This window comes from Vanessa cardui, chromosome 30 (genome assembly GCF_905220365.1).
Source record: "Vanessa cardui chromosome 30, ilVanCard2.1, whole genome shotgun sequence".
Lineage (NCBI taxonomy): Eukaryota > Metazoa > Arthropoda > Insecta > Lepidoptera > Nymphalidae > Vanessa > Vanessa cardui.
Window position 1 is genome coordinate 3,040,053 of NC_061152.1, and position 63,644 is coordinate 3,103,696.

At 35.3% G+C, this 63,644-nt stretch overlaps 3 protein-coding genes across 3 annotated transcripts; 2 read left to right on the forward strand and 1 right to left on the reverse strand.

Annotated features, from left to right (window-relative positions):
• Positions 1 to 3,043: 3,043 nt before the first annotated feature.
• LOC124542115 lies at positions 3,044 to 9,448 on the reverse strand. The gene is made up of 5 exons (XM_047120047.1): positions 8,751 to 9,448; positions 6,491 to 6,682; positions 5,582 to 5,754; positions 4,049 to 4,262; positions 3,044 to 3,113 (listed from the first exon to the last, which is right to left on the reverse strand). Exons 1-5 carry the CDS (start codon positions 8,915 to 8,917, stop codon positions 3,044 to 3,046), a joined length of 816 nt encoding a protein of 271 aa, XP_046976003.1. The 5' UTR covers positions 8,918 to 9,448.
• Positions 9,449 to 9,878: 430 nt separating this feature from the next.
• On the forward strand, positions 9,879 to 19,408 carry LOC124542116. Its single transcript, XM_047120048.1, has 11 exons — positions 9,879 to 10,225; positions 11,962 to 12,063; positions 12,404 to 12,528; positions 13,346 to 13,497; positions 14,845 to 14,972; positions 15,275 to 15,381; positions 15,713 to 15,829; positions 16,070 to 16,203; positions 16,276 to 16,546; positions 17,524 to 17,638; positions 18,005 to 19,408. The coding sequence occupies exons 1-11, from the start codon at positions 10,070 to 10,072 to the stop codon at positions 18,872 to 18,874; spliced, it is 2,277 nt and encodes a 758-aa protein (XP_046976004.1). The 5' UTR covers positions 9,879 to 10,069; the 3' UTR covers positions 18,875 to 19,408.
• Positions 19,409 to 22,412: 3,004 nt separating this feature from the next.
• LOC124542297 (cyclin G) lies at positions 22,413 to 60,633 on the forward strand. Its single transcript, XM_047120261.1, has 11 exons — positions 22,413 to 22,562; positions 46,676 to 46,777; positions 52,514 to 52,703; positions 54,215 to 54,330; positions 55,435 to 55,562; positions 56,387 to 56,565; positions 57,651 to 57,753; positions 58,409 to 58,518; positions 58,973 to 59,098; positions 60,083 to 60,171; positions 60,253 to 60,633. Exons 3-11 carry the CDS (start codon positions 52,551 to 52,553, stop codon positions 60,332 to 60,334), a joined length of 1,086 nt encoding a protein of 361 aa, XP_046976217.1. The 5' UTR covers positions 22,413 to 22,562; positions 46,676 to 46,777; positions 52,514 to 52,550; the 3' UTR covers positions 60,335 to 60,633.
• The last annotated feature ends 3,011 nt before the right edge of the window (positions 60,634 to 63,644 follow it).

Below are 63,644 nucleotides of genomic sequence, written 5' to 3' on the forward strand. Positions count from 1 at the left end.
TATTGTTAAAAATTAAAAAAAAAATAACGCACCAAAAATGAATGTCAACACTCTCACGCATCCCTTAATAAACATTTTAAGACTTATAGAATAACATTAAAATACAGACACTATCTAAAAACAATATAAAAAAAATTAAAAATTAAAATCATTTTTTTTAATCATTGGCTGTAAAATGTTATTCCTTAGCCTATCACTTACGATATACTTTTTTTATTTACCTAACACTTAAAGATCTTCAGAAAACTTCAATTTTATCTAAGTAGATGTTTTAAAGAGACATTAAAACTATTAATATATAATATTACCGCCGACTACCTTAAAATTTTGTACTGAAATACGATCTCCACACCTTGCTCTATGCTCTATGCCACATGTTTACTTTGAAAATAAAATCACTAGACCCGAGATGGCCCAGTGGTTAGAACGCTTGCATCTTAACCGATGATTGCGGTTTCACACCCAAGCACCACTGAATAATCATTTACTTAATTTGTGTTTATATTTCATCTCGAGGAAAACATCGTGAGGAAACCTGCATGTGTCTAATTTCATAGTCTACCACATGTGTATTTCACCAACGCGCATTGGAACAGCGTGGGGGAATATGTTCCAAACCTTCTCCTCAAAAGGAGAGGAGCCTAACAGTGGGAAAATTACAGGTTGTTATAAAATTATTCGTATATATGACGAATACACGACAAAATATTTACCAAAAGTTTTTATTGTGACGTTTCGTAGACGGTTATTAAATGGACATACGAGGTTAATCCAGAAATGGTCCTCTGCGCCGGATATTTCTCTCCTCTCTTTCTAACACATCTGATTTTACATTGGTACGAAAAAGACGCAACTAATTTTACTAAGCACGCCTTATTATTTAATAAGAATCTTAATACATCAGAGAACTGTTATCTTAAAACACATTTTGAATTAATCTTTCAAAGTCTTTTTGGGGGCCCAATACAAAAATGAGGAAATAGACACAATATTTAAAACACAACAAATATTGATTGATTTTCAATCGCATCTAACCTTACTTGACCCTAATTTGACCATGTTCAATCTCGAGTCCTGTATAGGTTTAGAAACGACCCTATAAGTGAACATATGGCATAGCGCACAGGTTTTCGTAACCCTACGATCACATATGAAACCGATCACAGATTTTGACCCTGCCACATAATTATTGCTGTCATTATGGTGTTTCCCACGACCAACCGATGGTACCCATGTCTGTAATACCTTACTAACTGGGGGTAGATTTTTGACAGTAAATAAACAAGTTTTTTTTTATGTAATAGGTTTGCGGACAATGACGCTGTAAGAAATATCAACTATTCCTTACATCGACAATGTGCCACCAACCTTGGGAACTAAGGTGTTATGTCCCTTGTGCCTGTAGTTACACTGTCTCACCCTTAAAACAGGAACACAACAATACTGAGTACTGTTGTATGGCGGCTTGCACAAAGCCTTACCACCAAGAAAAAACTGATACTATGTCCATATATCATACACAAGAGTAATTTTATTAAAAGTTAGTGTAAAAAAGTAATTTTAGTATTTAAAATTACGGCAAGTACAAAGTCGACACCATAATGACATACAATAGTCACCCCCTTCCCCCCTCCGAAATTCCAAAACCCCGAATTATGCTATCTACTAATATCTAACTACACTTACTACATGGAAAAATGACACTATTCACGAGGGAATAGAGTCTAAAATCTTATGTATTAAGACGAGAAAACAAAAACAGTACGTCGCAATGGAATCAGTACATATATGAAACTATTTAAATATGTCGGATTTTAATAATAATATACGATTGTATTTAAACCTGCACCTTACATTACTAGGTGAATTTTTTTTTTTTTGCTGACGCTACTCAAATTTACAAGATACTCAAAAACAATGCTTTTTTATGAAGAAAAATAGAAATCGACTTCAACTTGTTGACTTCCAGGTCTCTGACTGACATGTCTTTGTATTATGAAGTGTTGAAATAGAGTAATTACTGAGTTTCTTGCCGGTTCTTCCCCGTATAATCTACTTTCCGAACCGGTAGCTTCACTTAATTGTAAAATGACGATTCAAAAGTGCTTGTAAAAGCCTACTTGAAAGTATATTTGAATTTTAATTTCGACTAAAACCATATTTAAAACCAAAAACAGTTTCTATTTTTATATATCTCCATGTACCAATTCCATCGAAACGAATCATTATTTTGGCAACGCTACCAAATTAAACGAAAAACGTTACGGAAGAAATATCAAACAAATCAATTTCCATCCAATTTACTTGGATAATACGTTTAAAAACATTCTTTAATACTGCTAAGATTTATTCGACAGGTCACACTCGATACGACTGTCTTTTATTTAAACTAGCAACACTGAATCGAATTCGAATACAACTATATAGTTTAGGACGAGAAGTATCTCAGTAACCCTAAAGTATGAATTTTAGATTAAATATCAGATATCGCCGTCCTTGTTTAACTTAACATTGTACAATATGTGAGAAAGAGATGAAACGCATATGATATCGATTTGACATTCGCTCCATCTCTTTCTCGCATATGTGTTACTGTAAAGTTAGAAAGAGACAGGGCGAATATATAATGAGCTTAATTTTATCGTACTTTGAATGCTTTGACGTATCAGAGCGATATTCGTAGTTGTTACTTTGTATTAAAATAATTCTATACTGTAAAAATATATGTAATACTTTTACAGTATAGCTTTATTTTGGTACAAATTTTAGCATTAATTTGGTATTAATGGAACGATGCAATTATTAAACTGGCTTTATAATTAACAAAAGATTCTTGAAGACATCTCATATTAGACTTCATAAGTCTAGCTGCAGCATTATCTCAATTTCATACATAGGGCCTGTTTTTTTACACGAAGATACTTCTCCCGACTCCGATAAAAATCCACACATGAAATGTCAGATTTGACGTAAAAAGTTTCAAACAAATGAGGTTTTATATTTTCGAATGTTTTTTTTTTTTAATTTTGACGTTTCAATTTACCTATTCGTCTTTCTTGTTGGACTTCTTTGCTTCGTCGGGATTTATTATGTGCGACATCGTCATGTGACGCCTGGAATAAGAAAAATAACAATAAAAAATATCTCAATCATTACATAAATACATATACAACAAAAACAGCCTGTAAATTTCCCACTGCTGGTCTAAGGCCTGCTCTCCCTTTTAAGGAGAAGGTATTGGAACATATTCCACCACGCTGTTCCAATGTTGGTTGGTGAAATGCACATGTGGCAGAATATCTATGAAATTAGAAACATGCCGGTTTCCTCATGATGTTTTCCTTCACCGCCCAGTGATATAATAAACACGAATTAAGCACATGAATCAGCGGTGCTTGCCTGGGTTTGAACCCGCAATCATCGGTTAAGATGCACGCGTTCTGACCACGCGGCGATCTCAGCGGCAAACAACAGTACTCAACACAAAAAACAACAGTATTGTTATGTTCCGGTTTGAAAGGTGAATGCCAGTGTAACTACATGCACAAGGGACATAACATCTTAGTTCTCAAGTTTGCCGCATTGACGATGTAAGGATTAATATTTCTAACTATGTCATTGCTTATGGGCGTTTGTGACCACTTACCAACAACTTGTGCATTCTCAAACTCAAACTCAAATATCTTTATTCAATGTAGAAGCATTACACTTTCTTATTGATGGTCAATTGAAACACTACCACAGGTCAGGGTATTTTCTTTTCCGAACCGGAAAAGAAAATACCCTGACCTGAGAAGAACCGGCGAAAGAAACTCAGCGGGTTTTCTTTTTTATTTTATTTTTTATTTGTCTCATATATTATTTAAACAATTTTATATGAGATGAAATAGCCAGGAGGCGATCGTTTCATTCCCAAGGTGTGCTATCGATCATAAACTCATTAATTGTATAGTAACCTTTTGCACACAAGCGTGCACAGTAGCATGAACTTAAATGTCTGACAAGTGGGCGGATTACTAATATGACAAAATATGTAAATAATTATCACCTCAGGCCCCTCTCGCCTCGAAAGGAGAGGCTGCAGATTGAGCAGTTCCATTCCACGGTCTTCCCTTTCTCAGCGACTGTCTTCTCGATGATTTCTTTTGTCTCATCCAACGGCTTGTCTATGGCAGACGGTGTAGTCTTCTCTTTGGATTCCTTTGAATCATTCTTCTTTATCGCTTTCTTCTCCGGCAATGGCAGCTTGAATTTCTTTAAATCTGTAATATGCAAATATATTCATTTTTATATAGACCCGATATGGCCAAATAGTTAGACTGCGGGTTCTAACCCAGGCAAGCACCGCTGAATATTCATGTGATTAATTTGTGTTTATAATTCATCTCATGTTCGGTGAAGGAAACCTGCATGTGTCTAATTTCATAGTCTACCTCATGTGTATTCCACGAACCCGCATTGAAACAGCGTTGAGGAATATGTTCCAAACCTTCTCCTCTAGGGGAGAGGACGCATCAGCCCAGCATTGGGAAATTTAGAGACTGTTGTTTGTTGTTGATACATAACGCTTATAAAAGCACTTTTGACATGGCACCATCTGGCGAACATCCTAACTGTCGTTTGATGTATATGGCACCGTAAGATTACAAGCATCGTTAGATAACAATCAATAGTACATAATTGCCGAAAAATATCATATTTAAAATTCCATATTTAAATAGCGCGCGAAAACGCTACTCGGACAATATGGCGCTGCAATGGGGTCGGTGACGTCACTTTGCTGTATTTTAATCTGTGGTACATATAGTAGAAAAGCAAGGTTTACAAGAAAGCGACTTCATCTTAAGCCCGGCCAATCAGGAGCGTTTTGTGTCACGTGACAAACGTTTGAAAAAATGCATTTTTATTTATTGATTTTTGAATGAATTAAGTATTATTTTCAACTTTCGTTAGTAAATAACCATTTTTAAACTCATAATATACACTGATTACCAGAGCCGGATTTAAAGGTCTGGAGGCCCCCGGGCCACAAAGCAGTGGGGGCCCTAGACAAACAGAAGCATGAACAACCTAATAATTATATTATCATGAATTAATTACTTTTTTATTTCAATCAGTAAGCTATGATTTGTTTGCTTGTATCGGTAACTTTTAAAATATTAAATAATAACATTATTATAATTTGACTATATCTCGGTATTTGTTAACTTGCGGAAAACTGTGGCCCCCACTAATGTGGAGGCCCCAGGGCAGTTGCCCCGGTTGCCCTCCCCTAAATACGGCCCTGCTGATTACAATAATTCCCAATTTATTTTTCGCACTGTCAAATAGCCTATTATATCATCATCACGGGTCTTCCAGCCTGGCCTTGGCTAGGCTTGGGTACGGGCCTCGAGGTTACCCTCCTTACCCGTGCTAGTCCTCCTCGGTAGCCTCGGCTACGGCGTCATTTGTTCTTGACCCGATGGGTCAGGGTCCGTGGACCCAGTGGTGTCTTCTTCTTATTGCAATGTAGTGCAATGGTGGTCCAATCCTTAGGTTGTCTCGTCCGTGGGGATCCGTGCCTATTATATCATCTTACCGATCGGTGTGATGACCACGTTGGGCACGCCCATGACGGCATGCGAGGGCGAGGGCGTGACGCGGCTCTCGCGGCCGAAGTCCAAGTCGGCCACCCGGCTGAGAGGCGCTTCGTCGCTGGACCCGTCCGAATCGCGCTGCGAACGCTGCTGTTTTTTGACGCGCTTGCGAAACCTTCGAAATACATAACGTATATATTATATCACACAAATTACCTTAAACCTTCGAACACACATAACATATATATTATATCGCACAAATTACCTTAATAAATGAAACTATGTATGTATTTATATGTTTAAAAATGATATATTGTTATTATACAGGGTTATTGGTAACTCGACGTATATCAGTTAAGAGGTGATAGGGGTGACTGTTTGCAATAATTTTAACCCCCATATGCATAATTTAAAAGTGAACCATTTATGGGTTATCAGGTTTTTTAGTTTTTTTTTCAAAATTTGTCAAAAATACAACATCAAAAATTTATTTTAAAAAAAAGTATCAATTAAAATCTATTTTTTTCTTTTACTTTATAAAACCGATGGAATACTAAAAGTAAGTAAAGTAACAGCCTGTACATTTCCCACTGCTGAGATAAGGCCTCCTCTCCCCTTGAGAAGGTTTGGAACATATCCACCACGCTGTTCCAATGCGGGTTAGTGGAATACACATGTGGCAGAATTTCGATGAAATTATACACATGCAAGTTTCCTCACGATGTTTTCCTTCATCCCTGAGCACGAGATGAATTATAAACACAAATTAAGCACATGAAACAGCGGTGTTATATAACCCGCAATCATCGGTTAAGATGCACGCGTTCTAACCACTGGGCCATCTCGACTGTTTTAGGAGTAGTCAAAATAAGCGTTTGTGTACTTGTGTTTATTTTGTTGTCCTGACATACCTTTTCCGAGGCCTCTTATACACTGTTGTCGGTTTCTTCTTCGTTTCCTCATTGTTGTTATTGTTGATAAACTTCTCGCACATAGCGCTGCCATGCTCCAGCGCTTCTAGCTCCGTACTGCTCGATATTGAACTCTTGTCGCAAGCGAACAGATCTGTTTCATTGCTGAGTTCATTGCTGTCTATTTGATCGCTGGAATTAAAAAACAATGCTTTTATTATTAAAAAAACAGTAAAGGAACAGCCTCTATATTTCCCACTGCTGGGATAAGGTCTCCTCTTCCATTAAGGAGATTGTGGAACATATTCCACCACGCTGTTCCAATGCGGGTCGATGAAATTAGACACATGCAGGTTTCCTCGCGATGTTTTCCTTCACCGAGCACGAGATGATTTAAAACACAAATTAAGCACATATATGTAACGGTGCTTGTTTGGGTTTGAAATCGAATTCATCTGTTAGGATGAATGCATTCTAACTACTGGACCATTTCAGCTCTTATCATTAAATAGTTGGCAAATTTTATTTACAACTCTTAACAAAATCAACAACTTATTAATAACCTATTGTTATGGAAATAGGAAAAAATATAAATATTTATCTTAAATTTATATATATGAGATTAGCTAATAACTCAGCTAAATCCTGCACTACTAATAGTTCATGATTAATATATCTCTATTTATAATACAACACTATTACACTTAACTACTATATACACTTTAATTTTACTTCCAAAATACCGATAACAGTTTCGTCAACATTTGAAATGCTATTATATGAAAATCTATAGAAAATATCATTGATAAATCAAGGTCTCAACCAATGACTTTTCATCAAATGTTGTTTATTTTGCTTTTCTCCTCTTGTGATTGGAATAGAGCATAGTTTACTTTAAAAATTTGATATGTTGAATGAAAAGAGTTCACAAACACGACCAAGAGTAATTTTATTCTGTCTGTCTGTAGTTTAGATCCTCGAAAATACATCCACTAATGTATGTACTAAAATGATGAGGCCAATTAAACTGGTTACTTAGTCCTATCATTGAATATTTTATTTTATTTTCCTTTTATTTCAACTAATATCATTTTATTCTTGAACAGGAAGGCGTACGTAAATTAGTCAGATTTATATATTAACCAAATCCATAATACTTGATGGAAAGTGAAAAAGGTTACGCCCTTAATTTTGATTGTTTGTTAATATGTGTTTAGTCCAATTTCTAAATTTCTATGTCAATACATTGAATGTAATAAAATTAATGTGTTAATAGTTTATTGATCGTTCTTATGGGTTTTGATAGCAATTATTTTTTATCTAATTATAATTATTGTATGTTTTTCGGTGACGTGTATTCATTCAATACATCTATTACTAGTATGCCTTTTGAAGTAAATTGAGCATGTAATCTTGACCATACTGATCAATCTGTATTAAATCTTCCTTTGCATGTCAATTTGACAAAATAATATGTACCTTTTCGGAACAAGAAAAAAAAAACCATTTCATTTTATTTAGTATCAACAATCTGAATGCAAAATATCATGATAATTGGTAGAAAAATGTTGTCCTAAGTGATTTAAGCAATACCAGCCGATCTCAATGAAGACAAGTGTTCTACACAGGGTATTATAGTATACAATGTATGTAAACAAAAGAATATTGTCGTAATCGTAACGATACAGAAATCTGTCATATATTATTTATATTATTTATCATAGAAGTGACACCATGGTCTTATCACTAAACAATTAAATTTAACATCTGATGCTAGTAAAATTTAATGTTATATATCTTCAAAGGTGTTAAAAACATTATAAATGAAAAGAACTCTTGTCAACCTGGCTTTACATGCTTTCTACAGACTCTGGCCGGTTACTAAGAATCTTTATTGATAACTTCTCTTTGGCCCAATCTGTGGTTTGAACGCAGGATCTCGTGATCTACCTTGTCTCAAGCCAGTACACCAACAAGACAGTGATATAAGTAATAAATCATTCCTAATCAACGCAATAAACAATACGAATTGTTATTCAAACATACAAATATTTTTTATAAAAAAAAATATTGGAAATGTCTCATCATTTCCTTCTTTAGTCCTTTGTTCAGAATTCAAATCAATTTTTGTATTTAAAAAAAAAAAAGTTTATTCTATTTTTGAATTTCTTTAAATCAATAGGTTAACTATTATAATATCATTATAATCTAATATATAAGATTATAATGATATTATAATAGTTATTTAAGTTATTATTACCTGTAATCAGATTCACTTTGCGTTCCTGTCTCCAGTTTCTTTATCTTAAATGTTATATCAATCCTTTTATATATTTCCTCGGTTATATTACGACATTTTTCATATTTCAAATCCGTGTTATCACTAGAAATATTCCAGAAGGATTGACTATCCTGTAGAGTTGACATATTTTCTTCTTATTGGAATCTTTTTAGACTCTACGGATGGCGTATTACATCAGCACTGGTATTTTTCCCGCTTAAGTTGAACAATTGTTCCATTTTTAAAAACGTTACAGCTTAAATTATGTTACGAAACAATCAAAAAATCACTTGCAGTATTATGGCGGGATTTCTTAAAAGAAAGGAAATTTCAATAAATATCACATTCGAGACGTGTAATAATCATAACGCGAATGTTTTCCAAACTATTTCGCTGTACAACTCTTGTTTAAAGCACCAAAAATCACTATTTTCACAACAAAGAATCATCCATCAAGATTTTTATGGCACATTAGCGAACGTCAAGGACCTCAGTTTGCCCGCAAACTAAAATAGGTATGTTTAAGACTAGATAAAATAATAGTTGGTACACTTTTAAAGATACTATCAACAATAATAAAACACAAATAAGTTTATAAACTAAATTAAAAACTACAACTGTTGCCTTTCGGCTTTTTTTTTGGATTTTTTTGACGTTTATTTAAGTGTTGCTTGACACTAATTGCTCATAATTTTTAATGAAAAATCATTTTTACCATAGACAAAGCACCTTTTACTTCCTTGTTCGAAACAATAACCTTGAATGTGTTTTCGAGTATAACGCTTGGTTTCTAAGAATCTCTGATCTTTAGATATTGTAGGATACAGTTAGACACTGAAAAAAATATCTGACGCTCAAGTTTAGTTAAAAGCTACGTCAAAACTATATATATTTTCTTCATATCATAGACAAAATGTAGCACGTTCTTAAAGCCATAAAATAATTACCGTAATTCGCTATCAAAGAATTAAGTTCTTAAAATCATGACAATATTTTATATTTTTTTAATAATATCAATTTGTGAAAATTATTATTTGCAAAAATGAAGTGAACACAAATAATAAAAGCAAAAATCACATCAATATGTTTCTGAACGAAAACGAAATTTGCCGCCAAACGGTAATCTTTTACTGTTCAATTTGTTGTGACATACAAAATGTTTTACTTTTGGCTTAAACATGGTTACTTAATAGTTTAATCTAAAAAATATAATTAATTAATATCAGTTGTAATTCTCTGATTGCTTTAATGTAGCCAAAGTGCTATTTTTTGTTTGTTTACTAGTGTTTCTTTTAATCATGGCCTCTACGAAAACTATAAAAGCAAGTAGATTTCTTGCTTCCTTAGCTGATAAACAAGCACCGTGTGCATTTTGCCAGCGAATGGTCGATGAAGAAACAACCTATGGTAAATTGTACAGGATAGGTGATATTTATTGTCATTACTTTTGCGTGGTAAGTTTACAAATAATTTGCTATAAATATTTTTCATGCTATTAATGTTTTGTGAGTGATGGCGATACTTTTAATATCTTGATCTGCCATTAAATTGTTTTCGGTTAAATCATAGTATTGTAGGCACACTAGAATCGACAATATACGACAAATGTTAAAATCTGTTACTGTTTAAATTAACTTCCTGTGATCACATTTTCATGAGATATTAACCGTAACGATCATTACACTGCTTTGGAATAATAATAATGAACGAAATCTCAATTAGAGTTATTACAAGTTCCCAAATCACAATACATACATAAACATAGTTTCTACATTAATTTGAAAGTACTAGCATTACCAAGCTAAATTTTTGTTCATTTTAATTCTATCATCTCTATGACAATTAATTTATTTGCTATAACATGTATATTCAAACACATTATTAATTCATGTGAGCTTTTGTACTTTGATCACAAAATAAAAATGGAGTGTCTGTTTGCACCATTAATATAGCCCTTTTTTACTCAATGCATATGTATCTATACACAGTACATATACCAAAGTAATTTTTTTTATAATTTTTGTCTGTCTGTTTGTTCCGGCTAATCTCTGGAACGGCAGGACCGATTTGAAAATATAATTTTCTAGAAATCCATAATATAATAAAAAGGGGTATGTCACTATACCACCCTGCAATAAATTTATAATCTGAAGTTGAATCTTCTGAAACAACTCTTATCTTGATATATAATCTAATATCAAAAGCCGGTAAAATGACATTTACTTATATTTTGGGGTTGAGCATCAACTCATTATCAGAAATTATGATAATCAAAATATATGTCTAGCCATTCACATTCATAATATCTTTGTTTGATATATCAATTATGATGCTTTTTGGCTGTTAAGTGTTATTCTACATCATACTGACTTTGCCAGCATTTATTTATTAATTCTTTATTGTATATATATACGCAAACTTAAACGTAAAACAAGAAATTACACTTCTGTTATACAAAGTTGCATGAGGTGCAACAAACGGCCTTATCACTAAGAAGCTATCTCTTCCAGGCAATGTTCGGTCAGATCATAATATTTACATATACGGGAAGGGTACAGTAATATTAAGTAGCTTTACTTATAGTATGAATTCATAATATAATATAATTAAACATATATTCTTTAATAAATAGATATATAAATAAATATCTATAATAAAAATAGGAGATATTAACAAAACAAATAATGTAACAACGACAATGACTGCTTAGTATTACAAATGTGACAAGTAAAAGCAATTACTATATAAAATAAATAATTTCTAATTAAATTGAATAGGGCTTTGTGCAAGCCCGTCTGGGTAGGTATCACCCACTCACCAGTTATTCTACTGCCAAATAACAGCACTCAGTATTGTTGTGTTCCGGTCTGAAGGGTGAGTCAGTATAACTACAGGCACAAGGGACATGACATCTTAATTCCCAAGGTTGGTGGCGCATTGACGATTTTTAGGAATAGGTAATATTTCTTCATCATTGTCTATGAGTGACAGTGACTACTTACCATCAGGTGGCCCATATGCTCATCCACCAATCTATACCATAAAAAAAAACTTTTTAATGCTTATATATGTCTGTATCTAGATCCAAAATGACCCATACAAAACATCCCTTATTCATAGTATTCAAATGATCCTTTTACAAGATATATCTTGATTACGCTACTAAGCTATGTTTATTTATATGTTACAGTTGCTATCTTGCTGTCTTATACAGAAGGGTAGGGATGAAGATGGCCTTTTTGGATTCCTGTATCCAGATATATTGGCTGAAATTGAAAGGAGTAAGAAACATGTAAGTGTACATTTACAACAACAACAGATGGCCCAGTGGTTAGAACGCTGGCATCTTAACCGATGCTTGCGGGTTCAAACCCAGGCAAGCACCGCTGATTCATGTGCTTAATTTGTCTTTATAATTCATCTCGTGCTCAGCGGTGGAGGAAAACATCGCGAGGAAACCTACATGTGACTAATTTAATCGAAAATCGAAATTCCAATCCGCATTGGAACAGCGTGGAGGAATATGTTCCAAACCCTGTCCTTAATTGTAGAGGAGGCCTTATCCCAGCAGTGGGAAATTTACAGGCTGTTACTTTACTTTAATTTTTATATTTTTATAATAATTATTCCAGAAATGTTCGTACTGCAGTCGTGAGGGCGCTACGTTGGGTTGCAGCGTCACTCAGTGTAGAAAACAGTTTCACTTGCCGTGTGGAAGGGAAAAGCAAGCGGTTTCATTGTTTTATGGGAATTATAAGTTAGTATATTTAAATTGACATTTTAAGATGGGAAGATGATTTTTGAAATTCTTAAACAAAGATTGGATGAGAATAGTTCAAGATAGAAAAAAATTCAGTGAGATGGAGGAGGCCTATACTCTTGAGTTGAAATTAGAAAAAAGCCGAGACGGCTCAGTGGTTAGAACGCGTGCATCTTAATCGATGATTACGGATTCACATCCAGGCAACACATCACTGAATTTTCATGTGCTTAATTTGAGTTTGTAATTCATCTCGTGGTGAAGGGTATAATTGTGAAAAAACCTGCATGTAACTAATTTCAATTGCATTGGAACAGCATGATGGAATATGTTCCAAACCTTCTCCTCAAAGGGAGAGAAAGCCTTAGCTCAACAGTAGGAAATTTATAGTTTGTTTATGTGAAATGTGAAGCACAATAATGTTCTAACCATTATACTAGCCTATATATTATTAAAAAAAAAAAAAAAACATTTGTTAATTATGTATAGTACAACACAACAACTCAGATGTAGCATCGGCAAACTCAATAAAACCGATTACTGCCGATTCACAACCAACAGAAACAGCTCCCTATCGCGCCATTCGACGCTATTCGTCGCTATAGATTCCCGCGTCAGTTCGACCCGAGACAGCGAGTGCGTGTAAACGCGTCGGATTGACGAATATATTAGGTCGTATGATATTACAAGTTATTACGTTTGTGTAAAGATCATATTCGCATGATAACGTACTCAATTCGGATGTAAACGGTTTTACGAATTTTGCCGATGCTACATCTAAGTTGTGTCGTAATATGCTTTAAAATATTTCCAGATCGTTCTGCAAGGATCACGCCCCGAAGCAAAAGATAGCGGATGGAGTTATGGCGAAGGCGAGAGTCCGTATGTCGTTCCATAACAAACTAAATCGAGAGAAACGGAATCAAAAGTCAAAGAAAATTGATAAGAAAATCTTCAGCGAGACTGGTAAGGCTTAATTTAGTACACACTAGTGACCGGCGACCTTGTACGCGTTTGAATTTAACAAAAGAAAAATATTATTGTAGCCTGAGTTACTCCTTATTATGTAACTTGGTGGTAGGGCTTTGTGCAAGCCCGTCTGGGCAGGTACCACCCACTCATCAGATATTACACCGCCAAATAACAGTACTCATTATTGTTGTGTTCCGGTTTGAAGGATGAGTGAGCGGTAGCTACAGGCACAAGACATAACATCTTAGTTCCCAATGTTGGTGGCGCATTGATGTAAGGAATGGTTAATATTTCTTAGAGCGTCATTGTATATGGGTGATGGTGATCACTTACCATCAGGTGCCCCATATGCTCGTCCGCCAACCTATTCCATAAAAAAAAAAATATATCTGCCAATGAAAGTCCCATCAAAATCGGTCCAGCCGTATCAGAGATTAGTCGGAACAAACACAGACAAAAATTGTAAAAAATGTAATTTTGGTATATGTACCGTGTATACATACATATGCATTGAGTCAAAAATGGCAATTTTAATATTACAAACAGACACTCCAATTTTATTATATGTATAGATTTAATCTAAGAACCTCCTAAGTTTGCTTCATATTAAGTTTCATCAAATTCGGTGCAGCCATTTGTCTATGAAAGATCAACAGACAGACTTTAAATATGCATATAAATCTAAGAAATATTAAGGTAATTAACATGTTGGTAATGCTTTGTGCAAACTCAACTGAGTATTCACCACCCATTTAAAACATTCTATCAAGCATCAATGCTTAGTACGATTGTTGTCTATTTTGAAAGGTGAGTGAGCCAGTGTAACTAATCAGGGACATAACATCTTAGTTCTCAAGGTTATTAGCGTATTGTCAATGTAAGCCCGCCTGCCTGTAACATAATAGGCTATTTGACTGGTTTTTAAAATGCATTTTATATTATTTAGTAGAAGTTAAGGAACCTAGTAATAGTTGTGTTTTTTATTTCTCTTACATATTTGCCGAAAAATATAATATTAAAAATTCCATATTTAAATAGCGCGCGAAAACGCTACTTGACAATATGGCGCTGCAATGGGGTCGGTGACGTCACTTTCTTGTAGTTTAATCTGTGGTACAGTACAGTGACTTCATCATAAGCCCGGCCAATCAGAAGCGTTCTGTGTCATGTGACAAACGTTTGAAAAAATGCATTTTTGAATAAATTAAGTATTATTTTTAACTTTCTTTAGTAAATAACCATTTTTAAACTCATAATATACACTGATTACAATAATTCACAATTTATTTTTCGCATTGTCAAATAGCCTATTGTAATATACTTTTGTTGTATCAATTTCAGAGATTCAAGAAGTTTTGGAATCTGTCTGTGTGATATGCTACGAGCCCGTGGATGGGTTCCCGACTAACCAGACATTCTGGCCCCCGTGCTGTGGGAGGGATGCGTGGTTTCATAGAAGTTGCTTAGAGGTATTATAGACTTAACTTTATTAATTAACTAGCAACCCGAACCGGCTTCTTACAAGTTCAATGCGGATATAAAATATTGTAGAGAATGTCTAAATTTCTTTACTATATTGTTGATGTATTATATACAAAAACCTTCCTCTCGAATCACTCTATCTATTAAAAGCAACCATTAAAATCCGTTAGCATAGGATCTGAGCTTATATAGGGACAGACATACATAAGTATTAGTTATTTAGTATATTTATATAGTATTTTTATGTTACCATTTCAACACTAATCATATGTTTATATATCATTTCCAGCGTATGGCTCTGAGCGCTGGCGTCCATTATTTGAAATGTCCACTGTGCAACAATAAAGATCGCTTCTACAAAGCGGTACTGGACCAAGGATACTACATACCGGATAGGTGAGAAAGAAAACAATATATCAATATTGAGTCTAAATATATATCCTGTAATGTTGTATATTATGACAACCTCCATGGTTGAGTAAATGCCAAGATGGCCCAGTTCCAACCCAGGTAAGCACTGCTGAATAATTCATCTCGAGTTCAGTGATGGAAAACATAGTGAGGAAACCTTTATGTGACTAATGTCAACTAAATCCTGCTTCATGTAAAACTACCAATCTGCAATGCAGCAGCATAGAATATGCTCCTAATCGTCTCCTCAAAGGGAGCCCTAACGCAGCAGTGGGAATTTAACAGGCTGTTAATGTATAAAAAATGCTAATTTCAGGGACGCGGCTTGGGAGCTGGAACAGAACGCCTTCTCGGATATATACGAGCGCACTCTCTCGTGCACCGTCGAGGACTGCAAGTGCCCCCTGGGCAGGGACCACAACGCTGACTCCGGGTATGTACAATACGCATCTATAACATAGAAAAAAAAGACCTGAATCCCCGATTCCCTTCGAGTAACATATAATAATAATAATAAAGAAGTTTATTCGCCAAGCATAGAGGATGTTAACAAATTTCTTACTACTAAATAAAAAAAAAAAACACATTAATCTATGCTGGTAAAAAGGTCGTAGACTCGGCTTAAAGCTGCTTTTCAGTCTGCACCTACAATATAATAACGTAACGCTTACAGCGCGTGGGCCGTCACGCCGTGCGTGCTGTGCGGCAGCGAGGGCGCGCACGCGCACTGCGGGCCCGGCGTGCGCGCGTGCGCCGCCTGCGCGCCCGCGCGGCCGCCGCCCCGCGCGCTGCTGGCGCTCGCCCGCGGTACGCGCGCCGCCGTCGCCGCCGTCGCCGCCCCGCGCCGCCCGCAGTGCGCATAACGCTCGTGTGTTGCAGCGCCGCTGCCGGCGCCGCGCGGGGGCGCGCCGCCGCGCCGCGCGGGCCCGCGCATGCCGAGCCGCATGTCGCTGCGCCGCACCAAGGCGGGCGCCGCGCCTGCTGCGGGGAGCGTCGACAACGAGCTGCTCTCCCCCTTGAAGCTGCTGAGCAGAGAGCTGTTCGCCAAGCTGGACGAGAGCCGGCTCGTGCTGGACCGGAGCCTTCTGGAAGAGGTGCGCCGCAGCTGCCGGCGCCCCGGGCCTCTGGTCGCCAAGAGGAAGGTCGTCAAGTGAGTGACATCTCGATTAATATTATAAATGTGAAACTAACTCAGACAAAAGTCTGTCGCTCTTTCACGACCAAACCTATATAAAACAACGGAAAAATAAGTGATATTTTATTACCATTTATTAAAAAAATAATTTTATTATTTTAATATTTTATATTTATTGTAGAGAACTGAGAAAATTTCATTTAAAAAAGGTTTCATCAAACATGTCATATGTATTGAACTGTCTAGAAAATCTGTTGATCTGATACACGGTGAAATCGATCAGGCTGATCATCAGGGGCGACTCTTTTGGGTTAATTTTATAATAGGCTATTTGACAATGCAAAAAATAAATTGTGAATCATACTAACGAAAGTTGAAAATAATATTTAATCTATTCAAAAATCCATAAATAAAATTGTATTTTTTCAAAGGTCACGTGACACAAAACGCTCCTGATTGGCCGGGCTTATGATGAAGTCACTTTCTTATTAACCTTGCTTTTCAACTATACGTACCTCAGATTAAAATACAGGAAAGTGACGTCACCGACCACATTGCAGCGCCAAGTAGCGTTTTCGCGCGCTATTTAAATATGTAATTTTGGATATGATATTTTTCGGTAAATATGTACTAGAAATTAAAAAATCAACTTTTACCTCTACTAAATAATTTAAAATGGATTTTAAAAACCAGTCAAATAGCCTATTACTTACGACTTTGAATTTAACAAAAAAGTAGTTATTGTAGCCTAAGTTACTTGTTACATCAGCTGTCTGCTGGTGAAAGTCCCGTCACACTTGGTCCAACCATTGCAGAGATTACCTAGAACAAATAAACAAACAGACAAAAATTGTAAAAAAATATTATTTTGGTATATGTAGCATGTATTAAAGGCATATGTATTTAGTAAAAACTGGTTATTTTAATATTACAAGCAGACGCTCGTATTTTCTTACATGTATAGATTGATGTTATTATTGCATCTGTTACAGCGAGATCCTGGAACGCTTCATCAGTAACATCTCGAAGGAAACCGCTAAAACCAAGGAGCTGGTGCGGGAGTGGCACTCCCCGAAGAAGTTACTCGATGCAGAACGCGCTTTGCAGGTCGGAGATGCCCTAAGAGTCGAATCACATCGACATATCCTTTATTCGAGGAGGCTTTTAAGAGCAATAACATCGCGTCTATTTGCTGTCAAGTGTTGGTAAGTGGTCACCATCACCCATAGACAATGACGCTGTAAGATATATTAACTATTCCTTACATCGTCAATGCGCCACCAACCTTGGGAACTAAGATGTTACGTCCCTTGTGCCTGTAGTTACACTGGTACTGTTGTTTGGCGGTAGAATAACTGATGAGTGGGTGGTACCTACCCAGACGGGCTTGCACAAAGCCCTACCACCAAGGATGTTGATGTTGCCGTTCTCTTATGGTTGAAATTAGTATACAAGTAAATTGTTATGTTGCAGGAAAATATACCAGAGCTATCGAAAGCTGAAGATGCAGAACCGGTTCTAACCGGTTCGGAGATAAAAGTCGAATCGCCCAAAGAGGCGCCCGAGAGCACGTTCCCACTGCCCGCCGAGTGCGCAGCGGACTGCGACAGCGACCAGAGCCCGCCGGCGGGCGACACGCCGAGGACACTGAGGAGAATCGATATCGAAAACGACTCCATCGAGATATCGGAGAGCGACCGGACCGTAAACATCGACTCGACCAAGGCGGAGAGCGACGAGAGCCCTAAGAGCGCGGCGGCCGAGACGAGTGAGAAGTGCGCGTTCGAGTTCAGCGCCTTCGCCGAAGAGCTGCAGAGCGGCCGGGACATCGACATCGAGGCGTTCAAGAGTCAGTACTTGAGCGAAGTCGACAGGCAGGGCGAGGGCCCCGGGAGACCCGGCGGACGCCATCCGTGCGACGGCGAGTCGCATTCGAAGGAGCCGCGGAAACGCCAACGCCCGACGACCGGTGTCGCCAGCAAGCGACGCAAAGCTACCGGAATGGTAGAAAATATAGAATCTGACAAGAAAGTCGATAAGAAACAGCGTGAATCGAAGACGCACGTATCGATTCGCAATCGAAACATAAATTTGAAGATTCGTTTCAAGAACGAAAAGCTGAAATTGAAAATATCGAAACGCAAGAAGAGAAACAAGAAATCGACGAAGGATTCGCCGAAAGTGCTGAAGCAATACGTGCTGAGCCGCGCGGACAGCGCGCTGAGCCGGCCCGACGGCGCCGGGGCGCCCTTGAGGGAGCGCCCGCTCGGAGCCGACAGGGCTGCGGGCCGCTTGAAGCAGACGTCGTTGGAGCGGTTCTTCAAGATCAAGCTGCAGACTTGATTGTCACGCGATCAGATCCAACAAACGTCAGGCAGTCACTCGGTGGGCCTTCGAACGTATCAAATCCATTTCATTCAAGTAAACTTCACAGTGAAGCGTTTCTGAACCGTCGATAATCAAACACTATATATATTACTATATATACGTTGCTCTTTTCATATAAACAGATTTACAACGCTGTTATTTACAGTAATTAGTGTCCTATGATGGAGCCCGAGACAAACTCCAGGCGTTTCTTTCTATAAAGTACTCCTTTAATGAATAACATTTTTTAATTTATTTTGATAATGGTAAATTGATATCTTATATATGCGAGCCACTAATCACATACTCAGAAGGGTGAGTGAGCCGGTGTAACTAACCTGAGGTCGCTAAGGTAAGGAATGCTCGTTGTCCCTTATTATCAACTCGTCCACTATCCCTGCTGCTAACGTTTCTATATCTTTATATTATAAATATATCATATATCTACTAGTATTCCACGACTTTGCTTATGTATTAGTTCGGTTATTTGAAATTTTGCATGTGTTTAGATAATAGACAATGATGTTCTAGTGAAGTGAAGACTAGAAAACGTCCTAATTGAGACGTTTGCCTTCAGTCGTTTTACGTAGTAATACGTTACAATACATCATAATTACGTAGTAATACGTTTTGCGTAATTAAAACATCTAGTTATCCCTTTTACTCATTGTTTTTATCAAGCTGTCCTTTTTGCTTTTAACGAAATGTAAAAATAAACTAAAATAAACGGTGTTTAGTATAGATATAACATATCTGTTTATTAGAATATCATTGATAATAGATAATTGGTTCAGCGGACATATTTTTATTTCAGTTTCCTGAATATACATTTGTTTCATAGTTTAATCCTAATTTGTTATATGTTAATAACAGCAATACACTATGTTATCACAATGATTATACTTAAATATATATAAGTATGTTTGTAATAACTTTTAATACTGCTAAAGGAATGTATTTAAATGAATATGATAGCGTTGATACGGTTTTAATTTTAATGTTTTTATTCAAATCGTGGTTAATTAATAAACAAGTTACGTGTATATCTCGTCTTTTCATTTACTTAGGGCTTCGCACGGCAGTGCTGACACTAAATATACTACATAATATCTTTATATTCAATGTTCACACTTTTTTCAGTCAGTTCAGGGATATATTGATATATATTAAATTCACAATGTATTTTGAGGCACTTAATTGGATGAGGATTATTGTATCGCTTGAAGTCGCTTCGTAAATAAGATATTGTTTCTCGTAAAAAGTAAAGGATGAAAAACCACTGCGGACATTTTCATAGATCAATTTCAGGTGTACAATGCTGTAGTACATTATTTTGATCTATCTCGTAGGGTTCAGCCAGCGTTTGCAATGTAAGTTCAAAATTTTTTTTTTATTAACGACATCACATTCGAAAAATCTTTATATACTTTTAAAGATCTTAGCATACAGACAGACATTCTACGAGAAGCGACTTTGTTTTATACTATGTAATGATACACAGAAGTGGTGAAGTATCTAGTCCTTGTGGCGCCCTCTAGTAGGAGCGGAGCCAAATCGTGATCTCTAAGTAAAGCCGCCACGCATACATATGTATATATATAGACGACAAATAATCTTTAATATCTTTTTTAATATATTTCTGAATAGGCTATTTAAAAATAATGTAAATGGACTTTCAAAACCAATCGTTTTGAAAGTCCATTTACATTATTTTTTAAAATACATTATTTTTTAGAGGTTAAGGAACCCATTAAAAGTTGATTTTAATTCTAGTACATATTTTCCGTAAAATATCATATTAAAAATTTCATATTTAAATAGCGCCAATACTTGTTAAATATGGCGCTGCAGTGGGTTCGGTAACCTCACTGGCCTGTATTTTAATCTGTGGTACATATAGTAGGCAAGCAAGGTTACCAAGCAAGTGACTTCATCATAAGCTCTGCCAATCAGAAGCGTTTTGGTAAAAAAATGCATTTTTATTTATGGTTTTTTGAATAAAGTAAGTATGATTTTCAACTTTCGTTAATAAATAACCATTTAAATAAAACTAGTTATAACGGATTTTAATCGCGTATATTAATTATTTTGGACTACCCGACGTTTCGAGCACTTTACAGCTTTCGTGGTCACGGGTAGACTAAGGTGGCATTTGTCTATTTGAAGAACAAAAGAAAATATTATTTGTAACTACCGCCAACGATTTCTCAATTGGTATCATGAGTAACGTTCCGGTTGCACGCAGAAGGCACTGACTGTATCTTTAAATAACCATTTTTAAAGTGATAATGTGTACTGATTAAAATTATTGTCACTTTATTTTTCTCATTGTTAAATAGCCTATTCTGTAACTTGGCAAGCTTTTTTAAAACATTATGCTGAGATATCGCGTTAAATATCTTGTTAAGAGAAGAAACTCTTATGAATAGCTTTCTTCTGGTTCCATCAATTGTCACAATAAGATATTACACTATTATTTTCTTCTTAATGCTTTAATCATTTAACTGACCAATCGACGCGGAATTATCCCTAGATAAATAGGTTTATTTTTTGAATTCACAAGTCGCTCTAAATATATTTCGAACACTATGTTATTTTACTATATTAATTTAAAACAAATGTAATAACAACATATAATTTCATGCTGTCTTAGTAATTTTAGATGTAATCATATTATTAATTATTTTAAAAAGTTAATTCTTCATATCAAACCAACAAGACGTCTTTAAAAAAATAATAATAATAAAACAATACGTAAAAGTAATAAATATGGGAAACATATTATAAATAATATATTTTAATAAAAATATAAATAATTCTACTAAATTTTAAAATCATTTTAGTAGAATTTTTATGTCCATGTATTTTCATAGGGCAACATCGTTTCACTTTTTGTTTACTAGTTTGGTAGGCTTCGCTTCATCAAAACAAGTTCAAATATACTAGTCAGTTACAGTAGTTGTCTCGATAAAAAAGTATTTGTGTACTTATTTTACAATTATATCTTAACTAACTAATAGCTTATCAATTATACTTCCATTTTAAAAGGCTGTTAACATTGAAATGTTACATTAATATTTTATAAGTACAGAATATCAAAGTCTCTTTGTTCGTTTTGTGAGAAGATTGCGACGTTGCCGCTCTTATCAAGTGAAACTTTACGTCAATAGAAAAGTTTAATTTCATTTGATTTTTTCTATTATAATCATATACGTGAACATTTTATAAGGATATAAACAATAAGTTATGTACAAGTTGTTTGAAATGTGTGATTGTGAACAATATTCATTGTCTGACGCAATAACGGTTTGGCAACAGCGCGCGGAATTGGACTGAACTCGATCGTCCAAATGTATTAGAAAACAAATCAGAGTTTCTCAACTTCACATCTCTTATCCTTTTATGAGGTAAGTCATAACGAGGAATACTAAAGTATTTTTCCATTTCTTTTCTGTTAAAAATGTTATACGCTAAAAATTAATTACGTGTAGGAGTAATTTGATTTTCCCGCGTAATGACGTAATTTTTGGGTGGTCGGCCATCTTTTTCCTGAATATGACAGTCATACGATTAGTGATCAAGGTTTTATTTGTGCAAGGTGTAAAATAAAATTTCTCAAGCTATAAGGAGTTTTCAACCCCAAAACTACCACGGAAGCATCCGGGTAAGTTGATTTCCGATACACGTAATTATTTTTAACGTATAACTGTATTCTTGCGAAAATTGTATAAAATATGTTTCGAATTTAACATAACCTACATTAAGTAACTCGGCATCCCGTTTTTTGGGTCAACTGATGTCTTTATCGTCAAATAACAGTTTAGTTTCGACATTATTTGCATAATCCTATTCGAAAACCATACATAAATGACACAAATACACTTTAAATATTTAAACACTTGTGACGTTTCCAATATGAACTTATAAGAAAAAAAATCTTATCTTGGAATTTCGAATTTTATACGAAGTCTTATAAATAAAACTACGCATGAAATATGTATTTTTTCTCATATGTAGTATTATTTTTTATTGTACGATATAACTATAGTTTCTAGAAAGTTCTATAAAGTTCACTAACTAACTTGTCGGAACTTGCGAAGTTACACAATGGATATTTATAGAATAAACGTGGTATTTAAAAAATTCGACGTTTTATGTCACGAAACGCTTTTCTTTTATTTTAAAATCTCGAAATACCTTCATTTATTTTTTATTAATACATATTATCGAAAAATTTACATTTCATAAGCCATGCTTTATTGGAACTTTTTCATCGTTATATACCAATTATGTAAAAATTTCGTTAATAAAAAGAATAAATATTGAAATATTTTTTTGTAATAAAAGTACTATTGAATTGTCATATTATAGTGTTAAATTAAAAGTTAAGCTACTTCTGGTTGAGATATCAGATTCAATCGACAACCAGTAAGGAATTCAATAAAGTAGTATTCAAACTGTACTGAACAACTATTATCAATGAAATATATATAATTTAAAGTACAGATACATTAAACTGAATTATATCTATCATTATATTCTATTTCCTAGATTCAGACCGATAAATAGATATCTTGAAAACTAAATTATGTAATAATATAGGGTAATTGTGACAATTTGACTATGATCCAGACAATAATATTGGTGTCGTACATCTTATATGTTTCTAAAAATAAATTTAGACTATCACATTTAAGTTAACCTCTCCATCGTAAATTGTCATTCATTTGTGCAAACTAAGAATTTGTTTCGTTCATCATTTAATGTATTTATAAAATGTTAAGATCGTAAACTAAAAGATTGTGCAACGTCCACACAATTGAAATGTTAACCCTGTCTGTAAAGGTTATGTGCCTCTTACTGTTAGAGATTTTAATGGTTATAATGTTGAGTGTTGTGCAACGACACAGATATAACATCTTAGTTCCCAAGGTTAAACGTAAGCAGTATGGTAAGGATTTCTTATTTCGCTTCTCTCTAAGTTGGCGGTGACGACTTGTAAGGTAGCTTATTTGCAGAGATCAGTGACCCATACGATCATAATGATTATAAAATATCGTATTCTAAATGACTATTAAATATGGTTCAGCGGATATCTTAATTTGATAAGTAAATATCAGTGATACAGGTATGCGTGCTGCGCACATGTTCAAACTATTTCAAAGATTAGAATGTCTCGTTCCATTCATGAGAAATGTTTCAATTTTATAAACCAGTGATAAAAATAAAAGTTACGTATTTAGATTCAAAAGAGAATAAATTATTGTAATTTTTTTTATTTAAACAGTGTTGCCATGAGTATAAAGTTGGTTTTCTCTTTTAAATATTAATATATATATTTAAAGCAGGTGGCACATAGAAATAGTATAGATATAGTTAATAGTAGTATTACACTCTTTATTAAGCCTAAATTTAATAATAAATAATTAGATAAACATAAATCATTGTGAAGTTTGACGCAAGACAATAATATATCTGATAAGAAACCTTTGTCTAGAACTAAAATTACATTTTACTTGTGGTAACACTCAATCATAGACGCATAAATTTTAGTCTCGGCAGTAGGATGGCATAGTCATTACCCCTTCAACTGATATATGATATCAATATGGCTTTTATGTACAGTCTGCCTACTATCATCTCAACTTGTTCCATTTAGGGCATTTTTATCTATCTGGGTTATATAGCATATTGCTAAATAGTCGGTACGTATAAATCTATATTTTTTTTTTATTATCTAAAGATTGATAAAAGCAGGCTTAAGTATTAGGAAAATATTGATAGCAAAGTTATCCTGTTTTTATTTATTTAAGACTAGTTTTTGTACACGTTATGGGGGGGGATAGGTAGTAAATATGAGTAGTTAAGTGGAATCTTGTTGTATTTATGATAATATTATAAAGAGGTATGTCTGTATGTATGTAGGGGTAAATATAGTATATTTAAGTGCAATTAATTTTGTCTATTTTCTCACGGTTTTACGGCTGAATCGATTTCGATGAAATTTGATGTACTGTAGAGATAGAGAATTATACATCCTCAACTATTGAGTACTGTGATTGGACATGGGCTTTATTTAATTCCACCTCGATCGGGTAAAATGCATATAGGCAAAGGTTTTCTACATTCCGCGCTGGTAGTAACACATTTTCAACAAAATCATTCCTGACAGGTATAAATAATATATGATATTATTTTCTTTAAGCGATAAATATATTAAGTAATACTGTTGGTAGTCAAAAATATATCAGACCAATTAGCAAGTCCCGAATACGTAAAGTGATCACTGATGTCATTTATTTATTTCCCTATTCTAAGTCACGTGGGTATAGTACGACACAACTCAGACGTAGCATCGGTAAATTCAATAACCAAAAGAAACAGCTCCCTATCGCGCCATTCGACGCTATTCGTCGCTATGGATTCCCGCGTCAGTTCGACCCGAGACAGCGAGTGCATGTAAATCGACGCGTCAATTTGACGAATATATTAGGTCGTGTGATATTACAAGTTATTACGTTTGTGTAAAGATCATATTCATATGAGAAATTAATGTTGATAATTTGGGATGGCGTACTCAATTCGGATGTGATCGGTTTTATGAGTTTTGCCGATGTTACATCTAAGTTGTGTCGCACTATACATAGCAGCCTTATCAAGTCGCTTGCAAAACTTATTTGAACAGCTGTTTGCGAAATATGTGCGCAATTGTCGTTTAGAGGTCGTGTTTAACGCGTAGTAGGAAATGATTATTAATAATATAAATTATTGCATTGTTAATATTTCGTGACTTCCGTTTTGTATATAAAATATTTTTTAATAATCCGGTTTATTAATAATGTTCGATGAAGTAGTTCATAGTAAAACAAGCTGTCAATTTGAATGTCAAATCAACGATTATGTAATGAGAAAAACATTTATAACAATGCTTTTGATAATTAATAATATCAAAATTAAATTTTGATAAGATATTATTGGTGTAAGAAATAATAACGATTCCTCACACCCCCATACGTCACCAATCTTGAAAACAAAGATATATCCTATGTGATATCTTAGACTTGTTGCCAGTGTAGAATTGGCTCACTTAGTGGGTGGGTGGAATGATGAGTCTTGCCAGTGTAGATTTGGCTCACTTAATGGGTGGTGAATGATGAGTGCGATGTACCTACACGGTCTCCCCCACTAAGTGGAAGGGATTATAAAATTTTGAGCTACATTAAATTCCCAAAGACAAAACTAAGTAAACATTTAACATCAAATTAACGCGATATGATTGGTCGAAAGAATAATCTATGATATTCTCTATGGTTTTGGGAAATAAATACTTTTTAAATATCGTTATTGTTATCGGAACTTGAAAGTAAAGTGGTTGTAAGTTAAATATAATAGTGTTGTATTATAAATAAAGATATATTACAGCTTGGCCTCTGAACTACTTTAGATTGTTTCCGATACGTTGTTGATGCCCATTATGATGAATTTATTTAAATTGTGCTCAACATGTGTTGCACATTACGGCACAGTTTTAACAAGCTCGATAAAGTAAAGTAGCGGTCCTAATCGGACTTGAAATAAATTACCTACTCATACTAAATATATTTTTTGAGAATTTTTTTTTTTCAAGAGGCATATCATAGCACATACTGGGCACATTTCAGAACATTTTTTTTTTTAAAATAGAAATTCAAAAATTGCGATTTCATCATAATTGTCATTCGAAATACCACTTGTGTTGTACATCGTACAGTATAATACGTCCCGCGAAAATGTCCCTAATCTGTCAAATATGGCGGTCGCGTCGCGCTTGAAATGTGTCACTAGGTCAACGTATTATATCTCCGAGTGAGGAATGGTCTGTTTTAACAAGTCACACCCTAAAAACAGTGTTATGTCGACTCAAATTTGAAGGCATATTAGAAATAGACTCTTTATTGACCCAAAACATAAAACAACCCAATCTATATCTATTACATATACATATAATATAATTGGAGTGTCTTTTTGTAATATTAAAATAGCCCTTTTTTACTCAATGCATATGTATACACGGTACGTATACCAAAATAACATTTTTACAAATTTTGTCAGTCTGTCTGTTTGTTCCGGCGAATATCTGGAACGGTTGGACCGATTTTGACGGGACTTTCACTGGCAGATAACTGATATAATAGGGAGTAACTTGGCTACAATAACTTTTTTTTCGTTATATTTGAATTCGTTGAAGGTCGCGGGCACAGCTAGTTATATATAAAAAAAGATAAACAAAAATTATTGCAGAGTTTGAGGCAAGAATGTATATGAGATAAGGAACGTTGGTCCAGAACTAGACCGTTATATTCTGTGTGTGTGTGTGTGTGTGTGTTTGTTTTCAACTCACTCACTGGCACACAGAGTTCAATCAATCAAATCAAAATCAATTTTATTCAAGTAAACTTCACAATGAAGCGTTTCCGAATCGTCAGTATTTAAATACTACCACCGTTTCGGAAAGCAGCTTCTAGCGAGAAGAAACGGCAAGAAACTCGCATAGTTGCTCTTTACAAATAAACAGATTTACAATGCTGTTATTTACAGTAATTAGTGTCCTATGATGGAACCCGAGCCTAACTCGTTGCCTAAGGCGTTTAGGTGGTAACTAGTAATGATTATTTGTCTCCGCGTTGGTACATAACTATATACGATAGATAGATAGAGTCAGTTCAAAAGAGTTGGAGTGTTATGGACCATATTCCTTCTGAAATGTTCCATGACGATCGTTTGAGTTATACGTGATAATTTTAGAAATGTTACATTGTCATTGATATTATTGTTGTTGGTTGTCTGTGGTCATCACGATTCTGACCTTGAAATGTCATAGTAAAAAAATCTGTTAACGTATGCCAAATATTGTGTTAAATTTAACGCTCTAGTGTTGAAACTAAAATAATAAATAGTAAACACAATGTTGAGCGTTTAAGAGTTTCTTTATATTTATATTTGTATATTAAAACAACAAACTAGTCTATGTCTAGGTAGGTAGGTCTAGGTTACCGGTCATCTGTTCTACCGCCAAGCTGCCAAGGTAGATTATCTCATCTTACGATACATCTTACTCTGATCTGGCATTTATAAAATATCCTTAATCCTTATTCTCGAAAAGCAATAGTTTTTATATACTGAGTAAGCTTAATCGTAAATATGTTTTTCGAAATTCCTTGTTTAAAACATTAATATCAAAGGAATCGCTTTTTTGAAAAAAAAAAATGTTTAACAGAATTTTTCATAGACAAATAGGTACGTAATCTATAATAATTATTTTAATAGATTATATAGAGCATTGTTAATTTTTTTTAATTTTTCGTTCGTAATAATATACCGAAGGTATACTATATACAGCTCTACTATTTTTTTTACTCTATCACGACCGAACCTCATGTATTCGCAAATAACTATTGTGACGTCATAATGAATCGTTATTACAAAATTCGACTTTATTTCAAAGCAATAAAGGCGATAAGAATATTATATTAAAATATAGTAACGTCTAAATTTATCATTTGTAAAATGGACTCTACGTCAATGGTTTTAAGGCTAAGATTATAATGTAAGTAAATAGTTCACGACGTGCCCACGTGTTATCTATATAATGATAATTAAGAACGCGTTTGGACGACAGAAAAATACTAAAATCGTTGTTGACATTTTGCGATGTATTTTTGTATATTACTACCGACCCGCTCCGGTTTCGCATGGGTGCAATACTGATACTAAATATACTACAGAATTTGTTTATTTAAACTTCTAAAATTATCAGTGTTTCTTTACTATATTGTCCATGTCTTGTATACAAAAACCGCATCAAAATCCGTTGCGTAGTTTTAAAGATATATGCATACATAGAAAGCGACTTTGTTTTATACTATGTAATGAAGCTTTTATTTGTCTCAGTAATATAACCGTCTCTTTCTAACAGCATGCGTTAGACAGAGATATAATTATTAGTTTAAATAGTTTGAAAATTGTTATGTAATGTTTAATTTTATATACTTTTACTACATATTGTAGAACAGTGTGGCATCTGTCTGTATAACGGTTGAATTAAGTAACGGATTTTTATACTGTTTTCATAAGTAGACGAAAGGATTCTTTAAGAAGCTTACCAGAATAATTTATGTTTAGTTTTTGTTTGATAATCTATAGAGATATCATATACGTTTTATATAGTTGTCTCTTTCTTTCGCATATAAACATAGTTGACCGTCTCGCTCACACGAGTACAATTACGGTCTTTATACAATTTTTAGATCGAAAAGAAACTTGAATATATATTTTTAATATCCAGCTAGGAAAGTTGTTAGTCAGAATAAGAAGACGAATGTTTTCTTACTCTGACTGTACAACGAGAAAATCTTTATCATTATTTAATTAAACGCGTTTAATTACTTTGTAATTAATTAACCACGTGACCGTATTTAGTAAGATTTATTGACGTTTATGACCATCTGACCTGTGAGGTCGTGGTTTGGTGTTATATATCACATGACCTACCTTAATGAACATATAATGTAACTAAATAATATATATATAAGATGTCATTGAAATGATTGAATATATATAATAATACAAAGACACTTCTTGATTAACTGATGTAGGGCTTTGGGCAAATCCCTCTGGCTAGGTACCATTCACGCACCATATTATAACGACAAAATAGTCAGTACCCTTGTGTTCTGGTTTCTTAAATGAGCCAGTATAATTACATACACAATGGACATATTATCTTAGGGCACTGGTGTGTATGGAATGGCTTATAAACATGTGGCAGAATTTCTATGAAATTGGACACATGCAGTTTTCCATCACCGCCGAGCACGAGATGAATTATAAACACACACAAGCACATGAGTATTTACCGATGCTTGTCTATATTTGAACCTGCAATCACTTAACAGCATGTGATCGATGATAGTAATTATGTCCTGATCGATTTTGGCCTAAATGGTCATTCTTAAAAAAGTCAAGACAACTGCGTTTTATATACTTTAATACAGCTGTGTTTGCGCAAACAGGTCGATGGCCGAGGTGATGGTGAATACAATACAGTCAGGACACAGTTCTACTGAAAAACTTCTTTATTTATTTATGTATGCTTTATGGCACCAACACCTAATGTCACATTACACCTAAGGATTAACATTTATAAGATGTGTGAATGCAACAGGCAGTCTTATCGCTATAACAGCGATCTCTTCCAGGCAATCTTTGGTTAGAGGAATGAATATTATATAGTTCAACTAAGATTATTAGTTATCACTTCTTGTAATACGTATTTTAACACCCAAAATAATTTTGACCTCGTTAACTTCAGTATGCATTAGGATTTTCTTTTATTTACACCTTACTAGCGAACCCACAAAAGAGTTACTGACTCTATGCAGTCGAGTAACTGGAGTAATGTTTTATTTGTATTGTAATTGTATTTATTCCTTCACCAATGTTATGAGAATCACATTTTCTCATAAAATCATTAATATTTGTCCGTACATACAAAACATTATATTGAGAAGCAACAGTTAATATCTTGATTCAAAAGATTGACATTGAAGATTCGGATCCCAATTAAAATGTATGTAATATAATTTCGTCTACATGATTTTCGAGAGTCGATTTCAAGGGCGCCAAGTTACTTGCCTTGAAGTATTCGCGCGTGCGAGAGGCCGCGTTTTATAAAGTGTAAAAACAAAACACTATCTATGGATTATATTGAGCCTCGTAGGAGATCGCTGATAGGATTTTTAAGGTTGAAGTTGAAAGAAATAATCATCCTCCTGGCCATATTTTATGTCCCAATTTTATTTGGCGTTGACGCAGTATATCTTCTGCTTTCATACTTCTATGTAAGACACATCACAAGTAATATTCTTTCTAACTATATCGTCTTTCACACAATCCATCCATCGTTTCCTTGGTCGTTCCATTCACATCCATGCTCAAGGCCTTCCTCACAATATGTTCCTCATTCCTCCGCATTACATGCTCATACCATGATAGCGGCCTTCCACATAACTTCTCGAAAAGTTGAAAAAATATTGTGTAAGGATAGTTAACGATGGTAGGGAGATGACCCAGTGTTTAGAACGCGAGCATCACTGAATGTTCATGTGCTTAATTCGTGTCTATAATTCATCTCGTGCTCGGCAGTGAATGAAAACATCGTGAGGAAGCCTGAATGTGTCTACCTACATAGAAATTCTGCCACATGTGTATTCCATCCGTATTGGAACAGCGTGGTGGGATATGTTCCAAAACTTCTCCTTAAAAAGGACAGGAGCTTAGCTCAGTAGTGGGAAATTTACAAGCTGTTGTCTTGTATTCTACCGTTGAATAGTAATACTTGGTAATGTAGTGTTTCGGTTTGAAGGATACCTACATGTGCAAGGGACATAACATCTTAGCTCTCAAATCTATCTAATCTAGCTCTCTGGTGGTAATTAATGGCTGTTACTTGTGTCTACAGGCAGTTGTGACCGATTACCATCAGGAGGCCTTTTAGCTCGTCGACCTACATATATGTCATAAAAAAATTAACGTGACCATGAATTAATGAGGGGAAATAAACGGCCTCTATTTATGCTTATCAGATTATATGTATAATTACTCGTTCTAAGTTACAACAAATTGTATAATTTAATTTATTTTTATATTTCCTTTGTGGCTTTTATTTGTACCCAAAAGGCACAGATTATTTCGCCAATGTTACGTGCGATGACGACGCGATAGAGATTGATCGGTACGGTCGAGATTACATGCTCAAATTAATTTTGAAGGCATAATAGTAGTAGACGAATTGGGAACCCATAACCTAAAACAACACAATAATAATAATGAGATAAAAAAAGAAGAAGTTGTCTATTTCAAACGACTCGAGTCTTGACAGTAAATAGGCGGCTCAGTATGCAACTTCATAATGTAGATTTAATGTCAGTAAATAGCCCACTGCTGGGCAAATGCCTCCACTTCCTTTGAGAAGACGGTCAGGGTAAATTAAGCACATCACAATTCAATGGTGCTTGTCTGGATTTGAACCCGCATTCATCGGCTAAGATCTACACGTTCTAACCACTGGTCCATCTCGGTTCGTAACAATAAACGTGTTATAATTATGAATCATTTGTAAACAACGGTATCATCGACTTGATCGTCAAAAATATGTCCCCGCTTACGTGACATAAGGCGCGTTGTGCGCATGCGCCGATGAACGTACACCAAGCGAAAGTTATGAAGCCCACGGACCGTAAATATACAGAAGCACGTTTACGGTCTCTGTGCGAAACGACGCTGTGTAATCGTTAGTTGATGTTAATTTTAAACGTTAATTACCTTTTCGTAAAACAGGAAAGTGCCGCTGAGTTATCAATGGGGTCAGTCAGTCTGCCTCCGTTAAATATTCACTTATAGAGTCGCTAAAACTATTGACTCAATAAAATTAGAATTTTAAATATGAGTTTTATTTTGTAACGTAAAACTTCATGAAAGTAGGTTTTATTGGAAATTATTAACTTTTTGGAGGAATTGTTAGTCGATTTGGAGAGGTGATCTTAGTTCACGGCTTATCTATTTTGCTGATCGTCATGAAATTTAACACAAATATACAGAGGATACAATAGAACAATAGATAGCTAACAATCTCCGCAGTCACATGTGGACTATGTCCAGCAGTGGACATCAGTAGGCTGATGATGATGATGATGATGATGAAGAACCTCCTCCCCAATCGCCCGGTTGGAAACTAACACTAATAAAAGCCATAGTCTTCTAGTCAGTGCTCTCAAATAACTGTATAGTTAATTTAAATTCTACTGTCTCCAATGAATCTTAATTGGAGGTCGTATAGCCGACCTCGCTATGGCATTATATTATTTATATCGGGTACAAACGTGTCGTTAGGCCTTCTATAAGGATAATTGTTAATTAAACGACTTCTAGGCTCTATGTTGCTCTCACAAGCTTCACTTGATATAGTTGTTAAATGACGATTCAAAAGTGCTTTTAAAAGCCTACTCGAATAAAGTATATTTTGATGAAACAACGGCTAAGTCAGCAGCAAGTCTATAGATGTTCATTTTATAAGTGGAGTAGAAAGTATGAAACATTCACGAAATAATTTGTATGACAGTCTTATCAAAAGCACGAAAATTTGATCGTTTTTAATTCAGGCGTTTAAAACTTGTGTTGGAGTTGATAAGGTCCTAAAAATAATACCCTCTTCGTTTATGTTATATTGGCGTTTTAACTGTTATGGTGATCTCTATAATCTCAAAAAGTCTTAATCAATTAAGAGTTTTTGTGAAAACTCGAATATTTTAACGTGAAAACATTTTTAGCCAAAAATTTAGGTCTTTTTCTTTTTAAGAAAACGATGACGTGATGGACACCTCGTAACGTCATAACTTGAACCAATGGCATTAATTAACGATAAAAATTTGAACGATTTGAATTAAATGAGAATTTTAATCGCGATAAATTGTTTAAGATTTTGATAAATGTCCAAATTATTTGTGATATTTCAAAGTCAAGTTTGTCGTTCTTAAAGCAAGGTGACGTTTGTTGGGTAACATTTTCATTCATGACACATCTGGTCATGGTTACGTCGTTACCTTCAGGAAAAAGTTTATTTTACATTTAAGATTTCTTTATTAATATTTACGTATTAGTTTTAGAAATGGATTCAAGTTATTCTATATATTATTACAACACATTGGGTGATGAGGCTTTGTGCAAGTCTGTCTGGGTACCACCCACTCATCAGTTATTCTACCGCGAAACAACAGTGCCCAGTATTGTTGTGTTCCGGTTTAAAGGGTGAGACAGTGTAACTACAGGCACAAGAGACATATCTTAGTGCCCAAGCTTAGTGGCGCATTGACGATTTAAGGAATAGTTAATATTTCTTACAGCGTCATTGTCTATGGGTAATGGTGACCACTTACCATCAGGTGGCCCATATGCTCGTCCGCCAACCTATACCATAAAGAAGAAAACCACTCAACTCATATTCTATGTGCTATCCTAATTTATGCCGTTAGTTGTCCGGATGAGGTTGCTATGCAGCGAATGAGGTCGCAAAAGTGTACGCATTTTTTATTAAGGCAGATTTTTTTTTTGTCTTAATTTTCTATTTGGTGTACAACAATGAATAAAGTAAGCGTTTATTTGTTAGTTAGAAGTTGAAAATTATTTGAATTTTTGGAGAAAAATTAATGAATACAAAAAAACAAAATTCAATCTGTGTTGTTTAGTATCTTAGCCTGGACTCAATCTAGGGTCTAGAATTGTTCTTGTTCAATATTTGACTACATTTTTCAAAACGTGACCAATATTTCGAATTTCATCGTAATCATAATAAGTGGTACAAATTAAACTTGAACTATTTGCAAATCAAATAGAACCTTGTGTGTGCAGATGTTTAAAGGATACACGACCCAAACGAGTGATAACGGACCTTGGAACTGCTATCAGCCGAGCGAGATGGCATGTCGTGTCGTCTCTTTCGTTAAACGATCGAGAAATCCACAATACGACCGCCATATTTGGCGTACGATATGCCTACTTATCAAATTATATATTCGATTTTTTATATATGTCTCTGTAACGGATCTGTATGTATGATTGTGTTATGGAAAGATTTATTGCTTGAAATGTCCCTGAATTTGATAATGGCTGGACAGATTTTGATGTAATTTTTTTTGCGTTGTTTGATTGATCAGTTTGATCCGGTAGGTTGCGTTGTAATATATTTAGAAATGTCAGTTTTTATATATTTTCCAAGGAAATGACGAATAATTCACGCAAACACAGGATAAGTAGTCTTATATGTTTATGGAAATAGTTTTTGACATTTCATTGGTGTGATATCATTTTTAGAGAGGTTTTCTAATATTATAAACGTAGTAACTATATCTATTTGTCTCGCTTACACGCCCGAACTAACACACAAACAGTCTAGAGCAAGAGAATAGGCATAGGCTCCACTTTTAAATTGTTCAAAATGACTTACACCAACGTTTAGTTCGTTCGTTTTATTAAGAGAGAATTCGTTGGTGTAAGACATTTTGAACAATTTAAAAGTGGAGCCTTTGTCTATTCTCTTGCTCTAGACTGTTTGTGCGTTAGTTCGGGCGTGTAAGCGAGACAAATAGATATAGTTACTACTTTAAAATAATTCTATTGGAGCAAAGCCGCGGGTAACAGCTAGTGTTTTATAATGATTCTCATCATTGATTCTTGAAAAAATGTTGTATTGTAGTAAAATTTAACCAGATTACTATATCACTTAAAATGATGAACAAGGAAGACCCCAAGGAAGTTTTCCTTGAGGAATACGAGGCGAGTTAATACCCAGCTATACGGATTAGCACAAAGTCCTAAGGCATCACACAACGTGTGAGTGAGCCAGTGTAACAACATGTACAAGATACAACATCATATTTACCAAAGTTGCTGGCACATTTGTGACGTAAAAAATGGTCGCTATTGTCTATGGCTGGTGGTCAAAATACTTACCATTAGGTAGTCAATTTACTCCGCCTACTGTTATAATAAAATGTAACGGTAAATGTAATGTGACTGATTTCATAGAAATTCTGCCACATGTGCATTCCAAGCCCTCTCTTAATGGGAGAGGAGACCATTAGCCCAGCAGTGGAAAATTTACAGGCTGTTACTTTGCTTTACTTTACGGTAAATCTTCTAGATGGTTCGTAAAGTTTTAACAGTGAAATCATCCCACCAACCGGGCCAAGGTTTTGATATTATTTACGAAACAAGTCACACTGTGATCTTGAATCGTTCGAGGTAAATCGAGCGGGGAGCGAGATTACGTCACGTTGGTCGCGTTGAATAAAAAAAGCTAAAGTTTAAAGTTATATTGCATTAGCCTAATTGTCTATTATTGTATTTCTAGTAATTGTTATTACATATTTGTATCGATTGTTTTCCTAACTCGATAAATAACCCCACGTGATGGTAATTTGGGGGGGGGGTACTCCCCGGTTTCCTGGTCGCCGATTGCGCCCAGTTCCACCGGTTTTCCCACTAAGAAACCATCGGTACCCTCACCATCTCTTGACGGGTGCCACGGGATCGCTTACGCATGCTACCGTGACGCCCTGACGGTCGACCAATATGCGAGTCTCCTACACCTAGGGGGTATTCTCGGGTAACTCGATAAATAACTTACCCTATTCCAATGTAAGTGGGAATAAATTTAAACAAACCTTTAATGAACGTATTTCGTGCGATTTGTTTATGAATCAGCTATATTGTATATTGCTAAGAGTTTATGATTGATATATTTTTATTTATAATACAACACTGTTACACTTAACTACTTATATGCACTTTAATTTTACTTCCAAATTACCGATAACTGTTTTGTCGACGTTGAAAAGTCTAGTATATTTTAGCCAATCCGCAGTGAATATCACAGATTAATCAAGCTTTCGACCAATGACGTTTCGTCAATTAGCCGTCAAATTAATGTTGTTTACTTGACATTTCTCGTATGGTCGGTATAGAGGACTCAGCATCCTATAGTTATTTGTTGCTAGTGACCAGTGTGATTGCAGGCATAGTGGATATAACATTATGGCTACCAAGGTTGGTGACGAATTGTTGTAATGTAAGGAATGGCATTCATACATATTATATATGTAGATAGTGAATTATTGGGAGTTAGTTAAAGGTTATAGAATGTCAAGTAATTATTTAAGAATATTTCTTTCGAGATCAAAGTGTATGGGCGATAGGTTCCTTAATAACAAAAAATCTATAGACATCTATTATAGATTCTATTGATTTGAAATTAAAAATGTTTTTCTAAGTAAGAATTTGTTTTCGGAAAAATGATCTTGATAAGGATTTTACGCGTATTTACAATACTGAGAGGTAGATACAAACATACAAAAAATATTTTATATAACATACAAAAAGCTAATAACCTCTTAGGCAATATGTAAGTACGTAATACTTTTTTTTTATAACTGCGAATAACAATTTGGCTGTATGCCATACATATTAAAAAAATAGCCGTAATCGATTTTTAAAATCTAAACGTAGCAACAAAGCCAAGTAGACAATGCGTGGGTGTGTCGCAAAAAGTTACCTCAAAAGGAGTTCGTAATACTCTAAGGCTTTCCTGGCTGCATAGAAACCAGTCGTTCTACTTTCGCGCGAAAAACGCCAGAAATAACGACTCGTTCGAAATTGGAACAGCGAGGCGACGCATCGCTGACGTTTGAAACGGAATTCCATTTTTAAAAATCAATTCTCGGTTCGCCGTCTGCTAAAATGGGCACAGATTCAAAAACAGCCTACAGCGTATAAATTAAACATTTGCATACATTGTTATGTCCTAAATAATATTGTGAATGCGAAAGTGAGTCTGTTTGTTTGTTACGTATTCACGGCTTAACTATACGGCGTGAAATTTTGCACTCGCCCTGTTAGGTGTATAGGGTATCTAATACGTAACACACCCCCCCCAACCCTCCTACATTGGTGAAAGCGGAACCTAAAACTACTATTTGTATAAGTTTTTTGTACCTTTTATTATTTTTCAAATTTGATTTCATGAGGTCTTATATGCAAAGAATACCTTGTAATTTATATCTAAAATCACAAACATATTTTCCCTTCACATATTACAGCTGTTGTCGGCAGGTGTTAATCGTATGAGACTCAAATGTTTTGCACATATATCGTATAAATAACTTTTTATATGTTTATCATTTAAAAGTAGGTATACAAGTTTTGGACGACTCATCGAAAATCAAAAACAACTTTATCAAAGTAGGCTTTTATAAAGCACTTTTACATATCAGATGAAGCTACCAGTTCGAAATTTAGATTCTACCATATCATATATTAATTTTTACTAGCTGTTAGCTAAAGCCTACGCCTTCGAGTGCATTTCGATTTAGCAAAAAAGTGCTCGTTGTAGGCTAAGTAACTCCTAATTAAATCATCTATCTGTCAGTGAAAGTTCCATCAAAATCGGTCCAGCCATTCCAGAGACCGTGTGTTACATACATATGCATTTAGTTAAATATGGTACAAAAACTTGGTAGCAAAAATTTTATTATATGTATAGAAAAGCATGCACAATATTGTCTGGTAAGAGTTGGTCTTCGCTGGAGTTTTAAATATTAACTCGATGGTAATGATTAAATAATCATATTTCAAAAATAATGTTTTTAAAAAAAAAAAAAAAAATCTAACGACATGTAAACCGGCCTTTATGCTATTCTCAATAACAAGACAATTATTGAAATGTACCTACATATTCACAAATGTTTTTGTTAATCAAGTTTTTTTTGTAATACCGTCTATTTATTTGCGCACTCTGTATATTAATTGTAACTAATTTGTTAAGTTTATTTATTTCTCCTCGAAGTGATTGTAATCTTGAGAAATAAAGTGATTTTAAACCGTAAACCGTATATGTATACGGGTTCCGCGACAGCCGACAGCTGTTCTTTGAAAACATCTGCCTGCGTTACACGTCGGAGAGTTTTTGGTAGTTATTTTGGCAGGGGATATGCTTATCGTCATAACATGACGTTTGTCAAATACTAGCGACCCGCCCCGGCTTCGCACAGGTGCTGATACTAAATATACTACAGAATTTGTTTATTTACGATATCACATTAGAAACTTTAAAAATGATCAGTGTTTCTTTAATATATTGTCCGTGTATTCTATGTATTTAAAAAAACCGTATCAAAATCCGTTGTGTAATAATAAAGATCTAAGTATACATAGTTTCAGACAGCGGTAAGCGACTTTATTTTATACTATGTAATGATTTATTGAAACTATTTTTAATTCTATATTAATAACACTAACAGTATTTTAGTTCGATGACCTTTAACCGACTTCTAAAAAAGGAGGTTAAGAATTTCATTATATTTGAATATAGTAATCAATTCGGGTTTCCAAGCACGTGTGCTTAATTTCGTTAGAGTGTGTTTGTTTGTATGTATGTCGACAAATTAATCGAAAAATAAAGGTCGTAGGCCTATGTCCTTCCTTAATTCAAGCTAGCTTATTATAAAGTTGTATCAGAATCGGTTCAGTCGTTTTGTTATTAAACAGCAGCAGAGAGATACTTTCGCATTTATAATATTAGTATAGCTCGTTAGTATGAATTCATAAAACAATTTCTACTGCGTATCGCCTGAGTGAAAGTCGTTAAATAGACGAAACAAAAGGCGGTCTGTCTCGGAACTCACGCTTTCGAGATTGTTCTTCTTCTAGAACATTCGTTTCGTTTTTTGAATTAATAAAATTCAACAGATATTTTTAAGTTTGCCGTTTCGTAATTTTTCAATTGCTAATAAGGTGTATTAATGGAGTGTACATGTGGCAGAATTTCGATGGAATTATACACATGTAGGTTTCCTCACGGTGTGTTCCTTTACCGAGCACGAGATGAATTATAAACACGAATTAAGCACATACATATAGTGGTGCTTGCCTGGGTTTGAACCGGAAATCATCGGTTAACATGAACGCGTTGTAACCACTGGGCCATCTCAGCGAATACATAATATTATAGTTATGTTTATGGTACAGAAATAGATCTGTTGAAATGGTATATTGATTTGTTTTACTACTTGCCGTTATGGCCTACTTATTCACGACTCTGATTGCGGTTTCCAACTCGATAAATACAGAATTTGATTGATTTGGCACTTTTATGGGCGGTTGGACTCGGTAGATGGCGCTGTTATCAACATATATTTTAGTTAAAAGGAGGTTATCAGTTCGACGCGTACGTATGTAGCATTGTCAGATTTATCGAATATATTATTTTTATGGTATACTTGCCAACTGATGGTAAATGGTCACCACCATCCATAGACAATGACGCTGTAAGAAATATTAACTATTCCTTACATTGTCAATGCGCCACCAACCTTGGGAACTAAGATGTTATGTCCCTTGTGCCTGTAGTTACACTGGCTCACTCACCCTTCAAACCGGAACACAACAATACTGAGTACTGTTATTTGGCGGTAGAATAACTGATGAGTGGGTACCTACCCAGACGGGCTTGCACAAAACCCTACCACCAAGTATATATTATTGTCCTCGAATTTCTTGAAAACTGAAAGTCGTATTGTGATGATCGTTTTCAATCTAATTAAAGTACAATTCAACTTGGGAACAGTGAAAGTTTCATTAAAGTCGGTCTAGTAGTTTCGTAGGTATATTTTCACGAGGTGTTTCTTATTTTGAATTATGGTTTATTTATTTATTTAAATTTTATTAATTAAGATAAGAATTAACAACATTAAATGCCTAAATATATATATATACAAATATGAACTAAAACTAGTTACTGTATAAATCTTGACCGCGTGGAATGGTGGCAAGAATGCTAGCAGCATTTCCCCGTTGAATCGCAATTCCGATCCTCTGGGCAAAAAACGAACCAGCTCTCCTGTCACCAGTGGAGGCAATGAGGCGAGGTGTTATACTATTGATGAAGCTTTTTGCACCACTACTTCAAATTTAATTATAAATTGTTTATTCCTTTAATGATTAATTTATTTAATCTGAAGATCTATCTTTTTGATTACTTTTTTTGGTTTCTATCAAATTCTATCTGAATTTAGCTGAACTATTATTATATGATTCGTAATATATCTATAAATAAAATAGATAATAGTTTAATTCCCAAATAAACCTCACATGTGGTAGTTTCGCTACCCACTCGAAGTTTTTATGGCTTTTTTTTTTATGATTCATTTAAATTTTGACACATTTTATCAAAATACGTCATGTATATTAATATAGTAAGGCGATTTTTGTCTTGTGATTATGGGACGATAGGACGTAGATCGTTTAATTTCAGTAGTTCGGGATGGCCAAAATAATATTATCGTTTTACAATGATGCTCCAATCTCTCTACCCTTTGTTAGAATGCCACGCCATCATCCAATTGTTTTCTAATGACAGCTCAATTATATTTAAAATAAGAAATAGTGTTACATACCAGTATTAAATGCTATGATATTATTGATCAATTAATTACAATAATAATTGTATATAATAAAATAAATTGAATAACTGCTATATTCATAATATGCAATATGCAATAATAGTGCGATATAAATTATGATATAGAATCAAATGTCATAACACCGTATTATTGATGGCTTTTTTCTTTGCTAAAAAAAACCATTACGCACTTCTCCCACGTGATGGGAAGTGGGCAGGGGGGGGGGTGTTGGGGTATTAAGTTATCTTAGTAGCTCTTATACAGCCACATTACTGAACCGATTTTGATGAGATTTTGTATGTTCCGGAGAAGTGATATAAAAGAGCCATTTGTGTTATTTTCGTGGTTTATCAACGGTTTTGGTTGATAATTTAATTTTTAAATTGTAGTCTTACATTTATATTTCATAACTGTTAGTGACTCTTTTCATACCTATATTATCCTACTTAGTTTGAAATCCATGAAAGACAGGTTTACTAAAACCGTCTGCGATAACTATTTTTTTGGTTCATGTTAGCGTATTGGCAAACGTTCCACCTGGTAATTTGCCAAAGTTAATAGTTTTCTTTTTTTTTTTCAAATGTTTGGATATACCGTTGTTATTATTTCGTCAAATTTTATTTTTAATTTGCAACGAATAAAGTCCAATACCAAAGATACCGTTAAGTGCAGGACGATAGCGATCGTGGCGTGATGCGTTCGTGCCCCCCCCCCTTCCCCTCTATTCTCCCCTCTTATCACTTGACCGATAAGACCGCGTTCGTGACGTCAGCGCGTGTTATTGTATCACAGTCAAAACAAGAGGCGTCGAACAATACAATAGGAAAATGACCCCACCATTATATGGATGATTTTAAGTTTCATGACGTCTTCTGGGTTATCCTTTTTATTCTTCTTAAGCATTATACAATAATGTACTAATAGTGGCCTTTAGTGTGTTGGTTGTCACGTGTCAGGCAAGAAAGTAGCCCATGTCCTTTCATGGACTTCAAGTTTATTTCACACAAAATTCATTATCATAGAAACACTGATAGTTTTAGAAGTTTCTAATGTGATGTTGTAAATAAACAAATTCTGTAGAATATTTAGTATCAGTATTGCACTCGTGCGAAGCCAGGTCGGGTTGTTAGTTCTGTTATAAATCAAGGAGTACAGATCAAAGATTAACTGTTATATTATTGATTAGTTTAATGTACTTTTAATGTATTAAATATCTGTTACATAATATGTTACGTAGATGGAAGTAATCAATGTATGATTGATAACAGAAATAATTACTAAGTATATTATATTCCAATAGAATTAGGAATAGATAAAAAATCCTTGGATTTACGTATTTCAAGGCATTCGCTTATAACTCAGCTACATCGTGCCCTACTAAGAGTTTACGATTACTATATCTCTTTTTATAATACAACACTATTACACTTAACTACTTATATACAACAAACAACAACAGCCTGTAAATTCCCACTTCTGGGCTAAAGGCCTCTTCTCCCTTTGAGGAGTAGGCTTGGAACATATTCCACCACGCTGCTCCAATGCGGGTTGGTTGAATGCACATGTGGCAGAATTTCTATGAAATTAGACATATGCAGGTTTCCTCACGATGTTTTCCTTCGCCGCTGAGCTCGAGATGAATTATAAAGACATGAATGACAAATTAAGCACATGAATCAGCGGTGCTTGCCTGGGTTTGAACCCGCAATCATCGGTTAAGATGCACGCGATCTAACCACTGGGCCATCTAGTAGTAGTTACTCTTTTCCAATATAGTTTAGATTGATTTGGTAAAACGATGTCTCCTTCAAATGTCAAAACCGTTCAAGCTAGTGATAACATTATTAAAAAGACCGTAAATAATTCCGATATTCTGATTAATCTATCACGCCATTGGTCAACGGTGGTTGTTAGCGTGATAGACGACCAATCAGCGTTAAGATTCCATCCGCACTGGTCTGACGTTAACGTACTTTACAGTAATCAGCTGTTCATGTATTACAGATTACGGTTTGACGGTTTATATAATCGTTTAGATTTTGATCACAATTATCTCAGCTAATATTATAAATGTGAAAGTAACTCTTCACTGCTAAACTGCTGAACGGAATTTGATGTAATTTGGTCTATAGCAAATTTGAAGTCCTATAAAAAACAACAAACAACAACAGCCTGTAAATTCCCAGTGCTGGGCTAAAGGCCTCCTCTCCCTTTGAAGAGAAGGTTTGGAACATATTCCACCACGCTGTTCCAATGCGGGTTGGTTGAATGCACATGTGGCAGAATTTCTATGAAATTTGTCACATGCAGGTTTCCTCACGATGTTTTCCTTCACCGCTGAGTACGAGATGAATTATAAAGACAAATTAAGCACATGAATCAGCGGTGCGCCTGGGTTTGAACCCGCAATCATCGGTTAAGATGCACGCGTTCTAACCACTGGGCCATTTAGTAGTAGTTACTCTCTTCCAATATAGTTTAGAAGTTGATTTGGTAAAACGATGTCTCCTTCAAATGTCAAAACCGTTCAAGCTAGTGATAACATTATTAAAAGACCGTAAATAATTTCGATATGCTGATTAATCTATCACGCCATTGGTCAGCGGTGGTTGTTAGCGTGATAAACGACCAATCAGCGTTAAGATTCCATCCGCACTGGTCTGACGTTAACGTTTCAGTAATCAGCTGTTCATGTATTACAGATTACGGTTTGACGGTTTATATAATCGTTTAGATTTTGATCACAATTATCTCAGCTAATATTATAAATGTGAAAGTATCTCTTCACTGCTAAACTGCTGAACGGAATTTGATGTAATTTAGTCTATAGCAAATTTGAAGTCCTATAAAAGACAACTACAACAACAACAAACAACAACAGCCTGTAAATTCCCAGTGCTGGGCTAAAGGCCTCCTCTCCCTTTGAGGAGAAGGTTTGGAACGTATTCCACCACGCTGTTCCAATGCGGTTTGGTGGAATGCACATGCGGCCGAATTTCTATGAAATTTGTCACATGCAGGTTTTATCACGATGTTTTCCTTCACCGCTGAGCACGAGATGAATTATAAAGACAAATTAAGCACATGAATCAGCGGTGCTTGCCTGGGTTTGAACCCGTAATCATCGGTTAAGATGCACGCGTTCTAACCGCTGGGCCATCTCGACGCCATCTATAAAAGACATGGGCTACTTTTTCCCTAATACGTAACAAAACTCCTGAAACCCAAGCGAAGCCGCGTGCGATGCTTATATTTGCAACGAAGTTATGTAACGCTCCCACAGTAGATTTATCCTCTCTTTCTCTCCGTCTCTTTCTATCATTTACGTTTTTATTTTAATGTATATTTTTATAGCTTCACACGAGATTTGATTAGCTCTTTGTTTATTGTCATTTAATTATTCTTTAACGTTGTTCATTTGTTTCCACGTGAAAGCGACCTGGTTCCAAGTGGATGTTCCACGAAAATTTGTTTTTTTTTTTTTTTTAAATATAGAGTATATCTGAAACGGAGAACGAAATGACTTTGGATCTTTGTTTATTTGTATGTAAAAATATATGAATGATATCACGAATTTGTCTATCGATGTTGTATGTTCAAGGTGAAAGGACAAGGTTTTGTGTTGAGTAAGCTACGTAACCTTATACTCTATACCAATTGTAACAGTAAAAGACCCAAATAATAAACATTTGTCAGCGAATTGACGTCATTGTTGATCGATAGATTGATTATCTATGATATTCATATGTTTTGCGAAATCGTTTTGGAAGTAATATTAAACTGTATATAAGTAGTTAAGTGTAATAGTGTTTTATTATAAATAGAGATACAGTGAAAATAAAAACGAAAAATAGTACATTTTCTAACACTTTATTTATTATAAAAGAATAGAATTACGAGTAAAAAATGAGAAGTAATATAACTTTGCTTACATTTTTGCTCTTTACTATCAAAAGCAGATACATTTTCGTGGACCCCCATTAACATCTTATGGGCCCTCATTTTTTATTCGCGCCTACGTATCGTATATATAAGTCGTCGTTATAATTTGCAACAGTTTTAAGAATGATCGTTTTAAATACTTATTTATCATACTTGCCTAATTTATATAAAGCGCAGTGAAATTTTAGCATTAGGGACAAACCTTTGTGGTTTTTTATAGTGCTAATCAACACATTGTACTGTAATATTTGTTTTTTTTCTGATAAATAAATTAAAAAAAAATATATATAGATCGTAGTGGTATTAGAATAGGAATACAGATGGATAACTTTTCGATTTGATTGCGTTTAAGTGATGATTAATTACTAGAATTGATCAAAGCTCCGTTAGCGACACAACGTTATAACGATACATCGTTATTTATTTCGATTTTTTTCGAGTGGCAATAAAATGTTTTTTTTTTTTTTTTTTTAATAACAATTTCTAAGAATTAAAAATGTACTATATAAGAGGCGGTAAACAAAACGATAAATCTAACGGATACAAATATAAAGAACGTTCTCGAATGTTCTATTATTGTTGTTTTGAGCGCGAAAACAGAGTAGAGGTGAACTATTTTTAATATGTCCAAGGTCGTACGCAGATACGGCTTGATAAGAACGAAAATACGATAGAATGGCTGCGTTCTGAGACTTGTTTTTTTTTGAATGTTTCCATATTACGGCGTAGAAATTTCTAGATCCTTTTTTGGAATAAGTCTGAAAAGAAATGTTTGAATAAAAAATCGTTTTGAAAATAAAATTAATCCTACTTAATTTTTGGGATGCGAACTACAGACTGATTGTGAAACTTTCTAAATACGTTAGGGGTATGGAAAATGCTGCCTTTTTCAACACCTAGTCACCTTTATGAAACTTTGCATACACGTATAGGGTCTATAGGAAAGGTCTATATGCCTAACACTTGTCAGTAACCACGAACGAAAACTAGTTTAATATAATTACAAAACAAATTCGAAAGACATTGGTTGATATCGATTGAATTCATAATTATATATATGTGTGTCAACAATTTTCGCATGTAATTTAAATATGTTTCTAATGAGCTAATTTTACAGGTAATTGTTTATTGTAAACGCTTTGTTAAAAAAAATAATTCCCTGTCAAGAGACCCAAGCGCTGGCTGCGCTGAACCATCAGAGGTTCATATAAAAATAGTACTAAGGGTTCGATACCCGGTGTGTGCTAAACGGGTCAAGGGATCTGACCGTGGCGTTAGTGTTGATGTTATATCGAGTGTCGTTCTGTCTCATTATCGAGTGGAACGTACCGGGCCTACAATAGTGTTCAACCACTGTTGTATTTTATCTGACTGTACCGAGAGCTCAAGGCGGCTAGGCAATCGTCTTTCAACAAGACATTGTACCTGGTAACCTTATTCATCCCAATATCATCCATATTCCTAATCCAATACCGTCATAATTCGTCTGAACGTCTTCGAATCAGACGAAAACATCACTATCCTCATCTTAGAAGTATTATCGAACATTTTCATCGATCAAACATCATCAGGAATCCTCTAAAGAATATTCTCCGTCATTTGAAATCGTATAATTCCGATTCATTCATAAATAAATACCACGACGTTCCGTGCAACGGAAACGTCATCGACAAATCCTCTGACGTCATAATCCCGTTCTCACCCCGCCCACGTCACCGTACTCCAACTAAGCTGTCGGTATTCAGCGGCCGAAGACGCTGGTACTTGACCGTAGCTCTCTTGTCAGGTATTAGGCCTCCGCGCCCGGTCGCACAAATCGACGGGACGACGAGCCTTGGGGGGATCGGCGCTGGCAATTCGCTTGCTGCTTGCTCAGATATCTGCTTTGGTGAGTTTTACATTTTTTTTACATTACATTAGTGTGTGTATATGTATCTATGTATGTGTGTTAAAATATATATAACTCAAAGGTGACTGTCTGACTGATAGTGATCTATCAAAGCACAGCTTCAGACCACTCGACGTTATGACGTAGGCATCCACTAAGAAATGATTTTGAGAAATTTCACCTCTTATAAAGTATCTTATATACATAAGATACTTCAAGAAAGGATATAAACTACTTTTTTACCCAAAATAATGACAGCCAAAACGCAAGTGAAGTCGCAGGCGACTATTACTTTAATATATTTCTTTTTATTAAGTACCTTTGCATGTGTATCTGTATCTATGTATGTGTGTAAATTTATTATATTATTTTATTAAGTGTCACCTTTGCGTGTGTTTGTACAGTCGGGGTGAGAAAAGGTTCGTCACATTAAGATCTGTTTTCGTGTGTGTGTGTGTGAACGATCTGCTTTACCGATCGAGAATATATGACACTGACAGACAAATTTTGAGAATTCAGTAGAAGATATCACATCTAATTTAAATTTGTAACGACTAATTAGGCCATTAAGATTTCATGTCGGTATAAAACTAGACGTAGTCCAAAGATGCCCTATTTTTAACCAAGTTGTAACTATGTAAGTTTCATTTTATATGCAGTTGTCAGTTTAGTGCTTTAGTTAAAAAGGTAGTAAGAGTTTAAGACTTGATAAAGGAATGAATTTGAAAACTGACGAAGGTTTTCTTACTCTGACTGTACTAGCGTGTATGTATGTGTCAATATTTATTTTGTAATTATTTCGATCCAACTGAGTAATTGAGCAAATTTAATGTGCTCATTGTTTTTTTATCTTGTACGTAATATAGATTAAATATGAGCTTGTTATTAAAACTTTCTTTTTAATTTAATTTGAAAAAATAACGGTCAATGTACCGCTATTATGGTTAGCCAGTGTAATTACATACTCAGAGAAACGTCATCTTAGTTGGTTGATGTTTTAAGGGATGAGTATTATTTACAGTGATATTGTCTAAGGGCGGTGATGACTTACCACTTTTATTATGCCTCGTGTATTATATTTGTTACGTTCAAAATCTTCATTACACAGTATAAAGTAGCTTATCACTGTCTGTGTATGTATGCTTAGATCTTTAAAATTACGCAACGGATTTTGATGCGGTCTTTTTTAATGGATAGAGTGATTGGAAAGGAAAGTTTTTGTATATAATACATAGACAATATAGTAAAGAAACACTGATAATTTCAGAAGTTTCTACTATGATCTAATATCATTGCACCCGTGCGAAGCCGGGGCGGGTTATATGATAAGCGTTTTTAATGTAGTTTATTTGTTTTTTTTTAGTGTTATATTATTAATACCCCCCCATCGTTATTAATTAAATTAGAAACATGCATTTCAGCCATATGTCTGTATGTTTTTTTTGGCAATAACCGATAATAACCCAGCGGGGGTCTCTTGTTTGGCACGGTTAGTTATTGCAGTAACCACCATTGCGACTGAGAATTGCAAGATATGACTATATTATAGTTTATTTTCGCGTATTTTGTAACCTCTTCGTGTTCAATTGCGAAAGATTATGTCGAAAATGATGTGTCTACAGTCTTACACCGTACCACCCCCCCGGTAAACCCCTCTCCCGCGTCTGACGTGAGTGAATATGTGAATTAATATATATGTGGTCTATGTGTGATAAGTGACGAATCGTACCATTGTTTAGTGTAAAGGGTGAGTGAGCCAGTGTATCGGAGTGGTTGGATTGCGCGTATCTTATTAACCGATGATTTCGGGTTCAAACCCAGGCAAGCACCACTATATATATGTGCTTAATTTGTGTTTATAATTCATCTCGTGCTCGGTGAAGGAAAACATCATGATGAAACCTGCATGTGTCTAATTTCATACGAATTCTGCCACATGTGCATTCCAGCATTGGAACAGCGTTGTGGAATATGTTCCAAACCCTCTCGTTAATGGAAGAGCAGGCCTTATCCCAGCAGTGGGAAATTTACGGGCAGTTACTTTATTTTTTTAGTGTACAATATAACCGAGTTATTAGATATACGTAAAAAAATATATCTGAAGATTGTTTATCTTTATTCCTTAGATAGGAGTTTGCTTAAGAAACACAACGAAAGTGAAATAAAGCAGCTTTAAATAATAAAGCGAGTTAATTAGAATTACATGCATTTTGAGTTCGCTTTCCCTTTTTCGTGCAGGTGTGACTTATGCCTTAGATTAATTAATTCTACCAGCGCTATTACGTTGAAAATATCATTATCACTACACAGTATAAAACAAAGTCGCTTCCCGCTGTCTGTCCCTATGTATGAGGTTTTTTTTAAAAAATACTGATGATTTTAGATGTTTCTAATGTGATGTCGTAAATTAACAAATTCCGTAGTATATTTAGTATCAGTATTGCAGTACGAAGCCAGGGCGCGTAGCTAGTTATGTCATATGCGGAAGTCTCGTCAGCTAGATTATGGTAATTTTTTTATCTATCTTTGTTAAGAAGTCGTATCGTGATAACTTCGAAATATTTTTCTTTATCAGATACGGTATGGAAAGTTTTGAATTGTTTTTGAATAACATTTCGTGATGTAACATCGGCAAAATTCGTAAAACCGATCACATCCGAAATAAGTGCGCTATCCCAAATTATCTATATTTATTTCTCATGCGAATATTATCTTTACTCAAACGTAATAACATATAATATCATGTGACCTAATATCAAAAAAACCGTGCTCTTTCATTGGTCCAATCGAAAAGCGAATACTTCCCATCACGAAATAGGTACTCTAACACATTGCAGAAAATCAAGAGACTAACACTTCTATAAAAAATTCTATTTCATGAAAGTGTTAGGTACTGATAGTCAGGTATTAGGTATAAAGTAGGGTTGCTGAGGATTCCTCTTCCTCTTCCTCATAATGCGAAAGTTCCTCAATATTTTGGGTTCCTCAACCGATACCGCATCCTCATAGATAAAAATTAAAAATCCTCTTCCGCTATCGCTTCCTCAAAATTTAAGAGCAATTTATGAGGAATCTGGAGCTGTAGTAGACACATCCTGCCCTACATCCACCGCTTCCCGGTTTACCAATAGAAGATAGGTCTGTGGTACTAAAGCTACTATTAAATAACGACATTAAAGAAAAACTAATTAATATGCATGAACACAGTCTTTTATGGTGAAAAATTGATCCGAAATATTTGGGAGCTTTAAGGAGCTGTACGGCAATACTTATCTTCTCCCCTATCAAGTATGCCCAGGGAACGACGTTTTAGCAGTACTGGATATGATGAGCTAAGAAGCCGGTTGTCAGGGGAAACAGCGTCCAAATTATTTTTTATAAAAAATAACCTCGCTATAATTAATTTTCATTATTTATTAGTATTCAATTCCTTTATTTTAATTAATAAAATATTTGACTTATGTAATTAATAAAGATATAAAGACTGCATTCTGATTATATACTATATATATCATTTGAATTCCTAAAATAAATTGTACTCTATTCACTCATCTTTTTTGTGTGCTTGTGTTGTGTATGTTATTGAACTCATTCATAACTGCTGGACCGATTTTGATGATTCTTTATTGTGTGTTTTGAGAATAGTTCAATTTTTTTAGTATATGTATGTTATGTACAGTCAGAATAACGGCTTTTCGGTTTGGTCCGCTAGCATTTATAATTTCCTATCTTCCTAATCCGCTTTCTCTACCGCTTCCTCATCCGCATCCTCTTTCACGAAAAATATCCTCATCCTCATCCGCATCCTCTAAATTTGCGTTCGACAAATCCTCTTCCTCCTCCTCTTCCTCATAATCACATCCTCAACAACCCTAGTATAAAGTAACCTATGTTCTTGAGATTCAAACATGCTACATATAAAAACTCATCACATATAGTTCAGTGGTTTGATTATGAAACAGCAACATACAGATGTACAGAGTAACTTTGATATATGTAATATTATTACACATAGTTCAATGAACTCAACATGTGTGTATGTTAAGAGAATTAATGTTTACATTCGAAGCGAGCTTTGTTTATCTGTGCCTTGAAAAATTGGGATTATAGAGAGAGACAGGGATAGATAGAGACGGAGATAGATATATCTTTGTTATTTCAATAGTACAAAGAATGAAGACATGGCACTATGGAAGAATTAGGGGAACAGTTGGATTCTTGGTTGAACCTTCTTTTTGTGGTTCTAAACAAAATCCCAAGGGTTTCAGGCCCCATTGATGCAAGTGCCGCTGAGCAAGTTGTCAAGCGTCAGAGTTGGCGACAGTTTTTCACGATTATCAAGTGAACGATCATAATTATGGAACAAAATTGTGATTACCAAATTTGTAGGTCTTTCAAACCGGAACACAATACTGAGTACTGTTGTTTGGCGGTAGAATATCTCATGAGTGGGGATAACCTACCCAGTTTTGCGTAAAGCTCTACTACCAAGAAAACTTCGTTCTTTATATTGGCTAAATTTCCAATAAAATAAATGTATGTCACTTTTTTAGAAAGATCATTATGATTTTCGATTATGTTATTTGTATGTTATGTTTGTAATTACACTGGCTGACTCTCGTTTGTAGTGAAAGTGAATATGTATCGTATTTTAATTGGCAGTTTGTTCGCATAACTTAGTACTTCTTGTACTCTTATCATCGGACATTTTGGTATCTTAAATTACGTATAATCGCCTCCTAAAATATTTGTATTTTGCCAATGTATTGTTGTTATCGGCAAGTTCGAATGAAAGTCGTTATATATTACAAAAACAATTTATCGTTTATTATGTTGTTAACTTTATTTGCTGTTTTTATACTGATAAAAATAGTAAAGTAAAAGTAACAGCCTGTAAATTTCCCACTAGGATAAGGCCTCCTCTTCCATTAAGAAGAGGGTTTGGAACATATTGCACCACGCTGTTCCAATGCGAGTAGGAGGAATGCACATGTGGCAGAATTTCGATGAAATTCAACACACGCAGGTTTCCTCACGATGTTTTCCTTCACCGCCGAGCACGAGATGAATTATAAACACAAATTAAGCACACATATATATATAGTGGTGCTTGTCTGGGTTTGAACCCGCAATCATCGGTAAATATGTACGTGTTGTAACCACTGGGCCATTTCAGCTCTTTTATACTGATGCTCCTTTCTAATTTGTTTTTGTAGCAATGAGAGTAGTATATTATTTATACTTAAAGAAAAACCCCCTACCGACTTCAAATGTCTTCAAAATCCCTCACAAATACATACTAAATACTCTTGGTGGTGGTAGGTGGTAGTAGATACCACCCACTCATCAGTTATTCTACCGCCATACAACAGTACTCAGTATTTTTGTGTTCCGGTTTGAAGGGTGAGTGAGCCAGTTTAACTACAGGCACATAGCATCTTAGTTCCCAAGGTTGGTGGCGCATTGATGATGTAAGGAATAGTTAATATATCTTACAGCGTCATTGTCTATGGGTGATGGTAACCACTTACCATCAGGTGGCCCATATGACATTTTGACTTCCCAAATATTTCATAGTCCAGAGGCACATACATACGCACATGCACGGAATGTTTATATAGCTTTGTATAGTTATATATTCTTTTGTTTTTATTCGTACAATAAACAATTCTGTATAACTTTTAACATATTACACGTATGTTAATGATATTATTGATTTTGTGAATGATGTTAAAGGTGCCGATTCACCCTCCGCTCGCACTAAAGCCCGATAATGTTGAGATCGGGCGCGGGTCACCCGGATGCTGGTGCTGGTGCGTCGACGTCGTCGGGCCAGGACATACGTCATCTCTACGCGACGCTTAACGAGTACCTACAGCTCGAGACGAAGTTTCAGCCGAGGCTCTGTCTGCCGACCGATGGCGAGGTGAGTTGCGACTTCGACGGTTCTGCTAGAGATTTACGAGTTTGAAAGGAAGGAGGGGAACGGACTGTTTTTATTTTTTCTTATGATAGGGGATATTTCTTATATAGTGGGGAACAAAATATTGTATACATATTCTACCGCTAAACATAGCGGTAGAATAAATATTGTATACATATTCTACCGCTATGTTTAGCGGTAGAATATGTATACAATATTCAACAACAACTTTTCCGGTTTGAAGGGCGAGTGAGCCAGTGTAACTACAGGCACAAGGGACATAACATCTTAGTTCTCAAGGTTGGTAGCGCATTGACAATGTAAGTATAGTTAATATTTCTTACAGCGTCATTGTCTATCGGTGATGTGACCATTTACCATTAGGCTGATAGTTCTGTTATCGTATTCGATTTTTCGTTTAGATTCTTAAGTAATAAATGTTAAACAGGGAGGGAGGGGAACGGACTGTTTTTATTTTTTTCTTATAATAGGGGAATGGGAAACAAAATATTCTATACATATTCTACCGCTAAACAACAGTATTATTGTGTTCCGGTTTGAAGGGTGAGACAGTGTACAGGCCCAAGGGACATAGCATCTTAGTTCCCAAGGTTGGTGGCACATTGACGATGTAAGGAGTAGTTAATATTTCTTACAGCGTCATTGTCTATGGGTGATGTGTTCATTTACCATTAGGTGGCCCATATGCTCGTCCGCCAAATTATATCATAAAAAATGTAAAAAGTATTTTCGATTAAGATTCACGTCTTTTAGGATAAATGGTTAACACGTTGCATCTCATTAAAATGCTGTACGATGTACGACGTAACAATCGACTCGTCTTTCACAACGTACGCCAAGATTGCGTCTTCAATGCTAACACGGCGTACGTTCGTACGAAATGTTCGTTACCTAATCTACGAAATATGCAAATTAATTCGCTGAGGTCGCTCTTGTAACGGTTTGTTAGGAAATTTGAAACGATCGTCGTTTCATGGCCTTCTTTATAGGATTTTTTTTTAATTTACTTGGTGGTAGGGCTTTGTGCAAGCCCCTCTGGGTAGGTATTACCCGCTCATCAGAAATTCTACCGCCAAACAGTTCTCAGTATTTTTGGGTTCCGGTTTGAAGGATGCGGTAACTACAGGCACAAGGGACATAACATCTTAGTTACTATATTTGCTACCAAATATTGGTGTTGTAAGGAATGATTAATATTTCATACATGTAATTGTCTATGGGCGTTGGTGACCACTTACCATCAGGTGGCCCTTAGGCAAAAAAATTGTTTGGGATGTTCAAAATCGAATTTCTTTACTTTACTTTACTTTAAACATGCAAAACTACTTAAATACACTTTTACATCCAAAGTTCTGATAGCAACTTTGCCGATATTCAAAACTCATAGACAGCAGCTGAATCGTTCATTATATTGTTGATACTAGGGGGTGACATCTGATGATCCCTGTGTGGTGGATATAATGGCGTGTCTAATGCTAAATTACCATCCCCAGAATGGTGAAGTAACAACGGGAGCACGAGACGGCGCTGCCCACGTGCTCCGCTGTCTGAAGGTGTGGTTCGACCTGCCGGCGGACATCCTCATCAGCGCTATCAACCTCTTTGATCGGTGAGTTACATTCACACGTTCGTACGACGACGGGTCTTCCTGCCTGGCCTAGGCTAGGTGTCCTTACTTGTACTATTAAATGAAACTACACACTATTGTTAAAACTCAATATTTAATTAATGCAAAGAAATGTATTGTACAAATAAATAAAGAATTGCGTGATCTAGGATTGGGTACAATGCCATCTACTGGTGGGAAAACAAAAAAAAAGTATGACTTAATATAATTTTTACTTGAGCGAAACTATACCGCGATTCAAAAGTACACTAGCGCCATCTGTTACGCGTATGCTTAGTTATAACGTACAATACTAATAAAATATATTAATTATTAACGAATTAATATTGGATTCAACACTAGGCTTGGGTACGGGTCTCGAGGTTACCCTCCCTACCAGGCCTCTTCAGTAGCCCCGGCTACCGCGTCATTTAGTTTTGACCTGATGGATCAGTTCTTACATTAATTCGCTGATATAGTAGAGTAATCGTAATAGATGGCGCTCGAGTCGTATCGAAAACTTGAAATTGTTTTAATAATAGGTTATTTGACAGTGCGTAAAATAAAGTGTCATTTATTGTAATCAGTATATATTATGAGTTTAAAAATGGTTATTTATTAACGAAAGTTGAAAATAATACTTAATTTATTCAAATTCCATGAACAAAGTGTTTTTTTTAAAAACGATTGTCACGTGACACAAAACGCTCCCGAAAGGCCGGGATTACGATGAAGTTGCTTGCTAACCTTGCTTGCCTACTATATGTACTCAGATTAAAATACAGGAAAGTGACGTCACCGACCCCATTGCAGTGCCATATTGTCCAAGTAGCGTTCTCCCGCTCTATTTAAATATGGAATTTTTAATATGATATTTTTCGGCAAATATGTACTAGAAATAAAAAAATCAACTTTTACTGGGTTCCTTAACCTCTACTAAATAATTAAAAATGAATTTTAAAAACCAGGCAAATAGCTTATTATTAACTGTAACGTTTATTCTTAAATTGATCTTTACTGTAAACAACATTGTTAACATAAATTCTTAAGATAAATCTGATGATATTAAGATCAAATTAATAACAGTGAAACGTTTAATATTTCCAGTTTCCTAACGAAAATGAAAGTACGGCCGTGCCACGTGCCCTGCATCACAGTGTCGTGTATGAACATCGCCATCGACGAGTACGCTGACGCCAAGAAGCAGCCTCGTAACGTCACCGTCGAGGAGTTAGGTGTGTACGCCGAGTGATCGCAGCTATACACCCCTCCCCCCCACGTGTTGGAGGGGGGGTGTGGTGGTACTCCCCAGTTTCCTGGACGCCTAGTGCGCCCGGGTCCACCGGGTTTTACCCACTAAAAAAACCAGCTGTCTCTTCGTCTCTCATCCATGTTACCGTGGCGATCGCAGCTATACCTAACCTGTACTCTCTTAGTTCAAAAAATTGCTATATCATGATGATAATCATCTATATACATATAATAGAATTGGAGTGTCTGTTTGTAATATTAAAATAGCCCTTTTTAACTCGATGTGTATGTATGTATACACGGTACATATATCAAAATAACACTTTTTTACAATTTTTGTCGGTCTGTCTGTCTGTTTGTTTGTTTCGGCTAATCTCTGGAACGGCTGGACCGATTTTAACGGGACTTTCACCGGCAGATAACTAATAGGGCACTCCCTATTTAAGTCACTACTTAGGCTACCATAATATATATATATATATATATATAATAAATTGTCTTAAATCATAAGGCATTTGTAATTTCCTAAATTTAAAATGACACTACCCGACTGGTTGTTTGGTTGACAAATGTTTTTAATCAATAAAATAATTTCTAGACCTAAAATTTTGATTATGGAGCAGTAGCAAAATGCCAATTAATTAATTGTAATAAATTTTAGCATGTCATAGTATTGACTAGACATGGATAATTACGTATGTCGTTCAGTGCAAATAAATATTATTATTATTATTGTGTCATGTTTAGTGTAAATAAAAATTATTATTATTATTGTAATATAACGTGGTGTGTGTGTGTGTGTGTGCAGTGTCGGTGTCTCAGTCGGCGTGCACGGCGGGCGACGTGGCTCGCATGTCGCGCGTGATCGCCGACAAGCTGGCCGTGGCGGAGCGCTGCGCCGTGAGCGCGCTGCACTGGGCGCGGCTGCTGCGAGCGCTCGTCGTCGCCGCCGCAGAGTCGCTGGCGCTGACGCACTGCGCGCTGCCGGTACGGGCCGCCCTCACTAGTCTGATAGACTTGGCAGTGAAATAGAACTAGCTATAACGGATTTGAAATAGACAAATGTCACGTTAGTCTACCCGTGACCACCAATTTTGTTGATTAAACACCCCGATTCGATTTTTACTGTAATGTGTATTTTATAAATTAATAATAATTATACTTAGTCTTTAAAACAAATATAATTTGTTGCAATTTTAACACAAATATGCATACACCTTCACCCTGCTGTTAAAAAATATTTGATTGGTCAGGGGGCGGAGTAAAGCCGGTAAACAATGACAACTCACTGCATTCTTAACGCGAACAAACTATAGTCTGATAGAAAGACTTGGCAGTGAAATAAAACTAGCTATAACGGATTTCTTCAAATAGACAAATGTCACCTTAGTCTACCCGTGACCACGAACGCTGTAAAGTGCTCGAAACGTCGGGATGTTAAAATTTTATACGCGATTCAAATCCGTTATGGCTAGTTTTATTTCAATGTGTAATCGCGAAAATTTAAGACAACAAGACTTGGGAGTGAAATAAAACTAGCTATAACGGATTTGAAGTTCTTCGAATAGACAAATGTCACCTTAGTCTACCCGTGACCACGAACGCTGTAGAGTGCTCGAAACGTCGGGATGTTAAAAGTGCGCGCTGCCAGTACGGGCCTCTGCCTCACCACACTATAGTCTGTTCGCGTTAAGAATGCAGTGAGTTGTCATTATTTACCGGCCTGACTCCGCCCCCTTTGACCAACAAATGTGAACTTGACTTTGAAATTTGAAAAGATTTGATTGGTCAGGGGGCGGAGTAAAATGACAACTCACTGCATTCTTAACGCGAACAAACTATAGTCTGATAGAAAGACTTGGCAGTGAAATAAAACTAGCTATAACGGAGTTCTTCAAATAGACAAATGTCACCTTAGTCTACCCGTGACCACGAACGCTGTAAAGTGCTCGAAACGTCGGGACGTTAAAATTTTATACGCGATTCAAATCCGTTATAGCTAGTTTTATTTCAATGTGTAATCGCGAAAATTTAAGACGACTTAGCAGTGATTGTATGTCGTAATGTTACAGGAGAGCGAGTTGATTAACCTGCTCGAGATAGCGGTCTGCGACGCGGAGTGCGTCAACGCTCGCACCAGCGAATTGGCGCTCGTGCTCGTCTACCATCAGCTAGGTACGGTGCCGTTCGTAATCTAAGTGCTACCATTGTGACGTCATAGACTTCCTTTACGTATCAAGTCAATTGCACTATACGCACTCTGTTGTACTCGTCTGAAGTGATTCGGAGCTGCCGCTGTGACGTCATAGACCTCAACGAATCAAGTCAATTGCCCTGTACGCACTGTTGTACTCGTCTGAAGTGATTCAGAGTTAGATGTGATTGCGTGACTTGAATTTTATCTTCGTAGTGAAGCTATATGTTTGGTTTTGATTCGGATTGTGGCGCTGTTTTTAGTTCAACAGATCCTGTGTTAAATACAATACAACAACAACAACAACAGCCTGTAAATTCCCACTGATGGGCTAAAGGCCTCCTCTCCCTTGGAGAAGGTTTTTGGAACATATTCCACCACGCTGTTCCAATGCGGGTTGGTGGAATACACATGTGGCAGAATTTGTATGAAATTTGTCACATGCAGGTTTCCTCACGATGTTTTCCTTCACCGCCGAGCACGAGATGAATTATAAAGACAAATTAAGCACATGAATCAGCGGTGCTTGCCTGGGTTTGAACCCGCAATCATCGGTTAAGATTCACGCGTTCTAACCACTGGACCATCTTGACTCAAAATAAATGCAATAGCTTATCGATAATGTTTGCTTTACAGAGAAGCATCTCGTAGAGTACAGCCGTAAGGCTACGGAGGGCGGAGCCCCGCTCCCGGACGACGCGTACTACCTCTACGAGTTCGCGGCGCAGCTGCAGGCGCACTGCAACGTAAGTGTAGCCCGTCGTTTCGCTTGTGGAATTAAAGTAATGCCACGATACTAATAATAATCTTTTATTTCGACCAGTCTGATCATATTTACAAAATTGTTAGTATAATGCACTCCTTAACTTATTGTTAGTAAAACTACATAACTTAAATTATAGTTTCTGACATGCTTTGTTTGTCAGCACATGGACAATGCAATGGTTCAAATACTGACAATCAAACCTGTCAGAAAACGCCTTGATGAGCGCTTTCCCTTCAGATGTCGGACGCGTCTCTGTTCAGCATCGCCTCGCTTCGCTTAGAATAATAATAATAAAATAAAAGCTGCGATACTAATGAGCGCCCCCCCCCCCCCTCAGATGTCGGACGCGTCTCTGCTGAGCATCGCCTCGCTTCGCTTAGAATAATAATAATAAAATAAAAGCTGCGATACTAATGAGCGCTCCCCCCCCCCAGATGTCGGACGCGTCTCTGCTGAGCACGCGCACGCACGTTCGCGCCGTGCTCGCGCGCTACGAGGCGCGGCAAGCGGCGCCCCATCGTCAGCGCCTCGTGTGGCGCCTCTCCGAGCGCACGCTCAAGGTAAGCGCCGCTCAAATAACTTTATTCAATGTAGAAAGCATTACACAAAACTCATGTCCTTAGCAGAATCTAGTTGAATTCAAGTTTGGTACTGGCAATGAATTAGGGTTGTTGAGGAAGTGATTATGAGGAAGAGGATTTTTCGAACGCAAATTTAGAGGATGAGGATGAGGAAATTTTTCGAGAAAGAGGATGCGGATGAGGAAACGGCAGAGAGAGCGTATTAGGAGGATAGGAAAATATTAATAGCGGCCCCAACCGAACATACATACACTAAAAAAAGTGCAGTCTTTATATCTTTATTAATTACTTAAGTCAAATATTCTATTAATCAAAATAAAGGAATTGAATACTAGTAAATAATCAAAATTAATTAAAAGGCAGTTAAAAATAATTTGGACGTTGTTTCCCCTGACAACCGGTTTCTTAGCTCATCATATACTCGTACTAATCCAACACTGCTAAAACGTCGTTTGCTGGGCATACTTGATGGAGGAGAAGATAGGTATTGCCCTAAAGCTTCGAAATATTTCGGATCATTTTTCCTCCATAAAAGACTGTGTTCATGCATATTATTTATTAATTTTTTTTTAATTGTTTTTAATATAATTATTTAATAGTAGCTTTAGTAATACGCACCTCTCCTCTATTGGTAAACGTGGAAGCGGTGGCTGTGGGGCAGGATGTGTCTACTACAGCTTCAGATTCCTCTTAAATTGCTCTTAAATTTTGAAGAAGCGATAGCGGAAGAGGATTTTTAATTTTTATTTATGAGGAAGCGGAAGAGGAATCCTCAGCAACTACAATGAATGAACAGAAAGTTCACTACTGAAAAGATACTATATTAGGATCTCCTAGGGTTATTTGATTACTTTTGAAAGCTATTAGTGCTTTTTTGTAAGAAAGTGTTGCAAAAGCATTTTCATATCTTTTAAAATATCGTTTTATAATTTCCCCTAAAATAAAAATATGTCTTCCCTCCAGGTGCTTCGTCCAACCGATCGCCTGACGTCTCTGCTGCCGACCATCGAGGAGCAACACTTCGCTGTCGACGTAACTCCGAAACGCACCAGGTAACGTAACCTCTGATAACGTGCGGTTACCCAGTGGACACGGGTCACACAGGACAAAAGTAAACTTGTATCTCCTTGCAGAACAGGAAGCGAAAGCAGCGAAAACGAAGAGACCTCGGACTGGCCGCGCAGCCCCGTCTTACCCGTCTACTGCGACAACTGAGACATAAATAATAGCAATCAACCGCGAAGGCTGAACTATCGCTACCTTTGTTCGGTGAGAAGAGTAAAATAAAAAAAAAAAAGTAGAAATAACGGCGTGAAAGCTGAATAACCTGCTACTTTTGCCCGGTGAGAAGAAAAATTAAGATCGATAACTGCCGAATATATATCGAAGAAATATAATAATGCGGAGCAAGTCGACCACTTATTGTTCAGAACACAGGAAACGGGAAACGGAAGCCATAATATCATTTTCATTAAGTACAATGGCTGTATGATATACGATCCTTGCTTTAAAATTAAAAATAAAAAAAACAACGGTAGCTATTCATAAGTTCACGCGTTTTTTCGCAAACGAGACACGAATTCGACCTAATAATTAGATAATAAACAAGGCATATTTTTATTCATAATAATTCTTATTATAAATAAAATTTTCCCAAATGAAAAGTTTTTTACTGGAACATCTCACATGGCCATATAATATGTAATATATGACAATAATAACATTATTGCCATTATCTAATTATTAGTCTTAGTTAAATATTAAAATAATAGCTAAATATATTCAATTACATTTTTTTAATGAGATCCCACTTTTGCGTCGAGTCAAAATTACGTGATCCGCTTAAAAAAAATCTACGATTACATAAGTATATTGGTCTTGTGAATTAAAAATATAATAAAGAATTTAAAAAAAAAAAAAACATTTTTTATATTTTTGGGGCCCGATCATAAATTAAAAAAAAAGAAGTGTACATGTGTAAGCGTAGCTTTATTCTTATTGGGATGAATCGAGTTTTTTTGGTCATTAAAAAAAAAAAAAACGCGAGGCACATTAGTTGTAGATTCAAATCAGTTCGAAATTTAAAGAGGCCATATTCATACAGCATTCTGTGCTGTGGGAGAGAGATAGTGGTTAGTTGTTTGTCTTGCGCGGTGGTGTTGTATGTTTATGAATCGAGCGTTATTTTGTAAGATTTTTTTAACATCGGCGAGAGCAAGGCTGGTTTACCGCCATTTTTATCAGAACCCAGAGCTTTATTAATGTAATTTTTTACTTTTTAAGAAAAAAAAAAATAGTTTTGGCGGGAAAGAGCGTTGCTCTCGCCCGGTCCATAGCTTTCGTACTGTGATGATTTTTGTAAAAACGAAAAAAAAAAAATATTCCATATTTTATAGTTGTAAGTGTTTAAATGTGTCACATAGAATGAGTGAATGGAAAGTAAGAAAAAAAATAAAAAAAAAATCCACCGAATTTTTTCTTGTAATTATCAATCAATAACTTAGTATTATGATATTATATAGTTAATAAAATAGTTAATTTTAATATATTATACTTCTTTATTATACTGACTAACTCAATGAGTTTCTAATAAATTATTCGAAATTGTTCATTAATATATCGTTGGGATTTCAAAATTATCGTACATTCATATTTCCTTTAAAATATTGTAATTCATTTCATTTATATCTAGTTATAAATCGACAAATGATAAAAAAAAATTACAAATTTTAAAAAAATTAAAAAAAAAATGATCTCACATAATTTTTCGTAGCATAACAGTAATTTAAACAAAAAAGCAAAAAAAAAATGTGTAGTGTGTTTTTTCTTTTTTTGTTAATTTTACAAAATATTTTCAGAAAGGTGCGTTTACAAAAATGTAATTTAAGACTTTATGAAGCAGATATTTCTTTCCGTTGATTGAATCATTTGATTTATATTACCTCTGACATCATTGTACTCTGTGATAAATTTCTTATGAATAATATTGTCTTAAATAATTACGATTAAAATAATATAAATGTAATCGTCACTGTTCATCTCTCGACAAACGGAAGAATATTAATATTGCATAGTCAAATCTACATTTTGTAATCTTTTTTCATTTTTACTAAATAAGAATAGATAAAAAAATTTGGTACCCGATTTATTTAAAAAAAAAATTATATGTATTTAGGATCGATAGGTCAATGCCTTCGAGCATTTTCTAGAGCTATTTTAAAAAGTAAAGTTTATTTTTAATTTGACATGTAATCTGTTGCAATGTAAGTGGACCATTAGTGCTTTATATAAAAATAATATTTTTTTCAATACAATAATATCGCTCAAACTCTTGCCAAAAATGGTTCACTTGTTCGCTAAATCGTTCTCCGTATTCTAATATAATATTATTAATGAGATTTTATATCAGAGTTTTCATTTTATATTAAAATGTAAAAGTATTCATTCGTCTCTTTGCATTTAAATAAAGAATTGTAGATCGTGTGCATGAAATTTTGTTGTGTTATAATTTATTGTAACGCGTCTTGTGAAGTGAAAATATTGAAATCTCGAATTAGAGAATAAAAACAAAAGTTACGACTCTTGACATTTTGTTTTATTTCCCGCCTATTTAACTGTCAGTTACTTTTTTCTGACTACGGTTTATGGATCTACAGCCAACTCGAGATGTTTTAATTTATTCTTTTGGAGCTACAAATAGTAATAAGAAAAAAAAATGATAATGAAACATACAAAGAAAACAATTTATTACTTTAATTAGTTATTAAGATATATCCTCCTGACACCTCGCGTACTTTACAAAGTGCTAAATAAATCGTACTCTAAACGCCGAATATCTTTGAACTTCTTATTTCGACATCGGACGACCGTCCTTTATGTAGCATTAATTCCCGATTGTTTGTATTCACCCGCTAAAAAAGTATTGGTCAAGTGATTGCTTGTAGCCAATGAAATTTAAGCAATGGCGATAGTTTGTCCATGGAGTTCGATAGAAATATCAAACCTAGTGGCGGCCATTCTTGCGAAGCGTGCTCAGGAGTTCCGGAAGATGACGGCACGCCACCGACAGGGTTAGTAAAACTTAAAATATTTTTATTAAATTCACTCGTTTTAATGATTTTTTTTTACACAATTTAAAATTAGTAAATATTCTTTGGAATTTGCGTACCTTTGGGGAGAAATACAAAAATAATATATTAAATAAACCGTCGTAAATAAATGAAACCTATAGAAAGGCACTTCGTTCGTTATTCATAGTTTAAATATATGGAATTGATAGTATGTATATCACATTCGGCGTTAATACCAAAACTAGCGTAATATGATTTTCAGCGTTACGAACCAGCGATATCACGAAATTATTGAATAACTCCGAGTTTGAAAACTCGAGTGAGGATGAAAATTTCGCTGAGGCTTCTAGCAATGAATCCCCGATCATCGGCAGATGAAGCATGAGCGACAGTTGAGACAGCGTTGATAGCAATTTGTCAAGAGGTCGAAGCGGTTCTAGTATCCTCCAGTGGGA

What these genes read in the sequence shown, in the direction of transcription:
- LOC124542115 (XM_047120047.1), bottom strand. Translation starts at nt 8,917, where the DNA reads ATGTCAACTCTACAGGATAGTCAATCCTTCTGGAATATTTCTAGTGAT. An exon ending in CAAAGTGAATCTGATTACAG is followed by an intron (nt 6,683 to 8,750) that starts GTAATAATAACT and finishes TTTTAATTCCAG; the next exon opens with CGATCAAATAGACAGCAATG. An exon ending in TATAAGAGGCCTCGGAAAAG is followed by an intron (nt 5,755 to 6,490) that starts GTATGTCAGGAC and finishes TGTATTTCGAAG; the next exon opens with GTTTCGCAAGCGCGTCAAAA.
- LOC124542116 (XM_047120048.1), top strand. Translation starts at nt 10,070, where the DNA reads ATGGCCTCTACGAAAACTATAAAAGCAAGTAGATTTCTTGCTTCCTTA. An exon ending in TTCATAGAAGTTGCTTAGAG is followed by an intron (nt 14,973 to 15,274) that starts GTATTATAGACT and finishes TATCATTTCCAG; the next exon opens with CGTATGGCTCTGAGCGCTGG. An exon ending in ATGCAGAACGCGCTTTGCAG is followed by an intron (nt 17,639 to 18,004) that starts GTCGGAGATGCC and finishes GTTATGTTGCAG; the next exon opens with GAAAATATACCAGAGCTATC.
- LOC124542297 (XM_047120261.1), top strand. Translation starts at nt 52,551, where the DNA reads ATGTTGAGATCGGGCGCGGGTCACCCGGATGCTGGTGCTGGTGCGTCG. An exon ending in GCTATCAACCTCTTTGATCG is followed by an intron (nt 54,331 to 55,434) that starts GTGAGTTACATT and finishes TAATATTTCCAG; the next exon opens with TTTCCTAACGAAAATGAAAG. An exon ending in CGTCACCGTCGAGGAGTTAG is followed by an intron (nt 55,563 to 56,386) that starts GTGTGTACGCCG and finishes GTGTGTGTGCAG; the next exon opens with TGTCGGTGTCTCAGTCGGCG.